General features: G+C 38.8%; 1 protein-coding gene across 2 annotated transcripts; it reads right to left on the bottom strand.

The window, feature by feature from the left end:
* Window positions 1-18,908: 18,908 nt before the first annotated feature.
* Window positions 18,909-65,171, bottom strand: LOC120461118 (solute carrier family 4 member 11). 2 transcript variants are annotated; one of them, XM_089134784.1, is made up of 20 exons: window positions 63,232-65,171; window positions 62,892-62,981; window positions 51,289-51,333; window positions 49,899-49,939; window positions 49,183-49,402; window positions 48,940-49,021; window positions 46,600-46,723; window positions 46,249-46,452; window positions 45,216-45,300; window positions 44,989-45,114; window positions 44,732-44,845; window positions 44,503-44,635; window positions 42,822-42,895; window positions 34,233-34,452; window positions 34,021-34,127; window positions 31,682-31,847; window positions 31,276-31,449; window positions 30,509-30,704; window positions 25,346-25,515; window positions 18,909-21,280 (listed from the first exon to the last, which is right to left on the bottom strand). In XM_089134784.1, the coding sequence occupies exons 1-20, from the start codon at window positions 63,290-63,292 to the stop codon at window positions 21,214-21,216; spliced, it is 2,499 nt and encodes an 832-aa protein (XP_088990910.1). In that variant the 5' UTR covers window positions 63,293-65,171; the 3' UTR covers window positions 18,909-21,213. The 2 variants fall into 2 exon arrangements, with proteins under 2 accessions (XP_088990910.1, XP_039505184.2); XM_039649250.2 differs by lacking the exons at window positions 62,892-62,981; window positions 63,232-65,171 and adding an exon at window positions 57,325-57,492.
* Window positions 65,172-72,089: the final 6,918 nt, after the last annotated feature.

The following is a 72,089-nucleotide window of genomic DNA, read 5'->3' as shown; positions in this document are numbered from 1 at the left end:
GTAGGCTATCAATGGATTTCATCAAAAAGATCTTCATTTGTGTCTCGGGATTGTGTCTAACGACATGGGGTTGAGTAAGAAAGTAATTATATATTTATTATACAATTATTAATTATATTATTATAAAAGTCAAATTTTGTAATTATATAAAAAAACAACCCAGAATTAAAATGTTTAGGTGAACTAACCCTTTAATTATGTAATACATGTTTTTTTGGTTTTTTTTTTGTTTTTTTTATCTTAAAACGATGAAAACAATTATATACATGCATTGTGACTCAAATTTCAAGGCTCTTGGCAGAACCACTGTCATGGTGGGTAGTGGGGAATGGATCAGAGGACTCCGCACAGTAAGAGGAGGTGCGGAGTGAGATGAGGAGTATTTAATAGACAAAAACATAAAATTAACAAACCAACAAAAGGTTACAGATAACTTAATCCAAAACAGACAAGGCAGGGCAGGAACAGTCACAGAACACACAACAATCACGCATAACAATACAACGAACGAGCACAGGACAGCAAATACAGGAAGACTAAATAGGGAGGCAAACAAAGGAGGGTAATGAGACAGACAGGTGGAGCAAATAAACCAATAATCAGATAACAAGGGGGAGGGATCAAACAACGACAAGAGCACATGGATAAACATAACAAAACACCCATGTGCATCACAAGATAGGACAGACATGAGACAACCACTTTATAAGACAAGAACACTTAATAATTATTTTATATCCTAATCTGAGACCACATTGAAAATCTAGGAAATCGTTTTCATTTAAATCTAATAATTAATTCTAAAATTAATGTATTTTTTTATTTTATGTTGTTCTTTTATTATGAAATTTATCATATTTTTATATATATATATATAGATATATGATAGCACATGTGAATTCAAAAAGTTCAAAATTTTTACTAGGGCTTCAGACTGTTAAGGCCCACTGTATGTAAAATGATCTAGCTCCTTATTTAATCAATTAACCTTACTATTCATAGCAGAGATCCTAATCTTAACGTCTTGTTTGAAAAAAAAAGAAGCGAATCTCAAACCCTGAAGTGCTTAATCTGAGCATATTTAATAATTGTAATCATACAAAAGAAAAGAATATGGAGAACCCATGGCAATACATTGAAATAATGAGAATGGAGAAACTCCCACTGAAACCCATTTTGAAACTCACACTCTATCATAATGGTTTCATAAAACCAATCTGAAAATTCCTGCTAAAGCTGATACTCTTTTCAGCACTGAATAATGTGCATTGTGTTCATTTGAGTGTTCTTACATGTAGCCTACCCATGCAGAGAGAAAATTACTTAAAGTTCCCTTTAACAATGGCAAACATGACACAATAGTCTTCAAGTGCTTCAAGTATATTGAGGTCATTTATATTATGTCTATTACAAAGCTAATGCTGCTGTCAAAAAACTCAATACAGATGACAGCTTATTTAACAAAGTTCAGTCATTCATCAACGTTCATTTCATGAACCAGTAAAATAAGCATTTGATTTAGCAGGAACCTGCTGTTTTTATCATTAAGAGGTTTATTCACTTCAAGTCTGTCTTGTGAAATAAGGTTTGTTAACCTTATATTGATCATTACAATGTTGAATATTCAAATTCACAGTTTTTTTTTTTCTCTTCAGAATAACACATCCAAACTATTTGAATGTTGTTAAACGGTGAATCCTGATTTTCGGTTATTTTTTTTTTTTTTTTTTGGTCATTGATGTCAATGAGAAAATTGTCTTTGTGAACAATTAACTCTAAAAATCATTGCAATTGGCATTATAATGTAGTGGCTTTTGTGTCTATTAGCTTTAAGGTCATCAATATACATCATGCTTCCAAAAGTTAACAAAACTCACTTTTATCAGATTAAAAATCTGTTTTCTGAGAAAGTGGCTCATCTTTCTGTGTACGTCTCTCCCCTATTGGCAATTTACAATAAAAGGGATGGGCCCTTCGATATGCCCCAGTGTTAGTAGTAAAATTAATCCAGACCTTGACTTGTTGTTTGTGACTATTTCTGTTTGTGTAAGAGGACAAAATGTCTTTGATCAAGGATTTTGCTTTATATTTATCAAAAGCAAAATGCATTCAAGCATAGGAAAGATTTGCATCATATTCTACATTTGAGCACTTTGATCAAAATTTAATTGGTACCAAATTTGTAATTGTTTATGTTTTAATTTAGTGAATCAAAAAACATGAAGCATGATTTCAAATGTTTTTTTTTTGTTTTGTTTTTTTAGCAAATTGATTGATTGTTTTCAAGAACTTTCCAGGTTCCTGTCTGGATGAAATGACAGTTCCTCTCACTCAGGCAAATATAATGAGATATATACTAAATATTTTATGTATATAATGCCGCCCTAACCAATTATAGCTAAGTGAAATGTTTAAATTATTTAACATTACACTAATTCACCTTTGGCTAAGCTCCGCCCCCCTTAGTTACTGTTGCTACTTCCGTCAAACTTCATCTGCGCTCTGCATGGCTTATACTGTAACAGCTCTTAAGCAGCAAATAAAGAGTCCGATATAGGCAAAAGGGGCTGCAATATGCGTTCGAAGGCTATATTCAGAATCAAGACATGCAGGTGAAACACAAGAACAACAAGGCATCCAAAATAGAGGCAAAAACATAACGTTACCAGTCACAATCAAAAAATGAACCACCGCATTTCCTACTAATCAAGACGGAGGCTGGGACTAACAATATCAGGGAGCAACACTGTTCATGCAAAGCTGGGTAGGTCTCTATTCACTTCTATAATTATTATTACAGAGCAAACGGACTATTAGCAGCGTGTGCTAGCATATCAACAACCGGTATGAGAACCGAAATCATAACCTAAAACATTATAAAATGGTCTGACTAGTATAACTTCACACTCACAGTAAGGTTAGAAGTAAAAAAGATGTCCTTGTTGATCTTTGAGGGGTTTAGCTGACTGAGGACGTCCATACAGTTTAATCTAAAGACGACACTTGTCAGGATTTGACTTCGGTTTTGGGAAGGGAAAAAAACGGGGCACCCCCCTCCAACCTCTCTGGGAAACGCGTATCTGTGTTACAAATGCCCGAGGCACAACGTTTAACCATATTTTGGATAAAACTACGACGGAAATAGCCTGCCGAGACCAAAAACATGAGACGCCACTGATGAAAGTCAATGGAGTGCTGTGAAAAAGTGTCGGACCTCTGTGGGGGCTCGTTCTTGGCTGCGCTGTGATTGGTCAATCTACATTCTAGGGCGTGGCTTAGCCAAAGGTGAATTGATGCTATACTTTAAATAACATTATTAATAGATACAATGATAATTATTACATTTTTGACACCACATCTCAAGTCCATTGTGAAAAGCATTAATTATTTCTAGCACTAGTTTGCCAGTCTGTGGGTACGTGCTGATGCTGATACATACAGTGAAAAAGTCTTTTCTGTGAGAAATAATGCAATTGCACTCATCATGTCCAAATAAGAACTTATTTTAGCCAGAGCATATCCCAGAGTCCACCAGAACTGCGGTTGCTCTGTTGTGGAATGGCGGCGCCTCTGCAATAAACAGTAGGGAGCCAATTAGATGCTAGAGATAACAGGATGTGATGTGCCATTTAACAACATGTGTTCTCGCTCAGTCACTGCAGAGATATGAAGGCAAATTATTAAGCTTTCAAGTCTCATGAAGAATAAACGATAGAGCATAGATCGCATTGAGCCCGCACTGACTGAGAACACTGGTTTATGTTCTTGCAGACAAAAGAAGCACAAGTTTCATATTCAGGGTGCATCTCAAAAAAAGACTGATACAAAGTTCCTTTGATGGACAAGCCCATAACAACAAAGTGATTGCTGGGGGCAGTATCTATTCCAATCTACATATTTTCTCAAATCCCTCATTGACCTTGAGGGTCAACAGCACTTTATGGTGACAACGCTTGCTTCCACAAAAACTCATCTAAAACAGTATCTAAATGGGGGTTGATTATTTTGGGGTTTGGTAATGATGTCTGTAAATGGGGCCTCTGGCTGTTACAAAGCGAATTCTGTTGGGGTCAACTCTGACCATGCACGGCAGTACAATCAAATCAATAGACACTTTGAAAACACAGATGAGAGTTTTTACAAGTGAATGGCAGGGGACTAATACAGACATAAGCCCATCTAAAAGCCTTGATGAAAAAACAGCCCTGAGGGAAAAAACAAAGGCTCCAGTAGCACTTATCTTTTGCAAAGCCTCGACGGCAAATGAATCCATCTATCCCAAGCTGCTTTGGATTCTGGTTGATTCAAGTCTTCTGCTCCCAGAATACAATTTTCTCAATTCGTTCTGTCTGCATTTGTTTGGTTAAAAGTCCAAACATTCATGGACGACTAATGTATAATGTTGAAGATTTTTCATCAGTCCAAAATAAATTGAAAATTAATGTGTTCAGTGAATTTCTGGTGCCACTGACCTAACTAGCCCCTTTGAAGCAATCATCCAGTGCATCCTACTAGTAAACACAATATTTGACTCTACTGACTCTGAAACTTTCTTTGAAAAACAACTTAAATTCAAAAAAGATTTTTCTCTAATGTTCTATAATGACAGTGTTGTCCATCAACTGAAAGTCCACATGCACAACCAATATTTTAAAGCTTCAAAAATTTCATAGACATTATAAATGTAATCCATATGTCTATCTAATTTTTTTTAACATAATCTGTAAGTCTATCTATTTTTTTTTTTTTATGATGAAAGAATATTAATATCCTAATAGCCTAATATATCGCAGATCTTGTGGGTTTGAAATGACATACATGAGTAAACGATGACAGAATTTGATTTTTTGTTCATGTTCACATTTTGTCTAAACCTTGTCATCCATAGATTATCTTTCTGGATCAGCTGCTGTGTGAAATTAAACAGCTAAAATCAAAGTTACTGCAGACTTGAGTTAATGTCTTCTACCAGAACACAAAGATGAACCACTACACAGCACAAAGATAATTACAATCTGAACAATGAACATGAGTTGCTGAGTACGGGTGAAGGAAAGGTCCAAATTTCCATATGCTCCAGTTGTAGGAGAAGCACTGTTGACCATATCAAATAATCTGGTGTAGACAGAGAACAAAGACCTGACTGTGGTACACGATGATATTGCACACAATCTACTGAATATGTGATTTTCAGGTCAGGACTTGAAAGAAGCTTTATCAAATGACCTTTAACAATCACCATTTATAATTAATTCCCAACTTTGTGTGAACCGTCTCCATTTGAAACAAAAGAAAATGGCTGTTTTAGGAACGTCACCTTTTATTTCTCTTTGCAAGCATTTGTATTCTTAGCATATGAATAACTAACATGAAAATGGATGTTGTGGCGAGCAGCTATGAATTGTTTTAGTTTTAGTCTAGTTTTAGCCGACAAAATTCAATAAGAATTCCTCTAGGGTAGATTTAGTCGACTAAAATATAATAGGTTTAGTAAAATTGTTATTAAATTGTTGTTAAATTGTAGAAAACATCTATTAACCTATTAATATGAATGATTTTTACAGATACAGATTTAACTACTGTGACCTAAAATATATTTTACAATTAAATAAAACCACTTTTCCTAAAGTAAATCACAGTCTTCTTTCCAATGGATGATATATGCATTCTTTATAACTACTTGAATACATCATTCTTTATTCTTTCAAGCAGACATATTTATGAATTAAATACAATTAATCCTTATTTGAGCTGTTAACAAACCGTGAATGTTTTTCTCTTTTTATATTGTTGCTTGAATATTAAGGACACAGACCAAATTAGGTTTATTACCCACTGTCACTTTGAATAAATGGAGGTTGGAGCAGGCTTCACTCAAAGTTTATCTCAAATTGTTTTAAGAGTGCTGGCCTAATAATGACAATGCATGTATGGAAGAGAGAGGCCGCACTTTTTCCGAGAAAGAAGCACTAAATGCGTTGATGGCTGATGATGATATAATCATTAAACCTGCAGACAAGGGAGGCTCAATTGTTGTCCAGGATAGGTCTGCTTATGTACAAGAAATAGAGAGACAACTTGGTGACGTTAACTTTTATGCTAGCTTACAATGTGATCCCACAATGAAGTTTAGTGTAGAGATAAAAACTATATTGAAGAGGGCTGTATCTAATGCAACAATTAATGAAAAAGAATACGGGTTTCTGTTACAAACTAACCCATTGAGACCGGTGTTTTATACGTTGCCAAAAATTCATAAAAGGCTGGACAATCCGCCTGGGCGTCCAATAGTTTCTGGGAATCAATCCGTAACTGAGCCGTTGTCTAAATTTGTTGACCATCATATAAAGAGTTTAGTGTATGACCTGCCTTCTTTTTTAAAAGATACTACTGATTTTCTGATGAAATTGTCATGTATTGGGGAGATTTGTACAACTGATTTATTGTGCTCTATGGATGTGACCAACTTGTATACCAATATCCCGCATGATGCAGGTTTGGCGTCCTTAAAGTATTTCTTGCAGATGAATGAAGTTCCGCACACTGAGTTTTTGTTGTCATTGGCTCATGAAGTTCTTACAAAAAATTATTTTATGTTTCAAAATAATTTTTTTCTACAAACTCAAGGCACTGCCATGGGTTCACCCATGGCACCAAATTATGCCAATCTTTTTATGGGCAAATTCGAACAAGATTTTATCTACGAATCTAATCCTTTTAACCAGTATTTGAAAGTATGGTATAGGTATATAGATGACATATTCTTTGTATGGTCGGGCTCGGAGGATGAACTGCTTGTTTTCCATGATTATGTAAATTCAAAATTGCCCTCGATTAAATTCACACTAACCTATGACTGCAGGACTCTGCCTTTTTTGGATGTATTAGTGAAAAAGTTGGACAACACGATACAGACTGAAATTTATCGAAAAGAGACTGATCGTAACTCCTTTTTACACTATCAGAGTTTCCATCCACCCTCTCTTAAACGTAGTCTACCGTATAGTCAACTGCTGAGAGTGCGCCGCATTTGTAGTAATGATGAAGATTTTGAGCGACAAGCAGGAGAGCTGTGAAGATTCACAATCTCATCATTTAATGTTGTTTTTAGTACTATTATTATTTTGTATTAATATTCATAATATGTATCTGTTTTATTACATGTATACACACATTATCATTTGTAATCTTTGCATCTTGTGATTATAATGTTTTGAAGATGTGGGAGAGAGAGAGACTTTAGGAGACTTTGTGATAAGTTAAACTGTATGAGAGAATGTATGTTGGAGTGAGACAGAAAGTTTATGTAGTGTATAGTTTCCATCAGGGATGGATATACATTCCACAGTTAAAGGAAACCATATGTTCTTGTGGTCATAGGTATGTGTTACTATGGTGATGCAGTTTTTTCTTGGTCAGTGGTATAAAGACTGAGACCCTTTGTTCAAAAAGTAGGAAGAGATGGTAACGATGCAGAATGAAGACCTCTGTTTCTCTTCCTCCTATGTCTTATAAATATTATAAATAAATTCGAGAGATCTCTTGGCAAAATCACTGGTGTCTCTTTTCATGGGGAAAGCAAAATAAGTTTTTTTAAATCTACAATTTGGCGTCACGAACAGGATGCATGTCCAGGCATTCGTCTCAATCATAGCAGGTAAGACTTTTTGCTTTATAAAAAGTTCTAAGTCTGCCTGATGATTAGAGACAGTGACTGAAACTGCTGAAAGAACTGTTTGATTTTAGGTACCAGTTGTTTTGCCAATGAATATAAGACATAGTAAAATATAAATACCAAAAATGAATAAAAATTAAGTCATTTGAATTGAATTTGGCTTATTTAAGTTCTCTGAAAAGTAAACCTCAAACAATATTTGAAATGCTGGGATAGAGGTGGATCTTTTTTAGAAAAAAGACCATCTAGTCAGAAATTTGGAATTAGCTGTAAATCGGTTAAGCTAGTAAAATTTGCTTGGTTATAACTGCGACGTGGTTGGATAGTGGCGGGACTGTTAAAGAAGGCAGAGTAATCCCTAAAACATCCAGCACACCGAAGATTCGTTCTCAGTAGGAGACGAGGAAAGTTGTAACACAAGTGGTACTTGATTGACCAAAGCGGTTAAATGTGGCGGGACTGTTTAAAACGATGGCAGGGTAATCCCTAAAACATTGTAACACGCTAGAGTTATACAAGTATAAAAGGCGCCCTTGTAACTAGCTAGGATCGTGGGCATTCTGAACCTGACCGTAAAGCTGTTCAAATATTTGAGGAGACTGATCCGAGTTAACTTTAAGAAAAAAAATAAATACCAAAGAAATTAATCTGAGATAAAATCCAAAGTATTTGAGAAGAAAGAAAGAAAAAGGAACTGTTTTGAGTTTTAAAAAGAAAACTAAAATACTGAAAAGCATTAGAGTTAACTTTTCTTTAAATTTTTCTTTTGTTCTGTGAGTGAGGGAGAAAGAGAGCAAAGCAGCCCCTCCCTTCAGATTTGCCCTGTACCTTCGTACACATACACACACACATCCAGTTGGAGAGGGGGAGAGGCAGGGAGCCCCACACACATACTTAGACACACACACATAGGCTGCAGCTCTGAGCACATACTTACACACACACAGACAGCCTGCAGCTCTGAGCACACACACATACGCATCACATAGGCTGCAGTTTCTGAACATAGGCGCACATACATAGCCCCCCCGTATAACACACACACACACACACATGTAGGCACACATACATCCCTGCTGGTCTGAGTTAACAGACTGTTCTGAGTGCAGAAACTTTGGACACTTTGAAAATGGCAGCAAGTGTCTGTACCAGCAGCACAATAGCTGAATGGTATCTTGAAAAGAAGAAGAACAAGAAACTAACTAAACTTTTGAAAAATGGACTGGACATTGAAGCATACCACAAATTAAACAAAATCATGTCCATCACATGTCCAGAGAAGGAAAACACAACCAGTGATGATTTATTTGATCCAGATTGGACAAATATAATAACTGAAGCTGAAAGGAAATATTCACAAGCACTAGTGAAATCTGCGACAACAGTAACGCCTCCACCTTACAAACCAATTTATCCACCTTTGCCTGAACAATATACAAGTTCATCTAAACCTCTGACGCAGCCTCAAGCTTCAAGATCAAACGGAGGTCCAGTTGACAAACTGTTTATTGCATCTGCACAAGCAGCTCCAATAATAACGAGATCTAAATCAGCCCAGCCAAGCAGAGACATGATGAGATGTACACCAGCTCATAATTATGGATCTGACTGGGGTGATGAGACAAGAGATGACGACATGACCACAGTTGACAAGATTGGTCCTGAATTTTCTTCACCTGTGATTAAAAGGGAAGAGTCACAACCTGAGATGATGACCGAAGAAAGACCATTTACTCCGGGAGAACGACAAGCCATTCTCACAGCCTTGCCTCCTCTGAAGAGACAAGATCCAAACACAGAGTTTTGGCGAGAATTAGACTCTCTGGTTGAAGCACATCAAATGACACTAAAAGACATTCACACCATTGTGAAAGCTAAAATCCCAAGGGACCGATGGGAACGCTTGCCAGCAGTGATAACATCAGCCCAATGGGTAGACTTTGGGGTTGATGGCCAGGAAAGACACCTGGGTCTTTGGCAAACATTAGATGTATTCCGAAAGGAAATCCAAGAAATCTTGGGAAGCGGTAAAATTCCATTCACATCAGTGACATTGATTAAGCAAAAGGATGATGAATCTCCAGATGAACATGCTCTGCGTAAGTGGAACACTTATGAGAGATGGGCTCTCTGTGCAAAGAAACAACCTGACAGAGATGATGTACAATTCACTGACACACTTGTGGATGGCTTTAGCTCTAAATACCAACAAGCCTTATCACTTGGAGTCAATCCAGGCGAAACATTTGACCAAATTATGCAATGGGCTGGCCGTCTAGAGATGGCTATGAGATCAAACCTGGAAGAAGGAAACAAGCCAAACCAAAGAGGAGTGGCGACAGTTCAATACAACATGGACATAGAGAGGTGGTTAAAGATTTGCAGCAACTGTGGGAAGCATGGACACTTAAGAAAAGACTGTTGGGCTAAAGGAGGTGGAGCAGAAGATCAAGGTCCATCTTTTAAACAAGTCATTGTGAAAAACCATGATGAAACTTCTCAAGGGAGGACGTGGACTGAAGCACAAGTTCGTCAGCTCATTGAAGGAATTATGTGTAACTGATTACTGGAACAGCAATGGTTCTACTTCCTGATGTTATGCCACCTGCAGAAACAGGAGGAGACTCTACTTTGTTTCAAGAGAAATTAAGATGTTATTTCACAATGCTGGACAAAATTACCAAAGACAATAATAGAAAGTGAATTCAACAGCAATGGGATGAAAACACACCACTATTGATATTCCACACATTCCTGAGTTAGGCAGTTTTGTTATAGTCAAGCATGTTGTAAAGGGAAGGGTGTAGGAACAGATAGATGGTATCATTGGTCACAAGTTAAACCTTGCTTAGTGAATAAAAAAAATGATGATGGCCTATGGTTTAAGATTGAGCAAATCTAAGAATTATTATTTTTTAAATACTGGGAAAAGTGATGATTAATTGTTTTTCTGTTTCCATTTCAGGAATCAAGTTCATTGACATTAATTAGAGATGGTTAGAAGTTATTCTTGATAAAAGACATTGATAAAACCGAGAATGGAAAATACGGTGTGAGATAGGAGATTTTACACTACACTACATACAAAACACAACCTCACAAACAATGAACACCCGCTTACTGATTTACAACCCCAAGGGATAGGACCCTTTTAACATCAACGTTTATTTTAATTTCTTATTTTGGCTCGGAACTGGGGGATTTAATTAGTTAACGAGTTAATTAATTAATGAGTCCAGGCACGGGCAGAAGACTTTTTTAGTTTTTTCTTTTCTTAGATGATTGGGGTTCATTTTAAATGCTTACACATAGATGTTAAATGACACATAGTATGCGGGGACATACCATGGGTTGGGTTTTTGTTTGTTATTTCTTTTCTTTTCTGTTTCAATTCTTTTGTCTTCTATGTCTATGTCTTGGTCTACTATTTCTCCTCAGCACTATCACTTCAATAGGTTGGCCACCTGGAGATGATGGTGTGGAACTGACGGCCGTAGTTCCAGAGGAGGGACTGAAGATTCACAATCTCATCATTTAATGTTGTTTTTAGTACTATTATTATTTTGTATTAATATTCATAATATGTATCTGTTTTATTACATGTATACACACATTATCATTTGTAATCTTTGCATCTTGTGATTATAATGTTTTGAAGATGTGGGAGAGAGAGAGACTTTAGGAGACTTTGTGATAAGTTAAACTGTATGAGAGAATGTATGTTGGAGTGAGACAGAAAGTTTATGTAGTGTATAGTTTCCATCAGGGATGGATATACATTCCACAGTTAAAGGAAACCATATGTTCTTGTGGTCATAGGTATGTGTTACTATGGTGATGCAGTTTTTTCTTGGTCAGTGGTATAAAGACTGAGACCCTTTGTTCAAAAAGTAGGAAGAGATGGTAACGATGCAGAATGAAGACCTCTGTTTCTCTTCCTCCTATGTCTTATAAATATTATAAATAAATTCGAGATATCTCTTGGCAAAATCACTGGTGTCTCTTTTCATGGGGAAAGCAAAAGAAGTTTTTTTAAATCTACAGCTGTGTCAAAGATTTATTGATAGGGGCTATACACACAATTTAGTGTGTGATTGTGTAGAGCGCGCGCGCAGTGTACAGCGCACTGACTTGATGACTAAACGCACTGATCAGGTAAAATCAAATAACACCCCGGTCACCTGTGTATCGACTTATGGCCATATCTCGAATAGTTTAAAGAACATCGTGCAACGTCATTGGCACATTTTAAGTAGCGATCCTCACATAGGACATACGTTCCAAAACTTACCGCGAACTTGCTATAAACGAGCACCCAGCCTGAGAGATCGATTAGTGCGCTCGCACCTTCCTGCGCATCCACAGGCGCCTTTCCCTTTCAAAATTCCTCACGGTAATTTCAAGTGTTTGAATTGTGCTGCATGTAACTTTATGCTGACAGACAATACGTTTACACATCCAAAAACAGACAGAGTCTATAAAGTTAAGGGCAGAATTACATGTCTCTCTACCTTTATTGTGTATTTATTGACTTGCCCTTGTGGGCTTGTTTATGTGGGCAAAACGAAGCGACAACTGAAGACCCGAATTTTTGAGCATAAGTGTGCTATTAGAAAGAATGATGAGAAATCTTCAGTTGCAAGACATTTTAATTCTGAGGGACACAATGCCAATATGCTTAGATTTATGGGTCTGGAGTGTGTTGGTCGGTCTTCAAGAGGGGGAGACCGTGAGAACCGCCTCCTCCAAAGGGAGGCTTGGTATATTTTTAATTTCAACACATGTATTCCTAATGGTATGAACGAGGACCTATCTTTAAGCTGTTTTCTTTAAAATATACTATTGTATTACATATTGTAGCCTATCTAATTATGTGTCTTTGTCTGTCATTAATGGATTCATTGGTAACACGTGCATCATTCTGAATCATTGGTTGATGTGATTATGGGTGTGTTAACTGGTGTGGGCATTTAAGACTGGATAAGGTATTGTTCTTTTGCACACTGAAGAAGGCACGAGCCGAAACGCGTTTGTGTAGAATAAAACTGTATATGCAAAGTGCGGCCTCTCTCTTCCATACATCCACTGTCACTTTGAGACATCAGATCATGTCCAATGACATGCGGATCCAATTGCACTGATGCACATCCGATACACATAACCGACATAGTTTACATGAATACTCTCCAAAACGGACATTTAGACATAATGTTGTGTGTATTTGTCCATTCAAACATTAAAGAGCACTCAATTCAGTGATTGTGAAAGTGAAAGTGATTGATAATGAGATCCTGTTAGCAATCTGTTAGGCTGTAATGTAGTGTAATAAGTGTACAATAGTAAGCATGCAAAGTAACTGTAAGTAAGTAATAGGTGCAGCATAACAGAAACGTGTCATTCATTCTCCATGTATTCATCTTCTCATATCAAATCAAATCACGTACAGATGAACGTGTTCTCGCCAACCCGATCTCACGACCAAGTCGTACGAATTCGACGAATGATTAAAAAGTGGCTAATTCGTAACAATTCATACGACCTCACTCGTACGAATTAATACGATTTTGCTAAATCGTACATATTTTACGAATTGGCCAATTCGTATGAATTCGTACGAATGACCTACCCCTTACCCCGCCCCTAAACATAACCATCACGTGGGTTTAGACAAATCGTACGAATTAGTACGAGTGAGGTCGTACGAATTAGTACGAATTAGCCACTTTTTAATCATGCGTCGAATTCGTACGAATTGGTCGTGAGATAGTGTTGGTTCTCGCCAACCCGGTCTCATCCCAAGACGTCATATAACTGACGTTTTGGGACGTCTTTTGACCATACGTCAATATTCGCCTTTTTAGGGCCCCCTTAGACGTCGGTAGATGAGGTTATGGGATCCTAACTCTACCCCAGACCTAAACCTAACCATAAACCTAACCTGTCACCTAACTGACGTTAAAGGTAAAGCGTCAGTTGTATGACGGCCCGGGATCGCCATCTACCGACGTTTAAGGGGGCCCTAAAAAGGCGGATATTGACGTGTGGTCAAAAGACGTCCCAAGACGTCAGTTAAATGACTTTTTGGGATGAGACTGTGTTATTCTCGCCTAAGGGTGAACGTGTAAGCACATTTATGTTAAGATTACACGATTGACATAGTGCATCCAATCGCACAACAACTATCTGGCATGTCTTTTACACCTCAAAACACCATCTTTTGGATATTAATAAAACTGGCGATGTCCTGGCAAGATCCTTGATTAGTTTACTGGGTTTTGTTGCTAGAGAACAATGTCTTGGCTGCCAGCCAGTACTTGTGACGTCACATGCAAAGTACGAATTGTGACGTATATGAGTCAAAATATGCGAAGGGGTGATTAAAGGTAAAAAATCATGTAAAAATGATCAAAATTAATAAAATCATTATTAAAAAAGTATTTAATTAAACTTTGATAATTGCCTTAATCTTTTACACATCTGAGAAGATAGTGATCAAAATTACCTTTAAAGTTTATAATATACACTGAACAAAATAATAAACTCAACACTTTTGTTTTTGCCCCCATTTCTTTTGCAGTTTCATTACACAGCCCAATGCCACAGATGTCACAAGTTTTGAGGGAGTGTGCAATTGGCATTCTCAATAGTAGACCATCCGGGTCTCTTTGGAACACTCATTTTAACATACTACGATTTGGGATATACTAATTCTATTTTCGAATACTATTTAGGACGGATAGCATACAAATTGGGACGAAGCATGTGTATTTAAGTCCTGTGTTTCAGTCTGTTCCTGGTCTGTCGTTGTCGCTTCCTGCTTTGTTGTTATGTTGATGTTTCCTCAGTATCCGATATAAGATTATTCTAGTTTGTTTAATAAAACTGCTACATTTCGATCCTGCTTCATTACCTGCGTTAACAAGCCTGTAACACTTAATTTTGTCATTGGGAAACTGGTTGGATGGTTGTGGTTTGCTATTGGTGGATATTATTTGCTTGACAGGTTTTTCTGCACTCAGTAAAATACATGGATGTTACCACCACTGGAAAACATTATTTTGATAAAAAAAAAAATTAAAATTAATAAAAAAATATATATAAATTAGTTAATAATAAGTAATAAAAATTAATAAAATATAAATAAATTAATAAAAAAAATATTGATTTGCACAGAAAAATCATTTATAATAAATACTGGAATATTCCACAAAAAACATGGTGACTTTAATCTGTCAAGCAAACACTTAATTGGGTATTTGTGAAGTATTTGTGTGAATAGAGCTAAGATACTGGATGACATTTTTTCCAGATACTGAATCCAGTACTGGATTTCAAATGTATTAAGATTTTAAATATATTAAGAAATATAAAGAACTGCTTTGTAATATATGTAGAATACTATAATATTTGTAGTATATCCACATGTAATTGAAATCCAAAGGGATATCTGGTCTTTGAAATGGCGGACATTATATTTACACATAAAATTAGGCTGTCCAGTGATCTATTGTGTGTGGTAGCACTTTCAATTGAAAGCAAATCATAGGACGAGTGAATTCATCAAGGACTCAGAGGCTTTTAACACATAGTGCGCACACATCTTTGCTCTGAGAGAGAAAACAGACAGCATGCTTCATTGATTACCTTATCTGTTGAATGTCAAAGGGGAAGATTAAGGCATTCATTTTCATACAGAGATGAGAAGGTGAGAGGGATGGGGGTGTGTTGATGACATGTTTTCCTCTCCCTGCAAAGCAGTTATGTAAATTAGCCGGCGATGCAATGTGAATATTCGAAAATTTGTATTACTTATGACATAAAGGCCACAAAGAAAATGACCAAACAAGGCTTGTTTCAGAATCTATCTGTACTCTGAATAAAGGAGAATGAAAGGTATTTTTTGAAGCACACAATAAAATACGGCTTGTTTAAAATCTAGGTCATGCTATTTTCTTTCCATTTTGTGGCACATAATTCTAAGATAAAGAGGCTGAAATCACTTTAATTGCTGCACTGTGGAAATACAATGTTACAGTACAATTGGGTACAACACATGAAGAATTCACACATTTATCATTCTAGACAAAATAATGTGTGCACATACATACATAATGTGTGCTGCCTATCAAAAACTGAGAATGAGATCAATGTGAAGACTTCTGAGATTATTGATTGCCCCCATGCAACTATGATGAAGACAATAAAATGGGCTGTTTCATGCTGTGTCATTAATTTAAGGGGAATGAAGAAAAATCAAAGTCATTTGTTGTGCTCATTTAGCTCATTTTTAGGCCAAAAAAACAAAAATCTAATAAAAATCACTATCAGGACAGAAGAAATAAATGGAATGAAAATACACTGTAAATTAACAGCATATTTGGGAGCAATTATAATGCAAAGAGGATTTAAAAACCCATTCTTTCATTTCACCGCTTTCTCATAGTGTGTGTGTGTGTGTGTGTGTGTGTGTGTGTGTGTGTGTGTTTTAGCTCTCTGGGGTGCACTGCATGTGTTGAAATATGAGATCTGAGTCACAACCAAACGGAAACATTCTAATCTGAAACATGAAGCATACCCGGAAGTGCGAAAAACTGAAATACATCTAAAATCCACCAGAGGGAAGTCCCAAAAGGGAGCAAATATCCATAGATCCCATGTTAAAATGTCCGTTTTCACAGCATAATTTCATGCTTTCACAGGTTGGTTCCATGGACTTTTACTGTATTTTTCGATTGCCGGACAACTGTGAGGGGGGTGAATTTTTTTCTGTGAGGGGGGTGAATAAGGGCGGTTAACTGTGATTGACAGCTGATAACAGGCTGCGCCAAGTGGAATTTGATGTCTCTGCCATGATCTGACACAATCATACCACGTCTGTATCCTTTCTGAACATTTGTATTTTGTATTTCTCAAGATTTTCTAATATGGCTCTGCCCATACCCCCCATAAACAGCCTCTAAACGGCTCTTCAGAAAGTCTATGGGTGACGTCGCAGACGCTTTGTCCATATTTTTTTACAGTCTATGGTCACAACAGAGGGGAAGATAATGAGTAATAACTTTAAATTCATTCTGTCTTCAGTCACACAATGCTATATGACTTGTTGCACAAATTGTTTTATGGTACTACTATTACCCTGCTGAAAACAAAAACAAAAAAAACAAAAAAGAAAACAAAACAAAAAAACACATTAACCAGCATGAATTCTATTTTGGTCCAGGCTAGTTTATGCTGGTCAAGCTGGTGGACCATGCAGCAAGCTTTTTCAACCCTATCTCACGGGATTTCGTAAAAATTCACACTCCCTCTCTCGTACAAATTCGTACGATTTTTGCTTATTCGTAAATATTTTACGAGTTACCAAATTCGTATGAATTTGTACGAATGAACTACCCCTGACCCCGCCCCTAAACCTACCCATCACGTGGGTTTAGACAAATCATATGAATTCCAATGAGTGAGGTCGTACTAATTTGTACGAATTAGCTATCTTTTAATCACTCATACGAATTGGTCGCGAGATAGCGTTGGCTTTTCTCATACTTTTGAGTCCACTCCCACTTCCCATGTTGGTGACGAGCAAATCAGCAATCATCCTCCCTTGCTGGTCCCATCATGCAAAACATGCCTTAAGCTGATGACCAGCAATGCTTTTTCAGCAGGGTATTGTTATATGGGAAATTATGGGAAAGAGCAATTGGGCAAAACATCTGTTTTCACAACGCATTCTCATCCCAAGGCGTCATCTAACTGACACTTTTGACCATGCTTCAACATCCGACGCTTTTGGAACCCTTTAGCGTCAGTTAGATGACGCTATCTACTGTAACTGACGCTTTACCTTTAGCGTCAATTAGATGGCGTGGGTTGGTTTAGGTCTGGGGTAGGGTTAGGGTTAGACTAGAGCCCGACCGATAAAGTATTTTGAAGGCGGAAAACGATACAAATATATTTGGGTTTTAAAATCCGATATTTCAATATATCGGCCGATATTTTATTTATTTATTTATTTTAAACTGGACATGATAGTCACATTTTGTCATGCTTATTTGAGTTGAGAGAACTTTTGGGGATGTTCTTTTAATTGTTATTCAAGCAATGTATGTATCGTGACCAACTCAACGAGTGTTGCCAACAAGGACGGTGTAGAGTCCCCTCTGGTGGACAAACTATACAACTCCAACACTCATGACATGGTTCAAGCGTGTTTCGTCTGTTTTTATTTTATTTTTGAAATATTCATTTATCGGCCATTATAACCAGCCCATTCTCACCCCCAAGGCGTCACCTAACTGACGCCTTGGGAAGCATTTAGACATGCTTCAATATCTGACGCTTTAGGCGCCCTTTAGCGTCAGTTAGATGACGCCCTAGGATTGCGTGTACCCTACCCCCACCCCACACCTAAACCTAACCGCGTCCTCTAACTGACGCTTTCCTTTAGCGTCAGTTAGATGACGCCGTAGGATCGCGTCATGTAAGTGACGCTAAAGGGCGCCTAAAACGTCAAATATTGAAGCATGGTCAAAGGTGACGCCTTGGGGTGAGAATGCGTTGTTATAACTGCGATACTGATAGTTTGGAAAATGCCTAATATCGGCTGATAATATCGGTCTGCCGATATATCGCTCTGGTTCTAGGTTAGATCACTGTCTAACTGACGCTAAAGGGTGCCTAAAGCGTCGGATGTTGACGCATAGTCAAAAGCGTCAGTTAGATGACGCCTTGGGATGACAACGGGCTGGTTCTCGTGTTTAACAGAAGAAAGAAAATAAAGCATTTGGTGGAGTTGAGTAAATGAAGACACATTTTTTCCAGAACAATAGACAATTCACCTACAGACCTGCTAGTTATTAATCTCTTGACTTCTCCATTTCACAGAAACCTCATGGAAATGTCTTTAATCCTTTGTCTGGCTCACACAGGTGAATGCATCTCTGCAGTGCTGCTAGAGGCTTGTGTCTTAAGAGACCTGCCTTTGATTGCATGTAAACAGCTCCTCATCAGACTGCAGTACACGAGCCCTCTTGACTCCTCTGAGCTCGTGCTCACTACCGGTGGGCTTTTATTCACATGTTGCTAGGATACACAACTTTCAGATGAATCACAATCACAATCATTGTGGTCCATGTGCCATTGTTAAAATATGCCCTATAAAAACACACAATGGACAATAAAAGATTTAAAGCACTAATGCACTTTTAAAAAGCTATCAAAGTAATGGGAGGTTCAGTGTTTAATCAATTGCAAAGCTATTTATTCATTTTGTATACAGTCATTATAACAGGCAACATTAATATCACTATTTGTCCTAAAGTTCATATTGTATCTAGATTTTCAGAATCATTATTCCAGTCTTCAGTGTCACATAATCCTTCAGAAATCATTCTAATAGGACTTTCTGCTCAAAAGACATTTCTGATTACGATCAATGTTGAAAACAGTGATACATTATTTTCGGAATGCATTTAATGCATCCTTGCTGAACAAAAGTATTAATTTCTTTAAAAAAAAAAGTAGGGTTTATTGGATACGACAAAATCCTTTGAAAAAGTATGTCCGATTGATTATCAATATTGTATGAAATGTAGTCCTCTGGTGCATGAATTATGTAATTAAATATATTAAATATATATATATACACTCACCGGCCACTTTATTAGGTACACCTGTCCAACTGCTCGTTAACACTTAATTTCTAAGCAGCCAATCACATGGCGGCAACTCAGTGCATTTAGGCATGTAGACATGGTCAAGACAATCTCCTGCAGTTCAAACCGAGCATCAGTATGGGGAAGAAAGGTGATTTGAGTGACTTTGAACGTGGCATGATTGTTGGTGCCAGAAGGGCTGGTCTGAGTATTTCAGAAACTGCTAATCTACTGGGATTTTCACGCACAACCATCTCTAGGGTTTACAGAGAATGGTCCGAAAAAGAAAAAAACATCCAGTGAGCGGCAGTTCTGTGGGCGGAAATGCCTTGTTGATGCCAGAGGTCAGAGGAGAATGGCCAGACTGGTTCGAGCTGATAGAAGGGCAACAGTGACTCAAATAACCACCCGTTACAACCAAGGTGGGCAGAAGAGCATCTCTGAACGCACAGTACGTCGAACTTTGAGGCAGATGGGCTACAGCAGCAGAAGACCACACCGGGTGCCACTCCTTTCAGCTAAGAACAGGAAACTGAGGCTACAATTTGCACAAGCTCATCGAAATTGGACAATAGAAGATTGGAAAAACGTTGCCTGGTCTGATGAGTCTCGATTTCTGCTGCGACATTCGGATGGTAGGGTCAGAATTTGACGTCTACAACATGAAAGCATGGATCCATCCTGCCTTGTATCAACGGTTCAGGCTGGTGGTGGTGGTGTCATGGTGTGGGGAATATTTTCTTGGCACTCTTTGGGCCCCTTGGTACCAATTCAGCATCGTTGCAACGCCACAGCCTACCTGAGTATTGTTGCTGACCATGTCCATCCCTTTATGACCACAATGTACCCAACTTCTGATGGCTACTTTCAGCAGGATAATGCGCCATGTCATAAAGCTGGAATCATCTCAGACTGGTTTCTTGAACATGACAATGAGTTCGCTGTACTCAAATGGCCTCCACAGTCACCAGATCTCAATCCAATAGAGCATCTTTGGGATGTGGTGGAACGGGAGATTTGCATCATGGATGTGCAGCCGACAAATCTGCGGCAACTGTGTGATGCCATCATGTCAATATGGACCAAACTCCCTGAGGAATGCTTCCAGCACCTTGTTGAATCTATGCCACGAAGAATTGAGGCAGTTCTGAAGGCAAAAGGGGGTCCAACCCGTTACTAGCATGGGGTACCTAATAAAGTGGCCGGTGAGTGTATATATATATATATATATATATATATATAAATCTACTTTATATCAAAACAATAACATAATTGTTCCCCATTTTTTTCCCCCACAATAATGCAAAGATGTGTTTTGAGAGCGGGACACATTTCTCCATTGACAGAGAATAAGTATAACACTGTTTTCATCATTCATTCAAAAGGGTAGTTGTTTTGTATTATGAATAAGAGTCAGGTTATGGTAGTGATGATGTGATTTTAAAGATCTATCTAGTGGATACCAGCATCAGAACATTTAAGCATTTTATGAAACCTAAACACGTCAGAAGGCTGTAAGCTCTGAATGAAATGTGTTGAGATTGTGTTTTAAAATGTGTTTGTTCTGCTGTATTGTTTGATCAAATATTTCGGTGTGCAGCTTCAGATGGCAAAATAAAATAATAATATTGCTCACTGCAAATCCCAGTGCCAGATACATGCTGTGACTGAACATCGAGGCACTTAAGAATCATGGGAAGAAAAAAAAAAGAGTTTATGACTGCACTAGATAAATAAAAATGGGCAGGGACTACTTTAGAAAGATTGAATTCATAACAGATATTGAAGGCACATTTCACAGCCAGAAAACGTATTTCCTAACAAAAATACATACCGTATAAGCACTTTAAAAGTGTTAATGCTGATGTTTTCCCTTTTTTTTTTCATTTACATGTATTGAGAATCAATGATATCCAAGTACTTCGCTTCAATGATCTTTGGCAACAAGTAGTTCCTGCAAAGAAAACAACATGTTACCACCTCATAGAATGTTATGGCAAATAGCATTTGTCTGTGTTGAAATCAGGCAACATGTATTTTGCCTTAAAATTTGTATTACCACAAAGTGTGCATCATCTGTCCAGATACTTTTTTATACTGTCAAAAACATTGTAATTATTATAGTGATGATCACTTAAACCTCTTGGCAACACTTTACAATGACAGTACAAGAATAATGATATGCTAATACCTGAATTAATAGGTGCTTCTACATGAACTCATGATTAGTAAAGATATTAACTTGAAGATCCAATGAAGAACTATTCTTAATTACAACAGGAGTCATAAGGATTCAAGCATGAATAATGGCAGCCACTACACTTTAATACATGTTTGATAGTTTAAGCATTAATTAACATTTAGGGGTAAACTAAATCAACCAGGCTCCGTAAGAATAAATACGTACTATGCTGAATTTGAATTAAGCACGTAATTTAATGCTGTCATAGTTTAAACTGTTAAATCATAATCTGCCATCTGCAGCTTTGTGATAAATAATTGGAATGACATAATATGATTATTTAGCCATTAATTACACAGATCCATCTAATCAAACGTGGAATTAGACTCTGTACCATTAATACATATAATTTGATCTCAACTATTTTCTAATTTTTATGGTTCATTTATGTTTAGTCATAGGAACGAAACTATGTAGGGTTTGTTTCTGGTGGGACACTCATTACTTTAGGTAGGTAATGCTAGCATTTGAATCTAATACGTGTTGCCTGCTTTGATAAAACAAATAAATAATTAAAGACATGTTTGAATGTATTTTGTATTGTGATTTTTCAGGAGGTTATGTACAGTAATTAACTGTATTTTTTTGTCAATTAAATGCATATGCTTTGATTAGCATTAGCTTATGGATGTGCTCTATTGTACATGTAAACGTGCCTTATGTGTGTCTTTACAGGTATGTTTGGGCTTTCTTTTAGGTCCTAATGTTTAATTAAATAAAAGTAAATAAGGTGTAAAGGAATAAGGACGGCACTCTTAATCTATATGTTTATTCATATTTTAGTCAATGATTTGTAAGTGCATTATTGTGTCAATGCTTTACTTGAGGAGGTACATCATGATTAACTCATTATTAACTAACCAGAAACTATTATGAACTAATAGATTGTTAATGCATTATTTTGTCATGACTTTACTTCAGGGGGCACATCATACTTAATACACTAATTGAGCTCATGAGTTATGATACACATACTATCAAGTACACATGTACTAGTACAACGAGTATTCAGCTCAATTAAGTGACGTTTTGTTAGCCTGGGGAAACCCAGACAAGTTCCAGCAAATTTAGATTTGCTCTATATGTTAGTCTGGCAAAGAGCTCATTCAAGCCCATTTCTAATCCATCGAAATCGCGGCACCAATCTGTAATGTTGAAGGCGGGCTTTACATCGACGACAGCACAGAGACGGTGAAGTAGATTTTATACATTTATAAAGATGGATGCAGCCGTGGAACTAGGGGCGTGACGGTTATAGTTGAACACTGTCATTAGAACTCTATAACTGCCAAAACCATGCTATTAAAATACTTTTTTTTTTTTTTTTACAAACATTTTTTATCATTGAGAATGTTTAATACCATCAGCTTACGAGGGAAACAGGGGCGGAGTTAGTGATGCTTTGAAGGCTGCTACTGCTGGAGATGACTCTATTCGCATTCATGCGTTGAATAGTGCAAGACCGCCAAGACCCCATTTCGATTGGCTATGTGCACGGCTTTTTTGTAACAGCACGCGCCGCGTCGCGTCCAAGGATGAATGAATTCAAGCCGAATCTGCCCTAGCATATAGGCTACCACGTCTCACCATACTGGCACCCAGTTTGCGCATCTAAATGGCAAAGTTTATTTTGTTAAGGTTTTGTTTACTGTGTGTGATTTATTTAATGGAAAGGACATTCACTTCTAGTTGTCTTGCTGTTAATTTTAAACAAACGTAAAGTAGCCAATCAGTGTCTGCTCGTTTATTCAAACGAAGTTGTTCTATAACAGACGAACGTCGTTCTGCATACATCATCTCTTTCATCACTCTGATTGGTTTTAGGTCTATGCAGTTGCGCCCAGAGGCATTTGAGCTACAGCCGTTGGTGTACAGCCCTTTGGAAATAATTTGTATAGACCTTATGTAGCCCCACCCCTTTTCAGCATTGCGATCATGGTTTTTTGTCTTCCGGTCTATATTTTCACAGTGATCTTGCCTATTTATGAATGAACGGCTCGTTTTAAAATCTTCCCGGTCTACTGACATTTGTTAAGACATCTGCTTTAAACATTACAATCCTCGTGAACTTTACATTAAGTAAATCCATTTCAAAAGCTAATTACTCATAGACAGCGATGTCATAGAGATATAAAGAGAGACCACAAAAACGGTTCAAAGTTCAAAAAGTTCAAAGACAATATTCTAACGCCCTTGTTTTTGAAAGCTTTGAAAGACCATAACTCAGTTACAACCAGTGGTGGAACGTAACGAAGTACAAATACTTCGTTACTTTACTTAAGTACATTTTTCACGTATCTTTACTTTACTTAAGTACAATAAATAGAGCCTACTTTTTACTTTTACTTCGTTCCATTTTGCAGCAATTATTATACTTTCTACTCCACTACATTTCTACAACTTCTGTTACATTTTCGTTACATTTTCTGATCAGTTTTTCCCCTGCCAAAACGTAATCTGACCGTCCGTACGTTCGTTGCACGTTTGTCTCACCAGTGACGTTTGGTTGCCATAGATACAGTATATCAACCAGGTCACACTAAATGCGTCTCGCACGCAGTGTGTTTATCGTGCAACTCATACGCGAAAATTTGTTTTTACATGCATAGGAAACACACCGTGTGTAATATATGTTTGGTTTGGTTAGGATATGGCAAGCCAAGAGGTTCAGAATTACACCATAAATGAATCGCATTTACTGCCAAACATAGTTATTAACATATAGTAAGGATAAGCATGATGTGTATATTGCCTAATTGCAAGCTTGTTTCAGAAATGGTGACAATTTTTTCCCATCATTATTGAACATCATTATAGGAGTAGGCTATTAGGTTGAATGAGTTAGAATTAAATGTTTTATTAATCATTAGAAAATAGACATTAAGATAATAAATTGTTATGCAAGTACTTTTACTTTTAATACTTAAAGTACATTTAAAATAAAGTACTTTTTACTTTTTACTTAAGTATGGTTGTCATTGTGTTACTTTTACTAAAGTAAATATTTATCTGGGTATTTGTACTTTTACTTAAGTACTGAGATTCAGTACTTCCTCCACCACTGGTTACAACTGAGAATGGTCTGGTTTTAACCAGGCTAACGTTGTGTGGATTTTCAAGAAGTCAGAGAACGGAGGTACAGTATCATCATCAAAGCCTGTTTGTGGATGGAAAGTGAACTGTACTGATCCCAGCAAAGGTCCCCTGACCTTGGTTCATGTTTCCTGTTTGGTTATGTTTTTGGAAACTGATTCCTTGGGAACTGTTGAAAGTCAAAGTAGGTTTAGTTTGATGGGAAAGAAAATATCACAAAATAGTGGATTTAGTATTTGCTCTGTTTGATAGGGAGGATCAGTGAAAATAATGACAAACTAATCCTGTGGCATTCAGTAATTTATGACGAAGCTGCTAATGTCAATCGTTTAAATTATGACAATAATAATTTGTTTAAATTTAATTCAGTCAAAATATTTCTCATTCCCTCTTACGGACACCGATTGGTTTAGTTTACCCCTAAATATTATTTAATGCATTAACCATCAAACATCTACTAACATGTAGTTAAGGCTCCTGTTATTGATACATGAATCCTTATGACTCCTGTCATACTTAAGGATAGCTCTTTATCGGTTCATTTCTTTACATCCACACTAATCATGAGTTACGTTTTCTGAATCATGAAGTAACTATTAAGTAATTCAGATATTAGTACATGCTGATTTATGTAGTGTTATTGTATAGTTTTCCCAACCTCCTAATATAAAGGCTATGATATACCTTACTGGGATGAGCATGATCATGAGTAAAGGAAAGATCATCTTCATGTAGGGAAGAGGGTACATCCCAAACACACACAGGATGATCAGCTGAACAATCTGAAGGCCTGTGAAATAATGCACCTTCCTCTGCGGCACTCTGCGGATGTAGTGAGTGGGTGGATACGACATCTTGGGAACAGAGATTAAGATTAGTATGAGAATAATCAGTGACAGATTTGTATTATTTCATGTTAGTCAACCTAAAATATAATCCTATTTACTTTCTTAAAGGGATAGTTCTCCCAAAAAAGAAAATGTACTCACCCTAAGGCCATCCAAGATGTAGGTATTTTTTTCTTCAATAGAACATAAAGAAATGTTTTAGCTAAAAACGTTGGTTCTTGGTGAATCATTTAATGCAAGTCAATGGCTACCATCACTTTGAGAGTAAAAAACAACAACAAAAGAACACACAGGCAAAATAAAATGAGTACCCGCGGACCCTGACGACACAAACAAAAACAAAACAAGGCCTCAATAAGTATTTTTATTAGATTTTTACATTTTACAATAAAGCTCAGTGAATGATAATATCAACAGAAACAACAATATAAATAATTATTAATATCATTCACCATTAATAACGATAATATAAAAAGAAATCAAAGAGAATAAAATAGAGAAATTAAATAAAATAAAATAAAATGGATAAATTGAAAAGTACACCCTAAAACACTGGGTTGTTTTGGGTTACATTTCTTAATTACATTTTTAACCCAACGTTTGGGTTTGTCCATATTTGACCCAAATTTGGGTTAAAACAACCCAGCATTTTTAGAGTGTAAGAATAACCAGGGTATATGCAGTTTCAGTAATGAAGCACAAACAAAACTCAGTACTCAGAGCAGACAGCGTACAATGCCCTGTCTGTCATGCATACACCTGGTTAAGTCGATCTAGAAATGGTTACCATATACTTTAAAATGCATCAAGGTTACCCATAATTCCATACCACTCTCTCTCCATGTGGAGTATTCCAGTGAGGTAAGTTGACCATGTCTTGAACTGAGGAACAGTATCTGATTTCCAGAGTCTTAGAATGATGCTCTTAGCAATAATTAAACCATAAATAATAGTGCTTTGTACAGAGACATTATGGTCTGACAAAGAAACAGAATATCCAAATAATGAGATCTCTGGATCAGGGTTAAAGACAAAACCATGTCAGAGAACCACTTAAATGTTGCACCAAAACTCATAAAGTTTAGGGAATGTCCAAAAGAGATGGGTAAGAGAGCGCTCTGCAGATTTACACCGGACATGTACAGTAGGAGAAACGGCTACGCTATCTCACGACCAATTCGTACGAATTCGTACGAGTGATTCAAAAGTGGCTAATTCGTACTAATTCATACGACCTCACTCGTACGTATTCGTACGAGTTGTCTAAACCCACGTGACGGTTATGTTCAGGGGCGGGGTCAGGGGTAGGTCATTCGTACGAATTCATACGAATTTGGTAACTCGTAAAATTCGTACGAATTCCCGTGAGATCGGGTTGGAAACGGAGAAGCCCATCTCCTTTGGCTTCTGTAAATGTATTTTTGATATTCTGTGAGCTTTAAAACACCAGATAAAAGAAAGGATTATTAAATGTAATGTTTTTTTTAAAGACTTTGTCAATAAAATAGGAAGGTTTTGATCACAATTATTGCCAGAGATATTGCATTGTGTGTTTTTATTGACTTTAGCACTTGTCAGTAAAGTTCAGTGTGTAGTTTGCTGATGTTGCGTGTCTGATAAAAGCTAATAAAACCTCCTAGTCTGAGTTATTCTGCGTGCATATTTCAAGGAGAGCCTCCTTTATTAATATTTCTTCATCATAATGAAAGCATTACAGGACTGACCTCTCAGGATTTGACAAATGAAAACATCATCTGCATATAAGAAGATGTGATGATCTACATTTCCCAGTCTTACAGGCTCAATAGATGGATGGTTTCTAATACTGATCGCAAGGGGTTCGATTGAAGTTGGGGGACAGTAAGGGCTGAGGGGACATCCTTGACGTTTGTCTCGATGTAATAAAAGGACTTTGACTTTTCTTGATTTGTAGTATGGAAGAGGTTGGGTGAGCATTTGATATTGTAATCCATGCCACAAAACGACTACCAAACCTATATTCTTCCATAACTCTCACCATGAGGCCATTCCAACTGATCAAAAGCACAGAGCAGCCACTTTAGAGCCTTTTTTTGTATATGGTAAATTATATCTTCTAACATTAAACAATTAAAATCTATAAGGAACAAAACCAGTTTGATCCATATTGATATTGGATGAAATGTATTTAACCTATTAGCTAATAATTTTGAAAACATTTTAAAATCAGAGTTAAGTAATGCAATAGGCCGATAAGATGAAGGCTCAGTCTCATCCCTACCCTCTTTTAATATTAGCGATATATTAGCATCGTAAAATGTCAAGGAAGTCAAGGAATCTTTGAGTTTCAAGAGAATGAACATCCTCAGTAAAAGGGAAGCCAGCTTTACAGAATAATTTCTGTATAATTCAATGCTGAAACTCTCTGGCCCCACCACCTTGCCATTAGGAAAATATTTTATAGAATCAACAATAGTAATTTCAGAGTTTAAAGCCTCACAGGCAGAATCACTCAGGAAGATCACTCACTTTAGGAAGATTCAAATGTCCAAGACAATTAGAAATGTCCCCTCTTGCCATTGTTCATAATATTCTCTAAAGCAAACATTTATACCTTCAGGACCCACAAACACGTCCCTTGCTTTTTATTTAATTTTGTGTACGGCTTTATTTGCTTGTAAACCTTTATGTGGCTTATCCCCAAACTCAAAATATGTTTTGTCTTATTCTCAACAATTGATCCCATTTCCTGATAAAATAGTTTTGTATTCATACTTTAATTGAAGAATATACTGCAAGATAGAGGGACTAGATGAAATTCGGGTTCCAATTGAGATAATTCCTCTTCTAAGAAAAACCACGAATACATGTTATATTGCACCCCATAAACACAATCATGCAATGAAAAAAAAAAGCAGTAAACCACCCCTTTAAAACAATGACCGAATAATTAAATATGGAGAGGAGCTCAGCAGAACACTGCCTGCTACTCCATGCGGTACTCAATAGCGTCCCCCACAGTGAGGTTTTGTAAAGCTCAATGATCAGTCTCTGCAAGAAACTGAACATTATTTACCACATTATTACCTCTAATCCACAGCCTTGTCAAACAGTCCTAAGTGCGGTCATGGCAGTCTGGATCGTGAGCTTGTGCGAGGGAGCAAACTTGCTCGTGACCTAGGCCTACCGTTGTGTTTAATTACAACAAAGTTGGAAAACGCGTGTGTTGTACTGCTCATCAAAGTGGTAATTGTGCTTATCCTGGATTTCGCAAACTATATAAAAAAAAGAAAGGTTATGTGCTATTGTGAAATCTCAATCAAAATGATTGATTTTTCACAGCTCCCGCATAAATGTCGTAATGCGACGAAGCTTGCGCTCCGAAAACACGTACTCAGGACCGTTTACCGAGGTTGTGGATAGGTAATAATGTTGTGAATAATATTCAGTTTCATGCACAAGCCAATCGTTTTCGCTTCATAAGACCTCAATGTGTGGTCAGGACTCAGGAGCAAGGGGGATTCATTTTGTTTTGCATGTAGTATGTTTTGTTGACTCTCAAAGTGATGGTAGCCATTGACTTGCATTAAAAGAATCACCAAGGACCACCGTTTCAGCTAAAAATCCTCTTTACTGTTCTACTGAAGAAGAAAAAAACACCTACATCTTGGATGGCCTGAGGGTAAATTAACAGCAAATTTTCATTTTTCGGTGAACTATCCTTTTAATACACATTCAGTGACCTATCTAGACATGATTTCCAGCAAAAACAAAAAACAAAAAAAAAACTGCTGTACATTCTCACAGAATATATCTGATGTTACGGGGAGTAGAATTTTAAACCAATGAGATTTCACTGTGGCCAGTGTCTGATGCTTGGTGCGCCTTGTTAAGTCAAAAACTCGGATTTGCCCTGTTTCATTCCAAAATACATCATACATTAAAACCTGTTGGTAATGACATTTCATGTTGACTTTAAACCTGTAAATCTTCAACATGGTCGAATGGCCACCATGAAACTCAAAAACAACCTCCACAGCCACAATTAGTCCCTCACTACACTAGCTGTATGCTGACTTTTATTGATTTTCACAGCGGTTGTACATTCCAAAGGTAGCATTACATTATGCAAAATGTAATGCAAAGTATCATTGATAATAATGAGTGATCTGGACGAGACTAGGATTGAGATTAGAAAGTCTTGTGTTTGATAATCAGAGGAACCTGAATGGTTTTAAATGAACTAAGTTACTGGGGCATGTTGAAATGCTTGTATTACTGTATGTGTATTCATAAACTTAATTACTTGAGTTTTACTGAATGGTGCTCTTAATATACAGTAACACTCATCACTCAGCATATTTGGATTTTTGTAGTTTATTGTCAATTTAAATTGCCATCAATGGAGAAAGATGAATTTCTCAATAATGGTGTAGTTTTGGCTACGGGGCAGTGCTAATCAAGCCAAACCTTATTTCAAAGGGGTTGGCCCATTCATATTTTATTCTAAAGAAGTCTCTTATGCTCATCAAGACTGCATTAAAAAAAAACTGTTTGTATTTGACAATATTTAAAATGTAATTTAATAATGTCGAAGCTGAATTTTCAGCATCATTACACCAGTCTTCAGTCTCACATTATCCTTTTGAAATCATTCTAATATGGTGGTTTGCTGCTCAAGAAACATTTCTTATTATTATCTGAACACAGCTTTGCTGCTTAATATTTTTAATAATCTTTGATGAATAGAACAGATTCAAAAGAACAGCATTTATCTGAGATGGAAATCTTTTGTAACATTATAAATTGTCACTTTTGCTCAATATTATGCCTGATCAAAAGTGACAGTAAAGACATTTTGTTCTGACAGTAAATACATTTTTTTTCTTTTATTCTGTATACAGAATAAAAGAGAAAAAAATTGTTACTGACCCCAAACTTTTGAAAAGTAATTTTAATCAAAACAAGATACACTAATACATGTCAGTTTGTTACTGGTTCACTAGTCTTAGTCTCTCACTTGTTCTTTAAGCAGAAGGGCCATTCGGTCACACATCTGGTTTCCATCAATAGACGTGAGAGCGATGTACAGGAAGAGTCCGTAGAGAACAGGTTTCGGTATCCACTGCAGAGGCACTGGCAGCAAAAACACTGACAAACCAATCAGGATGTTGGCAGCCAATGAAGTAAGTCGCGTCTCCTTTACACTGACTATCCTGCAAGTACACATAAGGACGTGTTTTACAAGTCTTGTTAATCACACTTGATGTGTTATACTTGCTAACTCATATGCATCATGCATGTTTAAAGCTACACTGTGTGATTTTTACCCCCATCTAGCGGTGTAAAGATATATGACCATCCAGTGAATATTAGTTTCTGTTCCTCTCAATTCTGATTTCGTTTGAACTCCTACGGTGGCCAATGTAGTCCAAGATTAACATGGCTTCCAGTTCGACCTCGTCCATGAGTGTTAACTCAAATGTAAACGTGAAAGGCGAAGCTTTCATTAACGGGTATGTCCCTCTTTGGCTAATGTACTTTCAAGATGGATGGGCAACATGGCGACCGACATTAGAACTCCTTTTCCATATGTATTTTCAATGGCAAATTATACACTCCCGAGAATACTTTATTACTTGAACGAAGTAAATGTACATTAATGAGCACACATATTTTTGAAAGAACTAAGTGTTTTTAGCTAAGAATAAAGAGTTACACAGTGTAGCTTTAAACATACTGCGAAAATTGTGTTCTTTAAGTGTATATGTAGGTGTTTGCCATCACGTTTCATAGAGGTGGCCCCCCTCCATTCGTTGTTCCACTCTCGCCAGCTGACGCACATGTAGCGTGGAGTGTGGGAAAGCCGCGTGCATCCATGGTAACCCCAGCACAGACAACAAGATGTTGATAAACCCAGAGAGCATCAGGTCCCAGTGGTACGCCGTTCCCTTTAGCAGTCTGAAACGGATGCACGTACACCAAAACTGTTCATATGCTGTCTCTCAGCACCACCCACAACTGTCTACACTGAACTGACACTGTGAATAATGGCTGTTTCAGTGTTTTAACTTACTGTACATTGGTTTGCGTGAGGAAAACGTAAACCAATGGAATGCTAGCCAACTGAGAAGTATGGCACTGCGGGATGAAAACAAACATTCAATGTTTAACTAAATGACACTACTGATACCTGTTCTCTGGGGCATTGGTGAGGGACACCACGATATTCTGGTCAATGAAGATGAGCAAGGCAAGGAGAAAGCCAAGACCACATGCGCTTAATATGTTCATCCCTGTCAGCTGATTAAAAGGTGCCACTTTGAATACAGTTCCATTCTGGAAGTTGAATACTGGAACTGTGGATCAGCATATTGAAATAATTAAAGTGATTATTCATTAAACAAATTATAATTCTGCCATTACTTACTCACTCTCTGCAATAGCTCACAAAACACATGTTATGTGTTATGAAATGTTTAATGTCAAGGGTGATGTCAAGAACTGGGCCCTCAATAAATTATGGAATAATTGTTAAAAAAATAAATATAATAGGCATAATTGTGGAATAAATACCTAATATTTGAGTTACATAAAAGTTTTTTATTTGTTTTCTTCCTAATAGTCATTAAAATAGTGGCAATTATTGTTGTCCCCTCTCACATTGGTCTTTGTACACTCCTCTAAAGATTCAGAAGAGACCTCAACAACTTTACAGACTGAACTCAAATTTTAAAGAGAAGAATAAAACTACCCACAGCGGTACCCAAATTTACAATAAAAGAGCAATTTCTTCCATCTCTGGGTCACAAGAGGCCGTGGATTGCAGTAAGCGACGCTTCAATTCCTTGCCACTCCTTTCCCCCTCTTCCATCGCCAGCCGACAGCAGTGTACAGTTCGGGGACGCCACCAAGCCTTCCCACGCACCATCTGCCCAACCCTAGAACCAGGTAAGTGTGCTACAACACACTCGCCCAAGCCAAGTCCTTGTGTACCACCTCGCTGCCCCACCCCCGGGTACGTCTGTGGTCCTGTTGATCCCGCTTGCGCGGTGTCTGGGAGCCTGGCTAGTGTTTCCCAGCCCGTCTCTCTGGCTCATCCATACCATTAGGCTCGGCTATGCGATTCAGTTTGCCCGGCGCCCTCCCAAGGGGCATCCAATTCTCCTCTGTGTGGAGTTCCGATGCCCCGTCTTGCGGGCAGAGATCGATGTCCTACTGGCAAGGACGGCATCGAGCCGGTTCCACCAGCTGATATGAAGACAGCGTTTTACAGCCCCTACTTCATTGTACCCAAGAAAGGCAGTGGGTTACGACGAATCTTGGACCAGCGAACCTTGAATCGGGCCCTGCACAAGCTCTCGTTTAAGATGCTCACGCAGAAATGCATTTAAGTGCATCCGTCCCCAAGATTAGATTGCAGCGATCGGATCGACCTGAAGGACGCGTACTTTCATGTCTCGATTCTTCCTGACACAGACTATTCCTGCGGTTTGCGTTCGAGGCATATCAGGACAAAGTAATGCTCTTTGGGCTGTCTCTGTCGCCCCGCGTCTTCATCAAATTCTTCTTGAATTTTCAACTATATCGACGACTGGCTGATTCTGGCTCAGTCTTGGGATCAGTAGTGCGAACACAGGGACATGGTGCTCCGTCAGCCTGCTCAGCCTGTTCACAGCCCTTACGTGCTCAATCGTGCAGCCGACGAGCTCTCACGACAGCCTACGCTTATGGGAGAGTGGCGTCTCCATCCCCAGGCGGTCCAGCTGGGACTTCTTCGGAGCCGCACAGATTGATCTGTTTGCCTCTCCGGACTCAACCCATTCCCTGACCCGACGGAACCCTTGGCACGGATGTGCTGCCAAACAGCTGACCCAAGTATGCGTTTCCCCCAGTGAGCCTTATCGCACAGACACTGTGCAAGGTCAGGGAGGACGGGGAGCAGGTCTCGTTAGTTGCGCTGCATTGGCACATCCGGACCTGGTTCCCAGAACGCATGCTCCTCGCGACAGCACCTTTTTGGCCCATTCCTCTGAGGAATAACCTACTTTCTCGGAGAAGGGGCACTCTATGGCACACACGTCCAGACCTCTGGAAACTCAATGACTGGTCCCTGGACGGGACACGGAGATTCTAGGTGACTACATAAAATGATTTAAATATATACATTTTCTAACTCCATATCTTGAATTTTGTGATCATTCGCATGCATTCCTAAATACTTTTTAGGGTCTTGATGTTTGTCAATAATATGAAATATTTAACCCGGAAAGGACAAAACAAATGATAATGAATGAACCCAAAAGGTTCCATATAGAACTTTTTTCCTGGTTACAAAGAACCCTTAAAAAGGGTTCTGTGTAGAACCTTTTTGGGTTCCAAATACGAAGCACTGATAGAACCTTTTAAGATTCTATATAAAACCTTTTAAGGTTCTATATAGAACCTTTTCTATATGTGTACTGAAAATGATGATACAAGCAAAAAGACAAAATTATAATTTTAGGTGATTGTTTTGACGTGAGGGCTTACGCTGAATGCCAATGAAGAGGTAAGTGCCCACAAAAGAGAAGATGACCACAGAGATCGGCAATGCACAGTCTGACACCACTTCTCTGACTTTAGCATGCAGGAATGTGCTGGAAAGAAACCAGAAAACATCAGAATTTCGAGTTAGTGTGGCCATATAGAAAAGGGGATTCCTCGTTCTAGAAAAAATAATTAACTTTTTATGTTAATTTTACCTTCTCTTGATGAGGAACAGGACATATCCCAGCCACAGTGTTCCCAGCATCAGCAGTAGGCAGAGAATTGGGAGCTCCCTAGTGCCTAGAACCATTGATGCAGGCAGTGAGCCTCCATTCTCTGTTCCGTTCACTGTCTGAAGAAGCATTACACCCAAACGATGCAGATCCTCTGTGCTTCCATTGACAAGTATAGGGCCATGGTAATATTTATGAAATACTGAGAGAAAAGAGAGGTAAAGTGGTAATAAAGAGAATAGGTTAAATAGAAACGAGTGAGCGAATATATATATATATATATATATATATATATATATATTCAGATGTAAAATATATATATTCAGATGTAAAATATATCATGCACCCAAAAAAATGACAAATCTTTCTCAATCTATTGACCCTTATGATGTTCCAAAAGCATATGATTTGCATTCTGCAAGTGTAAAGAGATTTTAGGCAGAATGTTCATGCTGCTCTTTTACATTCAATGAAATTTAAAGAGAACTGGGGCTCTCAAGCTTAAAAAAAGTACATTATGATAAATACCTAGCTTGTTACATATACATGCAACATTTCAGCCATAAATAAATTATACGTTAACTAGATTTTAGGTTTATTACTAGGTTTATTACTTGTCTAGCGATGTATATTTATGCTTAAATTCACAGGGGTTGGACAATGAAACTGAAACATTGGCCAATACAGTGCTATACGATTCATACTGTATAAGCTGTCTTGGAAGCTGTCTTAAAATGATGTACGGGTATTAACCCGGATTGTATCCTAAAAAACATAAAACAAAAGCTGCCCAAAACACTGCAGAATTAAACACGCATCTTGACTCTCCTGTTTCCACCAAAGCTGTTCGTCTGGAGCTCCACACAGTCAATATTCATAGTCTTGCTGCTATACTTTGTACACTCGTACCAATGCCAAATGTCGATTTCATTGGTGCCAACAGAGGAAATCTTGGGCTGTGGACAATGTAAAACTCGTATTGTTCTCTGGGTCCATCTTCACTGTCTTTTCCACATCCGGGAGAGTTACAGTTTGGAGAAACCCCAAAAAGTTCCCTTTCGAAGGGAAATCAACAATACGTCGAATGACGCAATGGGGAATGCCTCAGGCGTGACAGGTGTCTGAAATCAAATATCAACTCACAGTAATCAGGTTGACCGGAAACAGCCCGTGCATCATCAGCTTGAATGATGAGTGCGTCAATCGGGATGTACAAGAAGGGCGCCTTGAAACCGTGACAATACATATTTCGTCTTCAGGGACTGTTTGTCTGTTTTCGAAATCAACGATTCAAAGATGAAGCGTGCAGAGAAGCGGCAGAATACCTTCCGCAAGTGTGCTGATCCGTGTCCTAGATATTTGACACCGGGAGATCCACACGATCTGTGCGTGTTCTGCCTGGGGGAAGAGCACGCGCGGGAAGCACTCGAGGGAGCTTCTTGCGCGAACTGCGAGGGTTTTACCATCAAAACTCTCCGCTCTCGTCCGTCCCACTTCTCGAGGGAAGTGGGTATGGCATCTGAACCCCGCGGTTCTGGTCCCGCTCGGGCTGAGGCTCAGCGGTGATTGAGCTCATGGGGCTCTCAGATGGAGCTGGCGGATCAGCTGGAAAGGGGCGTTTACCTTTCGAATGATTCACCAGCTGACGAGGGCGAGTTACAGATCAATGTTGAGGATGTGCTCTCTCTCTCTGATGGATCTGTAAATGGTTCTCTTCGGGCCGGGCAAGAGTTGGCTTTGGATGATGTCAGTTTGGTTGAGACCGAACCATCTCAGCCCTCTTGTCCAGTGTACGCTGAGCTGGTGGATGTTATGGGGTGCGTCACGGATAGATTTCAGCTAGAGTGGAGGCGCATCCGGGAGGAGCCCGTTTGTGGTATTTTGGACGACCGGTTCCTCCCCACCCGTAAACCACCAGCTCGGTTGAGCCTTCCATTTCTTCCCACCCTCCACTCTGAGATCGAGAAGGCGTGGCAGCACCCGTTCTCTGCGCGTCTCCATCTGCATCAGCGGGCTAGTTTCGCTGAAGTGGAGGGAGCCGCAGAGCATGGGTATGTGTTGATGCCACCAGTAGACGAGACGTTGGCTAACTATCTCGCCTCTGGTCGGCCATCCTCACTAGAAGCTCCGACCCTGCCATCCAAGGCGCTCAAGACAACTTCGCACTTGAATGGCAGAGCGTACAAGGCGGCAGGTCAGGCGGGTTTGGTTCTGCACACCCTCGCGGTCCTTCAGGCCTACCAAGCTGACCTGCTGCGGGACCTCGATCAGGGGGCCGGTTTGTCCCCTGACGTGGTTGCGGAGCTGCGCCGCACCACGGATTTGACTCTCCGGGCCAGCAAGCAGTCTGCGGGTTCCATCAGTCGTGCGATGGCTGCTATGGTGGTCACGGAGAGGCATCTGTGGCTCAACCAGGCTGACATCTGGGAGAAAGATAAGACTTTTCTCCTCGATTCGCCAGTTTCGTCTTCCGAGCTTTTCGGAAATTCCGTCGAGACGGTGGTCTAGAAGTTCAGGGAGGCGAGGGCGCGCTCCGCGGCATTTAAGTGACTGCATACCGCGGAGGTCCTCGGCCCAGCCCAGGCAGGCGGGAGAGCCCGGTCCGTCATGGTCTGAGGATCACAGGCGAGCCCAGAGGGCCAGTGTCGCCTCCCGTGCGCCCCCTCCTTCCAATAGGGGGAGCAGGGCGCGCAAGAGACGAAACTCCCATGGGAGGCAGGATCTCAGAGAGGTGATGCAGAGTAAATGTTCTTCGACATCGCCTCTTGGGATCCTGTCTCCAAACACCATCGCTCCCAGGCTCTTCCTACATCAGGCCTGGGGTGGGGCCCATGATGAGTTTAAGAATTTTCTGATGGCCCACTTCAGCTTGGTGTTAGGAGCGCCTTTGTTTCCCTGGTTTTAGTAAAAATAGTGGAAATGGTTTTTGAAAAAGCAATGACTTTCTGTTTCTCTTCTTTTTCAGAAATCGCCTCCTGTATAGAGCCGGGGATCATGGTGAGCGAGGTGATGTTTGGTAAGGAAAATAGAGTAAGCAAAAAAAAAAAACTGTGACTGCCAGGTTATAGGCCTCACCAGGCCTTCCTGGCTATTGGCTCCCACTTACTGTGGTCACCAGGTTACAGGCCTCACCATATCTTCCTGGTTATGAGCACCCACATACTGTGGTCGCCAGGTTACAGGCCTCACCTGGCCTTCCTTGGCTATGGGCTTCCACTTACTGTCATCGCCAGGTTACAGTCCTCACCAGGCCTTCCTGGTTATGAGCTCCCACTTATTGTGGTAGCCAGGTTATAGGCCTCACCAGGCCTTCCTGGCTATGAGCTCCCACTCATTGTGGTCGCCAGGTTACAGGCCTCACCAGGCCTTCCTGGTTATGAGCTCCCATATGTGGTGGTTGCTGGGTTATAGGCCCTAAGCGGGCCTTCCCAAGTTATGAGCTTACTCACTCTATTGACTTCCCAGCATGCAGCATACTGTGGTCACCAGGTTACAGACGTCACTAGGCCTTCCTGGTTATGAGCTCCCACACAGTGTGGTTCTCGGGTTACAGGCTCAACAGGCCTTCCTGATTTTGTGCTTACTCATACTGTTAAAGCTGTTGTCGGTAACTTTTTTGAAGTGGCCAGTGGTCAAAACTATCTGCTTGCCATAGCTAGATTCAAAACGGATAGCTTGTAATAATGATTTTAATTCCATTGGTACTGGTGGGTTTCCACGGGAAATTTGAGCATGTCTTTGCGTCATTACGTCACACCCGTAAACACAAATAAGGAGTTTCGGCTAGCCGGCTATACTGCGCGTGAGGAGAGATGTAAAGATGTATAGGCTTTTCTCGCAGCATGTAGAGAATCAAGGCGAATCAAACACAACTTAATCAAACTAATCTCTCATGGGATTAATTCACATGGCTTCAACACTCCAAGTTCTGGAGCCCACATTCCAGAGTCACAGAACGGCGCCAAGAGTTTGCTTTGGGGGACAATAAACCCCCCTCCGAAGACTTTTATGGTCCTGCAGATAGCAACAGAATGCCACAGGAAGAAACGAGTCCATATGTTAATGTTTTTACTGAGACAGGTCAGCTCCAAAATGGTGGAACGAGAGGCATCACAACCAAGCCCCTTTGATCTCCTGACAGAGATGTTCCACAGAACACATCTCCTCGTCCCCCTTACGAGTTGAACTCTCAGTAACCTTACGGTTGAGATCGAAGATCTCACACATAAAATAATATGAACTCACCACAGAACAATTCTTGGACCTATAACCAATCATAATTCTTGTTGTTCCTACACTTCATGTGTTATTATGCTTAGATCACATAATAATCATGTAATTGTTGTTAACTATTAACTCTTGTAATTGTTATACAACCATTAGAAGTGTGAATGCCTCGTTTGCTCTTAAACGAACCGTATTCTCGTAATTCAAAAGATGGCTTGATTGAAATCTGCGTAAAAGGTTTTGTTTTATGACTATAATTATCATAAGGTTAAAACGATGGTCTTTTGTCTCTGCTAAGTGCTGGAGACCAGCTCACAGACCATGCATAAATTATGATAAGTAAAGAAGTAAGTCCACCTCCTGAGATCATGCCATTACCCATTGGCCTAAAGTTTCTTGGAGGTTGGACTAGAGTTTAAGTTAAAGATCCAAACAAAGGACCTCATGTTCAGATTGCAGAAGAAGGAGAGGATTTTGCTAGATGATTTTTGTTCTGTTCTGTAACTGTTAAGTCCGTGCCTCTCTCTAAAACCAGCAAGAGAGTGTTCTGTTCGTGCTTATCTCTGAAACAAAGAACATGTCCACATGCTTCTACATCGACTAGACCAAATTCGACCAGCAGACGAATAACCCATCAAGATCAGGGTTACAATTCAGCTCAGTCAAGCCATCCGACTCGTCTTACTTTCATTTCTTTCCTTTATTTCCTTTTTCGTAAAAGTTTCGTTTCAAAGTTAACTTTGCAACGCGCTTCGAACTGGAAAAGACTCTCATTCGCTTGCTAATCACACGTGACCAGCGGCGAAACTTCCATCCCTGCACTTCAAAGACAACAAACCACGCAACGGACCCGGCCGGGGAACCCCCCCCTTCGACGCGACGCAGACAAAGGAAATTCCCTCAGCCACTACAAGCGCAAGTACTCCAGGCTCTAACTGAACTGGTGCTTTGATGTTAATTGAATAACCTCTCTAAGAAATGAAGGTTCAAATTAATGCTTGGTGGTCCTTTCAGGTTATGTCTTACGTGCATATAGAAAGTTGAAACTTTCTCTCTCACTCTTTCCAACTCACTCTTTCCCTTTCGCGACTGTATGAATGTGTGCGTGTGCGTGATTATGTTTAGACCTTAGTTTTGTGCTTAGAATAGCTAATAAAGTCTTGCCCATATATTTGAAAAGATAAATCTTCTTGTGTCGTGTTTGCACATTTAATGTCTTGTACTGTTCGATTTAAAGTTACCTTGCTAAGACATAGTGTTTCACTATAGATTTGGTTATAATTACGGCCCGTTCAAATGAATTCTAAGCGAGTCATTTGCTCGGTTCAGTGATTCGGTTCCATAGATTCATTGCAAATCAATGAATCATTTCCCTTTGAGCTAAATTGGCCTTCGGCCCCCTTAATACATTTTATGTATATTATTATATGTTGCATTTGCTACACAGCACTTCACATAATTAAACTTATGGCATCCAGAATGATCCAAACAACAATCATCAGTGTCAACTGGAGATTCAGCAGTTATTAAACCCAAAAGACTTCGTACTTCGGATTTAAGGTGTCTAGAGAAAGAGAAAGAAACCGTCTCATGAGAACACAAGGATTTAAACATCGGCGGGGCTTTTGAAAAGTTCGCTAACTCCATGTTTTGAAGGGTTTCAAAACGGAAGAAGAGACTGTTTTTTTTTCTGCTGAACAAGCAAGTCATTTCAATAGTTCAATCGGGTAACAGTACGTTTTCTTAATTCACACAGTTATGGAGTTTCCTTTGTTTTGCCTTTCTCGTTTTGCTATTATAGAGAATATGAATTCTGAACTACACAGGTAACCATAAAACACATTAAATTTAACATTAGTCACGCAATGCTGATGTTGTTAACATGAACAATTTGAGAACAAAGTAGGCTATAATTTGCACGGTTGCTGTAAATACCGCGGCCTTCCTGAATTCAGAGTGAAGTACACGAACCCATACTTCACCTATTATTGTGGTAAGTCACCCGACAAGATGTCTTGTGCACTTTTTAAAATCCATTTCTTATGGTGAGGGTCACACGCGGTATGCTTCGGTCCCTTCTTATGTGGTTCAGACCCTGGTCTTTCCTCGGGTTCCATTTTCAGAGTTCTTAAGAGCTAACTTTTTGGAAGTAGCTCCCACTTGGTGTGGTTTTTCAGGTACACCAGGCTGGGTCTCACTGACCTTCCCGAGTACGAGCTCCCACCCGATGAGGTCGCCAGCTGAGTACGAGCTCCCACCCGATGTGGTCGCCAGCTGAGTACGAGCTCCCACCCGATGTGGTCGCCAGGTTACAGACCTTACCAGGCCTTCCTGGTCATGAGCTCCCACACACTGTGGTCGCCAGGTTACAGGCCTCAACAGGCCTTCCTGAATTCAGAGTGAAGTACACGAACCCATAATTCACCTGTTATTGTGGTAAGTTACACGATGAGATGTCATGTGTACTTTATAAAATCCATTTCTTATTGTGAGAGTCACTCGCGGTACGCTTCGATCCCTTCTTATGTGGTTCAGACTCCGGTTCTTCACTTTGGGTCCCACTCTTGATGTGTCTGTCACAATACATTACGACAGGCACTTCCCTTGTTCAAGCTATCTCCAAAAACTGGTGGTCTTAGGTATCATTCGACTTTTTTCGAAGGTAGCCCCACATTGTGGGTCTGTCAAGTTTCTAGCCTCTGGCTTTCCTGAAGGATGAGCTTCCACATGCTGTGATCGTTGGGTTTCAGGCCGCACAATGTACGGCCTCCCTGCCATGAGCCCTCATGTTTCGGAGCTCCCCACACAGGGGGTGATCAGGTCTTAGGTCTCATTGACCTTCCTGATTTTGATCCCTCTCTTACTTCCTCAGTGCTCAAAAGCGAGCACTGGGTGGAAACTCATGGATTGAGTGTACGATTCCCGTTGTTTTGAGGTTGAGTTACACTCTCCAGAGGATCCCGTCTCTGTGATCCGAAAATTGATGGTTTCTGCCAGCTTCGCGGGCCTTCAGGTTTTGGATGCCTTTCCTAGGCAATTTCCAGAGGCTCTATCTTGGACGGACAGGCTATGGCCAGACTGTGCGTCTTAGTACAGATCACCAGGCCAGCCTGGGAGCATTTCAGGAGGAGTGTTCTCCTGAATAGTGACTGGCTGGGGGCCATTTGAGCTGGCCCAGATTTACCCACGTTATTACGTTCTGGTTTTTCTTGGTTCATTAGCTTGGGCTATGACCATTAGGGAGTGCCGTCACTGACAGCCTGATGTGACGTAGGGTGAGTGGTTTCAGTGTTCCTTGGAATTACTGGTTCTGACAGTTGTCACTGCCTTTTTGGCAGGCACTCCCCTCAGCATGGCGGAGTGGGTATTTCGTTCCCCATTGCGTCATTAGACGCATTGTTGAGTTCCCTTCGAAAGGGAACGTCTCAGGTTACGACTGTAACCTATGTTCCCTGAGAACAGGGAACGAGACAATACGTCTTGTTGCCATGCCTTGGGGCCTGCCTGCAACAGTCCCTTCAGACGATAGGATGTTGTCACGGTTTCAAGGTGCCCTTCTTATACATCTCAGTTGACGCGCTCATCATTCAAGCTGATGATGCACGGGCTGTCGCCGGTCAACCGGATTACTGTGAGTTGATATTTGATTTCAGACACCGGTCATGCCTAAGGTATTCCCCATTGCGTCATTCGACATAGGTTACAGTCGTAACCTGAGACGTTTTCACACCTGACTGTTGCTGCCAAGAGTGAAGCACGAGGTGGATCAGTGATGGTTTGGGCTGCAATATCATGGCCTTCCCCACTGTGCTTGATTCACTGCCAAGAACTACAAAACCATTGTGCACCTAATGGTTCAAACATTGTACCCTGATGGGGGTGCCGTGTATCAGCATGATAATGCACCAATACACACAGCAAGATTAGAGACAGAATGGTTTGATGAACATGAAAGTGAAGCTGAAGCTGAACATCTCTCATTTTGGGCATTTAACAGCCTCAGGCTCCATCATTCACTTTCATTGAGTGTAACATAAAATAATTTCTTAGAAATGTGTCAGTGTTTTTTTTTTTTTTTTTTTTTTACATCAAAAACTGATTTACCAATTTGTAAATGTAATGTTGTAATGTTGTACAGGTTTGGAACATCAAGATGGGAGAAAATTATCTTTTTTGAGGGTAACTATCCCATTAAACCATATCACATAGGAATATCATCATTAATGTTCCTAAAATACATCAAAAATTCCCTGTTAAATCCACATGAATGATTCGTTTCTAAGATATTACAAACTGCTCTGGTATGGATATGAGTTCCAGCTGTGTTCAGAGCTATGAACTTACTGTTTATGGTGCCTTTCAAGGCGTCACCCACAAAGGCAATGGAGATGAACAAAGCTATCACTTCTTCTGTAGAACTGAGAGGACACATATGACAAGGTGAACAACTGATATTCTCTTTTGTGAAAACAACAGAGCACAAACCTAGACATAACAAAACCGGGGCACACCATGAACGGAGATTATCACACACATGACAGGACAGCACAGATTTATGATGTTTATGCTACAGAGAGAGGCCACAGCAGAAGTGTCTGAGTTATTTCAGAATGTAGCGTCTGCCTGAAGAGATTTTATACATCAGTGAAAGATCGGTACATTTCCTCAAGAAAATAAGTGAGATGCTTGTTTGTGTAAAATTCTCCACTATAATACTTGGTTTTGAGTGGTTGGAGTGGTTAGCAGGGTTGCTATAGTGTTATGAGTAGTTGTTACTAGCTGGTTGAATACTGCTGGTTGGTACTAGCATTCTTCACTCTATAGACCTTATGCACCAGAGAAACATGGGCACCGTCATCTTTAGAATATTCTCTTTGAACTTCCGTTATTGCGTCCGCTCTGTATATTTGTATGGCATCGCATCAAGGAGTAATTAGCTGGTGAAGTGGATTTACTTATTGTAGAGTTAACAAAAGTTATCATGAGCATTGTAATGTTTATCATAAGCATTGTAAGGCAGATGTCTTAACAAATTTCGACCAGGATTTTTTTTTTTTTTTTTACGAGCAATTCATTCATACCTATGCAAGATTGCTGTGGAATTACAGACCGGAAGTCAAAAGACAACAAGCGCAGTACTGAAAAGAGGCGGGGCTACATAAAGTCTATAAAATTCTGAATCTGTCCTGACTTTCAGTCTTTTCTGAATCTTTCAGACTTTTCTGAATTTGTCCTGACTTTCAGACTTTTCAGAAATTCTGACTTTCCCCATCCACCAGGCTAAAAAAAAAATCTGATTGTGTAGACATGCTAAAGAAATACATTATTGCTGGTTTGTATGACACAGGAATTTTAAATGTATTAATTTGGCTCAACAAAACTTTTTGTTGTTGTTGTTGTTGTTGTTGTTAAAAAAACAAAACAAAATAAAAACCACTTGTGTCATTCTTAATATAACAACCTAAATTATTTGCGAGGAAAATATTTTCATTCTACAACATTTTTTTAGTGAAGTTTCATTAACCATTACATGCAATGTGTAAAATGAACAAATAAAAAGAGAATTTGTCTACTTACCTACGTATTGTTTGTCACACAAGATAATAGGTAAATCACATTGGTAGAAGTGCATGTAACAAACTGTTTAATCTTATATGTAATCTTACAGTTCGTTATGCTACTGCAAATGGAAGAACATATTCTACGGATGTCTCTTCATGCCGCGCACTTAAGACAGGGAAAGAAACCAGTGTCCTTGTTTAGAAGTCCATCGGGACAAAATGTTAACAAAAATGTTTTTGAATTGTTGTTATATGTAGCTATATATAATCATGTAGACTATTGATGTAAATATTTGGGATCAAATTAGATTCCGATATGTTACAAGGGTTACGGTAATAAGTGTTTAAATGAATGCAGGTGTACGCTTGGTAACACATGACACTGATGAAGGGTTGAACTCTTGCACTTTTTTGCACTTTTGCACTTTATTTGGTAAATATACACATGGTACTACTGCACTGACCGTTTAAAGAGCTTCATAAACAGGCCGACATTGAAGATGCCTCCTAGTATGAGGAACAAACTGTTCCAGAGGCCAATGCAGGCGTAAAATGCAGGAAAGTCGAGGTCATAGTCATCACAGATGCCTCTGATCACTGCAGTGTACAAATAAGAGAGAGAATACAACTGAATAGGGCTCTGAGATAGACAGTGCACCTTACCTTCTTTTCTTTATAAGAGACATGCAGTACCACTGATGAAGATGGCTAGAGGTGCTGTGGTGAGAGGGATGACCAGCGGAGACCCAGAACAAAGAGAGTAAATCACTCCTCCAATGCTCTGACCAATTATAGTCTTCTGAACATCTGCAGAAAGGCAAATAAACCACAAGGAACACACAAACACAAAACTGTCAAAATACCCTTCTAATCAAGCTGGATTTTGAACATGGTAGCTGATGTCCAGCTGATCACCAGCTAAATGTCCATAAATGTCTTATACTACAGACCTATCTCTCCTCGAGTGCTCTCATCATTCAGAGAGCCAAACGCAATCGCTGGCAGCAGGATAGCAATGTAGAGGAAGATGGCCGTGGTGGTGTACTTCAGCAAAGATCTGTCAGAGCCCAGAATACCTGGAGAGAAACCACCCAGCAACAGACACCTCAGCTGGAGCAACAGAGATTTCTGTTATTTTTGGTAAAAGTGAAGGGACTTGAGGGAAACTGAGACTCGCCATCTGTGAAGTCGGACAGGTACAGTGGAAGCCTGCGGCACAAGTCCTCATAAATGCCATGACCTGCTCTAAGGAAATCTTTGACCTGTGTACAAAAGTAGAATTGGAGATGAAAAAAATATGCTGAATAATGTTTTTTTTTTTTTTTTAATGCATTAAGGCAGGACTCATAGAACCTTAAATGCTTAAAAAACAAAAACATGAAAATAAGTGTTATGTCCTGTAGACTTATGTAAGATTTACATGAATCTCTACTGAATTTTATGGTAAATAAAATGGAATGTTGTTCATTGAACCTTTAAAATAATCACATTAAAGGGAATGTGTGAGCGAACAGTGGATCACTTCAGCATAGTGAACCTTCTATAAATCTTTCCGGTTTATATATATATATATATATATATATATATATATATATATATATATATGTCAGGGTAGGTTTAGGGAATAGAATATACAGAATGTAGAGTATGGAAATCGTTATTTCTATGGAACCCAACATGTGTGTACCATAAATTAAAGACAATTTTTTATTTGACAATATTTTTTCTTAAGATACAGGGATGAAGATTGAGTTTGATGAATGGCCTAAAGTTTGTAAAATAAATAAATAAATAAATAAAATATATGTATTTTTTGTTTTACAAATGTTTTAATACTATTTAATGGAAAGTCATATTGTATTACTTCTTAATTCACCACTATAATCAGAACAGAGGTTTAGGTGTTTAGGAAGATCTAAATCTTTACTCAAAAGCTCTTCAGATGAATATGCAGTACGGCTGTTGGGCGATAGGGTGTTTTGTGGATGGTGGGGTGGACATGCACCCAGGTTCTTACATCAGTGCTTACATCAGTGTGGAGAAGTTTTTATTTGGTCAAGGTTTAGCATAATGTGAGGGTAGACTGTTCGTGTGAGGAGTGAACTTAATGACCCACACAGAGAAAACTGAATATCAAGTTAACAGGCAGACTGAGCAGATAATTGGTTGGTGAAGCTATTTACATGTCCCTGAGCCTCTCAGATTCAGACCTTGAGTGGTTTGTTGCTTTGTGCGTCGATCTCTTCCTCCACCGAGGGCTTCTGGATGGCAGTGGAGAGCTGCTGCCTTTGAATCACCAGCTCCTGTTTGAAGTCTTCCTGGGTCTTAGTCTCCAGGAGTTTCTGTGTAAATGAGATGTCTGAGAACAAGGTGGCAAAAGTGCGACCGAGCTCTATGGCAGTCTTTGTACTTTTCTGCAGGGCAAGAAAGAGGACAAATCTAAAAAATCTTAAATAGCGTAAAAACATACACAGTTTGAAACAACAGGAAATTAGGAGACAACAGTTATAATTTAAATCTGTGTTATTTGTCACTTTAGGAAGATGAAAGGAACGGCTTACTGTTCGAGGCGGTGCCAGGATGAGGATAACATAGCGGACCTCACAGCAGTTAACACCCCAGTTCTGTGGCCGCTCCAGACGGGTAATGCAAACACATCGTTTCTGAAGAGTCTTCACGTTACAGCTGAATACAGAAGGCCATACACTTTTTATTAGCCATATATTTAAAGTGCCCTTATTATGCTTTTTCGTATATTACCTTTCATGCAGTTTGTTATATAGCCGTTTGTGAATGTAAAAGGTCTGTAAAGATTAAAGTACACAATAAATAAAGTTGCCTCCCAAAAGAAAGAATCGATTCTGAACAACCTCAAACGAGTCATCAGTAATTCCCATAGACAGTAAAAGAAATGGACACAGCGACCCCATTGATTTCACTGGAGAACATTGAAGCCTGTTAAAAGCTGATAGACAGGCGTACTGCGTCACGTGAGCAACCTGTATGTCTTCTAGTAGCTGTGCCGAGTGAAATTTGAATCTACGTAAAAATACAAGGTAATGGAGCCTTCTAAACATTGTCGTGTTTCTTTAGAAATAAATAATGGACAAATTAAGTCTTTGGACGCCTCAGATGTAAAATTATTCGCTGTCAAAGTGACGCCAAAATGAATGGGAGTCAATGGAATGCTAACAGCAGGTGATTATCTGCTACAATGGTGGCTCACGCGAGGCTTCAACTTCCGGCTGATGGATTACCCCCTTGGTAATTCCATTCTTACTTCCTGCACTAAACTATGAAGGTTTGTAACACATTTGCATAATGCCAGCCTATTGGCTGCTCGTGAACAGCATCTACTCTGACCCTCAAACACTGTAGTTGTAGCTGAGGACTGTAAGAGTTTGGATTGTGTTGTTGACATGAAGACGACGCGGTTTCAGTGCTGTGAAAGCAAATCCACTTTGCAGCACTTCGAAATGATGAGGACTCGAGCTGTAACTGATACGGTAAAACCGACGCCATAGTTACTGTTTGAATGAAGTTGGGTATGAAATGCTGAGGAAAATCTAGCGCTGAAATTCAGATATGGTAATGGCTGTTTGGTTTCCAACCCACTTTAAACAGTAGACCAATCACTACAGACTGGGCCATCTGACCAATCAGAGCAGAGTAGGGTTGCTGAAAGGTGGGGTTTATGTAAACCAAGCGGCAACATTCTAATCTGAAAAATGAAGCCTACCCGGAAGTGCGAAAAACTGCAATACATTTCAAATCTACTAGAGGCCGGTCCCAAAAGGGAGCAAATGTCTATATACTCCATGTTAAAATGTCCATTTTCACAGCATAAATTCATGTTTTTACAGGTTGGTCCCATGGACTTTTATTGTAATCTTCAATATGTTCTGCGTGCCTGACAACAGTGAGGGGGGTGATTTTTTTTTTTCTAACTCGTTAGTTTAGATCGTATTTATATATAAAATGTATGACAAATAAGGGTGGTTAACTTTGATTGACAGCTGATAACGGGCTGCGCCGAGTGGAATTTGACGTCTCGGCCATTATCCGACACAACACATCATACCAGCTCTGTATCCTTTCTGAACATTTGTATTTCCCAAGATTTTCCAGTATGGCGTTCGCCCATACCCCCCATAAACAGCCTCAAAACTGCTCTTCAGAAAGTCTATGGGTGACGTCACAGACGCTTTGTCCATATTTTTTACAGTTTATGATGTAAACCTATTGTAGGAGGCCAAAAAAAAAAAATAGTAACAAATAAGGAATACTGTGTTAAGTAAATATTTTGTGTGAGTAAATGTCAGTTGCAATTGCCTAACATACATAGGATTAGCATATACTTAAAACAGCATTATATTGGCCACGAGCTAAAAAAAATAAATAAATTAAATAAATAAAATAAAAATGCATTTAAAAAAAGTAAAAAAGAAAAAAATAAATGCTTAATTTTACACTTTCAGCTAAATGTTTGATTGCACCCCATAATTAATTAATTTAACTGCATTTTAAAATTATAATAATTCAATCATTTATATTATAATTATTAATAATTATTAAAAATAAATTATTTTTAAATAATTATTTAAAAATAATTTAAAAAAATAATTGTATTATGAAAATTTAAAAGTGCAAAGTACAATGGTTTTGTAATTTGAATGGCTTTGCAGTAGGCTATAGGCATTAGAAAGAATCGAACAAGTATGTAAATGTATTAATACTGCAATAAACGTTCAAGGCTATAGGCTTAAAAAGTAGTGTAGAGTTATTGATCTGGAAAAAGATGTTAGATATTTAAAGTATACTTTCAAATATTTAAAAAGGTTGAAGAAAAAAGAAAGAAACATATATAAGTGTATATTAATTAATATTAAAGTGCTACATACAGCACACAGATCCAGGACTGCTGGTAACAAACTCCAGTGGTTGTTGCTGTCACACCCTGAATGGTCTCGGTCAAAAGGTGAACTTGATAAGACACAGAAAGAGAGAGAAACTGTAAAACCCATTCCCTGTTTTTAAAGACAGTTGGTCTTCCATTAATGTATTCTCAAAAGGGGCTGCCCTGGATTTTTGGATTTCTAGACTAGACCACATGAGGCATTTGGTGCGAGCAGCCCGCTGCTCACCATTGGCACCCTGTTCTCCAGCATCTATGAACAGAGCACTCATGACCTCGTCCGCATTGCAGCTGCCCAGCCCGTCCGTGGCCACATGGTCCAGCATTCTGCGCAGTACTTCGTCCAGGGAAGCTGCCTTTTCATCCAGTAGGATGTTGGCCTGAGCCAAGAACCCATCTAGATCCCGATGAGCTCTCACCTCCTCCTGGAAATTCATCAGCTTCACACACTGAAACAGGAAAGAACCAATCATAAGGTCATCACAAACCATGCTTTAGACCCAGTTGTCTTTAATCAGTCAGCTAAACCAATCAACAAAGCATTTGCATTATATTTACGCATTTGACACAGCTTTTTATTCAAAGCAAACCCATGACATTGAAGCACAGTAGTGAATTTGGTAACAATTAAAACAACTGTTTTATTTAAATATATTTTAAAATGTAATTTAGTTCTGTGATTACTCCAGTCTTCGGTGTCAAATGATTATTCAAAAAAAACAACAACATTCTAACATGCTGGTTTGGATCAAAATATGATCAAGAGACTTTCAAAAGCATTAAAAATATCAATTATTCTAAAATTCCACCTCAGAACTTCAGATCATAAAAAAGAGAAAAATGCACTCATGTGCTTCAAATTGAAGCGTGAGGCTTCGTAGCCTTACACATCTCGATTAAACAACAGATTTTAATTATAAAACAGCTTTAGTAAGAATGGCTTACTCTTCTTGATGTATGTAGAAGGCCAAATCCTGAAACGTCGTCTATTCATAGTAGAAAGGACAGGAAGAGGGGAAAATAAATGATAAATTGTTAAAACCCTTGTGCTGTTACATGGATGTATGAGTATGAAGGACATACCCAGGCCTCCCAGAAGAAATGTTTTCTTTCATTATCTTGAAGCCATGAACCCTTTGTATTATGTCTCCCTGGTTATAAATAGTCAAAGAGTTCCAAAGTCTGCAGCACAGACACATCAGAAGTGCATTGTGGTCCCTGAACCCTGACACAGCAGTCACTTAGGAATAAGACCTGGCACAGCCTGCTTCCCCAACATATCAGCCAAAATAGGAAAACAATACTGATTGTTTTTAAGGTGGAAAGTGAACAGAGATCATTTTTGATAGGTGTTCAAAATGTGGAGGAGGTTGAGCTGCTGCTGATGGTTGATACTACTGGGATCCATCTATACCTCAGGCTACCATCACAATGATTTTTGAAGTAGTCTCAAAGAGAATCTCATCTAACACACCCACGCACATCATATCTGAACCGCACCACACAGATCTAAACAAACATCACACACTGTGATGCATCACACGCTCTGACCTGAGATGGTCGGCTGAATGGGCGTCTCGACTGCTGTCTGTTACGATCGTGAGAGTTTCGAGTTTCCTCAAGCTCTCTTCTCTGCGGCATCTCGCGGCTCTGAGGCATCAACATGTCACAATAGAGCTCCTTAAGTGAGACTTTCTTAGCTTTAAGATGATTATTATAATCTAATTTCCCTGCCTAACTCAGTCTGACGTGACCTTTTACAGCTGCTGTAGATGAAATGTGGCAGTGTTTTTATAGAGGCTGAGAGGTGTTCACTTCCTGTTCAATGAATCATGCTCATTTTCATTTCAACCAGAGACGAATATTTAATACTATTTATGGTATGTGACTTCAGATCCACCCTGTTAAAGCTACCCAAGTAAAACCCTGCAAAACCAGACACACAGAGCATTATAACCATAGCCACCCCAATCAATCTTTGCATGGAAGAGTATAATCATGACATGAGGTAAAAAACTACATGATATTCTGAGTTTGTGCCGGCTGCAGCTTTTTGTTTTACACTTGGGTTGATACGCTGTGAAGTTTGTTTACTCGCAGTCTCCGGTTTTGATGGTATTTACTTAATGCGATACTGTGAATTTGAGCTGATTATTTTTAAGTTATGCTTGTATGATCAATTCAGCAGTATTTAACACATCAGCCCTCTCATCTTCACCCTCCTCAACCTGTTTTGTTTGTCTTTCATTTAACATAAAACGTGCTAACTAAACAGGTGTGGCGAGCAGATGCATATAGGAACAGAGAAAATATTTTAAAAACAATTCTTTCTCACCCATCCCTTGGAAGAGGTGGCCATTTTTTGTCTGCCCAGGAGTGTCTGTGGAGGAAACAGGCCTCAACTGAGACTTCATCTTCATACAAATGAGTTTCTTCACATATTTCAAGGTGGTCAGAAGAAGAATTACAATACTTTACCAAAAATAGTTGGATAGCAATAGACAGATACCCCTTTTCCACCAAAGCATTTTGAGAGCCGGTTCGGAGCCGGTGCCTGCGCGCAAACCAGTTCTTTGTGTTTTGACAGCCAAAGAACCGGTTCTCGGCCAGGAAAACTGGTTCCAAAACAGCACCAACTCTTTGCTGGACTAGAACCGTCATACTTACGTCGGGGGCGGGTTTAGATGTGTTCTAAACATCTTTTCTGAACATCGCAAAGCCAGGAGAAACATTTGCAGAAAAACGATGGAGTCCGCCTTTGTCATTGTTATGCTTGAAGTTGGCGCAAGCGGGTTTTTATTTTTTTAAACATTATAAGCAAAGAAGAAAATAGTCACAATATAGAAGAAATAAATGGAAAGAAAAAAGACAAGACAGGGGTACATAACTAATCAGAAAATATTACATATCAAAAGAAAAGATTAAAAGACTTACATATTTCAATTGTTTTTAAAGCCTTCTTGGTACACAAGTTAGAGATAATCCCAAAGTAATGTTGTACTCGCAACTAAGCGTTTCTAGCTAAGACATATGGCGTACACAGTGGCGTAACAACGTCGTTCCCTGGGGGCACAAACAGGTTCTGAAAGGGTTCACAAGTTGAACCAACTCTGAACCAACTTTGAACCAGCACCAGTTCCGAACCAGTTCCTTTTTGGTGGAAAATGGACAAGACAAAGAAATACAGATAGATTTTTTTTTTTTTTTTTTTTGCATAAACAAACCCAAATTCAGCATGAAATTGTCTTTCTTCCTTATTGTGATATGCATCCAATTGAAACAGCTTCTCAAACGAGAAAAAAAAAAAACAGGGTGGGACTTTTTGTCCATTGGGAAGGGATTGGATCGTTGTTGTTTGCTAATTAGCCTACTCATGCGAGTTTGCAGCAATTACCGAATTAAAGATGAATTAGTTAATTGCACTTGGATGCTTTAAAATAATGAAAATGTGAGGGGGAAATTCAATGCATCTGCTTCTACTGTCAGTATAATTAATGAATGAAAAGTTGTAAATGAGCCTTATAATGGCACTGAAGAGGGGCAATAGAGTGAAGAGCAGTCATGAGTCACTCTTATAAATTCAGGATCCTGACTCTTACTCTTACCTCAGCTGCACACAATTATTCCAGGCCATCAAAGAGACTGGGATTTAATGGAAATTTCCCATCTTTGAAATTTATCCAATTTACACCAGCCCTGATATCGTCATGCATGGACGGCTCAGAGCCGTCACGTATTTTCTTCAGGGTGGATGGGATAAAGAGGTTATTTTCTGCACAAAAATTGTATCACAGACTGTAGGATATTCGAAGCACATCGTGTTGCTATCTCCAATGAGCACTGCTCCACCATCATCCCGCCATCTTTAATTTAGCAGACAACTTGCTTTGTTACAACAGTCCTCACACTAGATGGGCCTCAAAACACTGTAGTGCTTTGAGCCCTAAGGCAGATTGCTGCCCTTGCAACCCTGCTGGCCTGGAAAAATTGATTCAATTATCTTTTTGACAAAATATAATTTGTTCCTATATCTATGCTTCCTAAATACTGGTCTAATCCAAAACTAGGTATTTTCTTTTGAGAGAGTGTCTGAGAATGGAAATTCCTCCTTTGTGGATTGGTTTGCTCTACAGTCTGGACATGTGACATCTGGGATTAGAGGAAAGATTGTCATTTCTAGTCTCACTTCAGGACCTCATCAGCCCTCAGGCCACACGAGTCCTGTAATGGCTGGACATACACACCGTACGTGACAAAACCATTTCTGAGAGTCCTTAATGGATCCCTTAAAGCAATGTTCTGTGTTCAACACAACTTAAGCTCAGTCCACGGCATCTGCAGCATGCCGCCAAAGAAAATAACGTAATATCACACAAGAAAGACTTGTGTTGTGACAGCAAACAAGTAACTAAGTAAGGAAAACCCATTCAAAATGTTATTGGTCTGCTTTGACCGTGACAAAGAGAGCAACATAATGTCTGCCCAGATTCGGTATGGTCCTTTATCATAAATTAATGTATCAATCCAAAAATGTCCATGATAAGAACATTATTAGTCATACAATTAAAGACAGAACCAAGAGGGAGCCCCACCAATACTTGGGACAGCCTTGACTACGCGCAGCCACATAAAGACACTCTCGGAAATGAGCTTGCTTGCAAAATCCAATAGGATTTGTTTGAAACATTGTAATTAATACAGTACAACTTGTCACCTTCAATGGGCTTTTCTTTGTGTTTGTGATGTGAAGTCTAAGTGGTCGAAGTCTTGTTGTTTTGTTCAGTTTCATACTCTCAGAAATTAATATTTTAAAACACGCAACAACACATTGTGGTCTCTCTTCATTACCCACAGTTGTACTGGTAAATCCGAGTGCGAGATATGTCTCGTCACATTTCACATCACATTATCCTCTGTGTCAAAAGGTGTGCTAGTGCTAATGAGGCATCAGTTTAGGGGATTTGTTGTGTCGCGCTGCACTCGGTGTAGACAGCAACACTGATTATTATGGGTTCTATATGCTTTTGTTGCGTCATGTTGCGCCGCTCGCGTTGCGACTATTGATATAGATTCATTGTCTGCATTATGTTTACCAGGCATTAGCGGTCCTTTCACAAACTTGTCTATGTCCATGCTTAGAGCAGAACCATACATAATTTATTTATATTTTTACACGGCTTCCTGCCATGCTCAATTTCGATTCTTTAAATGAGCCATAGCAGTCTGTTTCTGCATGACAACAATCACTACAACTACAGATAACAGACCGCTCAAGTTACTACGAGACAACTTGAGGTAATAAAATGTCAAATTAATATTTTGTGTTTAATTAGAGGTTTGTTGTTTGCTTTTTGTTTATTCAAAAAAGGGACGCGACACATAAGAGGAAAGCATGTAATCATATTTTGCTTACAATACAACACAAATTCCGTCTCATGGACATATTTTCTCTGCTGCTTGCCTCACTAGACTTCCTGTTAGCAGGCTCACTGACTTCCTGTTGCTGACTATGCTGTCCTGTTAGCAGGAACTAAAGTAAATTGGCACTGACCCCAAAATAGTTGTTTTAACTCTCTCTGAGACCTGATGGCGGATTTGAGTTCCTCAAAGTGTTGGTTCATCCAATTTTTTTTTAATGCATTGCATTCACATATAAACATTCATCAATCATCTCGTGTGTTAGACCGGGTTTACACCGGAAGCTGAAGCGATGCGGAAGCAGCCGGCCCGTGCCGTGAAGTGCCAGTTTCGGCGTCTGTTTTATTTTTTCCGTGAGCCGCGAGTGATTCGCGTAAGTTACACCAATAAACACTCGACCATCTGGTCAATTGTCAAAATACAAGCAGTTTTCAAATTAAAATACCGAGAGTGACAAATGCGAACACACAAACAAATAGGGAAACAACGAGAGAGAGAGGCAGGCAGGAGTTGTCTCTCTGGCTGCGTGTGTCTCGACAACGGATTAATAAAATAAGTGTACAAACTTCTTGGTTACAGAAACATGGTGTATTTATATTATGAGGTTATTTACTTACCCATGATGTAATATGAAAGAGTTTCACCCCACTCACAGCAAACAAGGTGCCAGACAGATACCACTTGACAACCCAAAAAATAAATAAATTGTCTGCACACTTGAGTCCTTAAAGCAAAATTTAATGCCAACCTTTCGGTAATACAACCATCCTCAGGGCATACACAACGTTCCATTTGACTGTGTTCAAACACACCAGGACAATCAACAATGATAACCCACACCTGCAGAGGTCAGGTAGGGCCAGTTGTAGTCCACTGGTGGGAGTTGTAGTTTTTTAGGTGATCAACCCTAACTTCTTCACTTAAAGTCCCCGTGAACCGGAAGTTGCAAACGATTTTTCTCCAGTGCTGTGACGTATTTCCAAGTGAAACGGAATATTGAACAGAGGGCAGGGTTTTACTCTAGCGCTCCTCCTCTCCATCTCTCGCTCATAGTAAACTAACGGTTTGAGGGGAGTGGTTAAGCATTTCCCCACCCAAGCTGTGAAACCTACGTCATCAGAAAAAGAAACCGTTCCAGACCGGAAGTAACTTTTCAGATTTTGATTAAAGATTACCAAGGTAAAACATTTTTTTTTAATATATATTTACTTGCACAGATTAATTGTTCACCACAAGACTAGTAATATGGGCTAACAAAGTAAATAGTTTCAATTTTGATTTCACGGGGACTTTAAGTGAAGAAGTGAAAAACACTACAAGAAACAGACATAAATATATACAAAAGGTATACACAAACATATATAGGTGCATATACAAATATATACACACACACATTAATTCCTGCTTACAATATAAGTACATGGAGACTGCAAAAACATCAGAAACACCGTCATAAACTGCAGTATTCAAGACTTATAAAAAAGGAACAAAAAACAGTACAGCTGTGACTAAAGCATGGCACTCATGTCAAAGTCCACATGTGAACAGGCAGGCGCCCGACCGCGCGTGATTTTCCGTTCCGCGTCGCTTCAGCATCTGGTGTGAACCCGGCGTTAGACGGCACGTTTGAGCTTCAGCAAGAAACAATGAGGTTCATTCTCATGTGACGCAGTACGTTTGAGGTTCACCAAGAACCAATGACGTTCATTCTCGCGTTACGCAGCACGTTTGAGCTTCAGCATGAACCAGTGAGGTTCATTCTCTTATTAGACCGCACGTTTGAGCTTCAGCAAGAAACAATGAGGTTCATTCTCACGTTACGCATCACGTTTGAGCTTCAGCAAGAACCAATGAGATTTGATCTCACACGTCAAGCAAGTATGGGTCAGCTTCCGTTTATGTTCAGGTTGTTGACGTGACATGGTATTTTCACTGTCACACACGATAAAAACATAATATAATTACTGATGTCATCATTTAAAATGCAGTAACTGGTTAAAACAGTAAAAGAATTGACAAAGTTAGTGACCCCTCATATTTTCTCAAACATCAGCTGATCAATGTTTATGAATAAAAGAGTAAATTCAATCTGTTCAGTCTTAGGGGATTGGAACGACATGAGGGTGAGTAAATGATGACAGAATTTTCATTTTTGGGCGAACTTTTAAGGACAGACCGGATATTCAGTATACATTGTTGCTTCTCTTTAATCATCAAGCTTGTCCCATACTTTACAGAGCTTTTAATAACAATTATAATAATTATATTGTATCCCTGGCATCTGCCATGTCAAAGAGTCTGCAAACATTGTTTGTTTTAATCATAAGGAGACAATGAAGCTTGATGTGAGAGGGTTTCTCTGGCAATTATTTTTTTTTATTCATTATGTTTTAGACGAGTGATTCAATGCAATCATGTTTATCTAACACAGATGGATCATCATACTTGCTTTACATTTGCTCTTACAGTACATCTTCAGCTGGCTTTTCATAACCAGCTGAATCCTGACTCATTCTTACACCGTTTTTTACCTAATTTTGCACTGCAATATTTATTTATGAGTAGCATGAGTTGACACACACAAAAAAATAAATAGATAATCCTCTTAAATCCTCTTCATTTAAATAATACTCATTTTCTATAGTAGTAGGCTACGTTAGAGTCTAAAACTCCAACAACAGTTTAAAACACCTGACTTAAAAATGCATATGTCCCATATGCAGTGTTGATTGTCACATTTGAATAGGAAACATTTTCACAGTCCTTCAAAATTGGCAAGATTAAAGGAAGAGAAGTATTTCTTTTGCCTTCTAATCTTCCAGTCTAAGCAAATACAACAAGTGATTCTGTAAATTACCCTGATAAGGAGACTAACTGATTCACAAGTGACCAAAACTCCACTTACAGGTCTCTACCCCAACTTAGTTGACTAAACACATGCAGATGAACTTACCGGTTGGTATAAAATTCAGCACTTCTTTGCTTTCCATCATTTTCCTCAGTAGTATAGCTGATCAGCCCATCATGGTTTCAAATAAAATGTCTACTGTCTGCTTCAAAACCATACTTTAACACCTCCACACATCAGCAAGCACATGAAACAGGGAGGGTTTGCTCTGCCTCTGGGTCCCTGTGCCTTTCACAGACACTAGACACAACTGAAACCTAACACAACTGACAGCAAGATATTATTTCACATTATTTCTTGCCATTATCACAGACATAAAAAAGTACCACAATGTCATTCAGTACTACATTGGGTTGTGTTATACTACATAAACATATATACATATATAAACATGCATACAGTGTGTGTATATATATATATATATATATATATATATATATATATATATATATATATATATATAATTTTTTATTACATAACAGAAATGCATGATTTAAGAACCTACTTAACCCATAAACACAATTAACCAGGAAGGTTCACAAAAAAAAAAAAAAAAAAAAAAAAAAAAAAAAAAAAACCCTACTACAAATTGAGCCCTCCACTGGGTCTGCCTGGATAATAAACGCCCGACTATTAACCAACTTTCATGAATTAAAAAATTTCCTCTCCACCTAGACTTACATTTGAGAGCTGATTTGCATTTGAATTAATGCAGGATAAGTAGTGGCAAAGTGGAAGGATGATTAAAATTTTCAGACGAGATCATGCTACCAGTCCACTGAGAAATTAACCCAGCATCACATCAGTAATAATGCTAATATGCTCAATTTGGCAAATTTACACAAAGCACCTATTGAATAACTAAACATATCCCTTTAATAATAGAACTGCACACTTATAAATACTGTAATATACTGCAAAGTTTACGCAAACTAAATATATTATTGTGTTCATATATTGTATAATTGTGATAGAAAGATACTGTATCTAATGACATTGCCTGACAAAAACATATAATAAACTAGAAAAAGGAAAAAATTTTTGGCTGACCATCAATAGGAGAAGAAAGTTGACTGAATTTGAGTTGAGGGCTTTACTTAAAAAACTAAAGCCAATGCAGCATCACATTTTTTATGCATTCATTTCCTGAAATTAATAAACAAATAAATAAAACCTTAATGTTCACCACAGCCTCATTTGTGTGCTTTTTCCATTGAATTCCTTTAGAACAATGTAATCATTCATGGCATTCCTGTTAGTTATTTTTGTAGAGGTTAGATGCCTTGTAAACTCATATCAAAGAGGTGCTTTCACAAAACACCTCTGGTGCTCTGTTAAATGTGCGAGTTAAATGTTAGTGACTCCTAAGCAGATTGAATGTCACTAAAATTATGCCAGAAAAAGAGGCATCATGTTAGTAAAAGTTGTTATTGGGCATTTTAATTATACAGGCCTTGGGAATGAAATATCACAGCGAGTTATGCCTCTGGCTGCTGCTAGGGGGCAACACACAGCAGAGACAGGAGAAACTCTGAAGACAATTCAGACTCAACCAACAATTTATCACATTATTGCAAGACTTATTACATTATGATTAAAGTAACAAGGTTGCATAATTAGCGTGTATAATGGATCATTTCTTGAGATAACAGTTCATTCCCAATTTTTTTTTTTTTTTTTAAAAGGTACTACATCTTCAAGTGAGGTGATACCCTTTCAAAAGATGTACTTTGAGGTACTATGGAATCTTTAGAGGTAAATAAGGAACACATTTGTAACTTTTTTCTTTGAAATTTCTCCCCCTTTCCCATCATTAACAGCAGCATATCTCAGAGGCATTTATTTTGAATATATGTGACTAGATGAGTCTAACTACTAGTCTCGGTACATTGAATGTCCCTGTCAACCTCTGTATTTATTCACTTGTCAGAAATGCCTTTAAGACAAGTTGAAGACTTCAAAATAATCACGAGGGGGATTATTACTGATGTATTTTATGTCATAAAATAATATATGAGAATATTGATTTATCACAGACCTTGAGGCATTCAACCAAAAAACTCGATGGAACCAGAAGTGATACAATGCTAACTTGTTTCCAGGTTTTGGCCTGGAAAAATCCCTGCAGCACTCATATGGTTAGGGGTAGGGGTTAGAGTGGACTTTAATCCACTTAAGATTTTAATAAATACACACTGAATTTGTTTGTATTTCAGATTGTTTAGTAACGTACTACAATACGGCAATCTGCATTGTAGTGCTTTTTATAGCAAATACTTAGTGTAGCATTTAAAATGATGTTTACTATTCTTTACACATCAGATGTGTCAAACATTATTTCATTTTCAAGCTGCTTTTAATTAAGACTCCAACACTAACTTTAACTAGAGATATATACAAAGTTTCCATGACAGTCTTTCTGTGACCATCACCACGCTTTTCTGCTTTCTTTCATGCTTTTTCACGCTTTCTGCTTTCTTTATTTCTGCGTAAATAAAAAAAGCTCATCGGTAACACTTTACAATACGGGTGCACTAATAAGCAACTAATGCACAGATAATTCCGAATTAATTTGTAACTAATTATTATTTAAGCTATTCATTAATGATTACCACATTAGGAGCTAATTAAGAGTCTGTAAGGTTAATGTATTAGTTCATACATGAATTGTTATTAATTAAATAGTAAACGTGGATTAATTCCATAATAACTCGTTTTTTTTAACTAATAGTGTTAATTAATATGTTAATTACCAGAATGAGCCAAAGCCTTGTATTTCAACTTCCAGATAATATGACAAGTACACTAATATGCATTAATACATGATTAATTACTTCATTGTTAGTGCAAATTCATGTGCAAATCACTGCAATTACTAAATTACTAGTTAATAATGATGTGCCCCAACAAGTAAAGTCATAACACAATGATACCTTTGCAAATTATTAGCTAATGATTAAAGCAGACAACTGGAAGTTGAAGTGCATAGCTTTGACTAATTGTGGTAATTAACACATTAATTTACACCATTAGTTAATAAAATATGTTATGAAGGAATTAATACACAATGACGCATTGAATTAATAGCAATTCATGTATTACCTAATCTATTAATTATATAGACTCTTTATTAGTTGCTGATGCAGTAATCATTAATTAATGGTTTAGTTCTTCATTAGTTATACATTAACTCGTGATTATCAGTGCATTGGTTAAGTATGAATTAATGCATATTGCACCCATATTGTAAAGTGTTACCAGCTTATCTTTTTGACACTACATTGTGTTGTGGTACTTTGAATGTGATCTGGGACAGGAGAGGGGATAAGCTATTTCAGTTGTTTTGTTATTGGCATTCCTAACCCTAGACTAGGAGGTCGTAACAACATGAAAATGTTGAAATCTGTAAGTCTTGCTAACAAATAACCCCTGGGTCATCAACTATAAGTTAAAGAATCACCTATTATAGTGTCTGACTGTGAACGAGCATTTTGATGTTTTAGTGAATGTCAACAGTGCCATCTGCTGTTTGCTATATCTTCATAACACACCTGATTGAGATCATCAGCTTATTAGCAGAGAAAATATACAGCGTTGTGGGTGTCCAGGAATGAAAATCACTGATTTAGCCATGTCTGCCGAGATGGCGAGAACTGAGGGATTTGAGAAATGTTTTATACGTGATGTGGAGATTGTGTTTTTATTACTCAACAGGCCAGGAAGGTATATGATTGTAAAGTATTATCTATTGTGAAGGGTCATTTCATTAGCACTGTAGTTGTGGAATTTATTTTTAACGAAGTACTGTGTCAATTAACTAGTCATGGCTTGAGATCCTTTTCATCTTATATCTCTTAAGCTATAGTGAATGTTTCATGAGTATGATAATCTCTCCTTCTCGCTTTAGTTATGAGACAGAACCATATCCGTCTGCACAGTGATACCGAGCTGAAGCACACAAACAAAACATCATCCTTCTGCAAAATGCATATTACATTACATTGTGTACCTTTAAACGTTAAAAAAAAAAATACGTTTTGGAATCTTACTCAAACTTCTACATTTCTACATTACTCAAAATGTACACAAACAAAGCTTAGGGAAATATAGAGAAAGGCCTTGTACTTGCATCATCATTTAATTATGTGTGTTTGGTCAAAGCATGGGAATATGGGCACTTTAAAAAAAAATTATATATATATATATATATATATATATATATATATATATATAACTTTAAAGTATATTTAAAGTTTTGTTGTAAAGAAATATGTGTCACTATTTGACCTTTTGCTGAACTTGGACATCTCTGTCGAAAAACTAAATTTAGGTGCATCGGCTACATGAAGTGAGGTTTATGGGCATTTTTATTTTTTACCTGAGGGTGTAATAATTTGCTTCATTTAACCCTATATGTCTATAAACAAATATAAACCACAGTATTTCAATCACAAACGTAAAGTTTACTTTTAACTGATTAAAAGTTGAACTTATTGTTAGCTTAATGTTTGAGTTCATTCTTTATGCTCATTAGGTGACTTTTATGACATATTTGAGAGCATTAAGTTGAGGCAATGGATTTACTAAAAATAAATGTAACTTAGTGTTTACAATGCAGACAGTACTGTAAACTATAATGACTCGCTATAAAGACAAATGAAACTAATTAATGCACACCTTATTCTCACCAAAGCCAAGATGACAATTACAATAAATCATTTGTAGGGAAAGTTAACTGAGAATGAAAAACTAAGGCTCACACTGCAGTCAACCATTAGAAATGAGCAGACACATGGACACTGTTTTATCATTCATTCACCAGGCCTGAAAAACATGTGCCAAGCAATGCCAGGACCACCAGAATAAACCCTTTCAGTCACACTTTATATTAGTTGCCTTTGCTTTGACTATTATGCACTTACGTCCGCCTACAATGGACTTATTGTGTTGATATTTGCATTGTAAAACACTTGTGCTGCTTTCGAGGTAGGATACGGGTAGTTAGGGAAAGGTTTGGTGGTATGCATAGGTTTAAGGGTAAGGGAAGGGTTAACAGTGTAATTATATATGTTATTACAGAAATGAATTACAGATATTATTATATGCAGGCATTTAAAAAAATACCATGTAAAATCAAGTATGTACACAATAAATGCATTTTATCAAATTTTTAATTTAAATGTCACTATAGCCTACATTTAGTTATATACTTTGTTTTCTTCCGTTCTTTGCTGGATATCGTCTTTGATTTGCTGTGTGATATGTAGATATTTCTCCCGTGATTCTACTGCACGATTTCTTTATTAAAAAAAAAAATATTAGAGTTTATTAAAGATTATAACATTGCCTTCTTCATGTGTGTTGCTTTACCACAACAGATGTGACAATATTATTGTGAAAATGTGCATTAACTTTTTATCAACAGTTTTGCTAATTTTAAGGGCATATTGCAATAAGTAGAACAGGCTGCATTTTATTTATCCAGGGGAAATTGAAAAAACAAAACAGTACACATACGGTAAGCAGCTCTTCCACAACCTTTGGAAACGGTTTTGCACAACAACAGCTATCAGCAACCACCTTTAAAAAGTTGAAGAGTATGTGTCTCCTACCTGTTGTAAAACTGGTGACTAGGACTTCTGCCATTCCACCTCTAGTGAAGACTGAAGAGGATACAAATTCGCCGGTCATGCAATGTCCTACTGGTTAAAAGACAACCTTAAATACTTAGCTACAGCATCACATTAGTTAAAGTTTTAACAGAGATGAAAGCTATGCCATCCTTTTATGTGATCTAAATTACTTTTTACTCCATGGAACATTAATATTTAATCTGTGCAAGAGTAGAAAGAGTAGAACTAAACTTGGCTAAGATTTGAATCAATTGAACCAATTGCTTCACAAAATTATTAACTGTTTTAAAGCGTTTAAATCTCCAATAGGCCTACTTACCAACTGCAGAACCATAAGTCACAACAGTCTGAGGACAACAGCAACACTCGAATAGTCTCATGCTGGAAGCGGAGTTAATGAAAACTATGCTGCATCCGAAAACCTAGGCAGCTGACTTGTTGCATCCCTGCCCTCTCAGGCATTGACTTAGCAGGCAGCATTTCTGCATGAAGATACCTCACGAGACATGATAACAAAACAGAGAGGGCTTTGGTGACAAACAATTGGATAGGTAATTACTACAATGCGAACTTCTCGCTAGAAATGCCATAAAAAGTGGGAAAAGTTGGTCAAAATGAACACTTTACACAAACTGACCAACCTCAAATTTCAGACGCCATCTTTATTTTAGCTCAACAGTCAGGGAATGGAATGGACAGGATTGTGAGATATCAAATAAATAATTGTAAATGGGCCTTACGATGAAGTCACTGTTGATATTGTGTAGCTTTGATAGGTTACATATTCATGGTTTATGGTTTTACATTGTTGCTGCAGTATTTTATGTCATTGGTTGCATTTTCTAATACTGACCAATGTTTATGTGGATTTATTTTGTTTAAATTTAGGCATATGACGATTCGGAGAGGAAAACATTCAAAACATGCTTCAACAATTTCCACTGCCAAGTGTTTTTAAACTGAGCAGACGACACAAGTTCACACGTTCAAATTCACTTCAAAAGGCAATTGTCCATGGAGGTATGAAGGTTTTGAGTTCCCTTTCAGTTTGGTCACGTTCAATGTAGTCGGACATACCGTACTGATTAGGATTACGCTTAGGGAGCCTGTCATCTACTGTGCGAGTATTGAAAAAATGAGCCAATACATACAGTATTGGCGTACGAGATTTGCATCTCGCGCTATGCCCAGCGGATGCACACACATGTCTTTCATGGAGTTTCGGAGCTGATCGGATGTCGATGTCTCTGAAGAGTGGTGGAGTGGTGGAAGAGTTTAACAAGCGAGTGTGCTTCTGGAAGTCTCTCCCTGTGCTGGTGTGTTTACAGCATAAGTGCAGCGGTGATTGCAAGCGTTCTGAGCTCTCAACTGCTGTTTTAACAGCATTCTTTGATTGCCATTCCACCCATGCGTTTCTGGATGTGGTCGTTCCCTGTCCCCAGCTGATGGTCATAATAGATGCATCACGTGTTTGGGCTTACAGCATGCTGAAGCAGTGTTTGTGGATGGTTTTGTGGATCCCAGTGCCAACATCGAGACTCACCTTCATCCACGGAGGTGGAGTCCCGCTCTAGCTCCCTTTGTGGCCACGGAGTCTTCTCTCTGTCCAATTGAGACAAGTCACCAAGGTCAAATCTTTCCTGTCTTTTATAGACTTTCAAAGACTCCTTCATATTTTTATCTCATCACATCTGGACTATTGTAATGGCCTCTCTCTCCAGACTGCAGAGGGTCCAGAATGCAGCAGCTCACCTGTTGACGGGTACACGGAAGCGGGAACACATTACCCCTGTTCTCTCCTCTCTTCACTGGTTGATTGGATGGAGTAGGCTGTTGCTCCACCCTCAAAATGATGTTGTCAGGTTCCTGAGGAAGCAAGGGAAATCCCTGCAACCCCTTTATCCTCTTGAACCTTCTCTGATGCAACTGCACAGCGGAGACTGCCCCTGAGCCACTGCAGGCAGTGAGTTAAAAATTCGGAGTTGAAACAGTTTTCCTGCTCGCATAGTCTCTACGAGAGATTAGGGACTTGCTCACTGTCAGTCAATGAGTTGTGCCTGGAATTCAAGACGGTTACTCTTACGAGCTGAGATCCCGGCCTGGATTTGTGCCCAAGGTTCCTACCTCTCCTTAAGAAGGACCAGGCGGTGAAACTGCAAGTACTGCCCGGAGGACGCAGACTCAGCCCAAGATTTCCTCAGTCCGTCCACACCATTGTGGTTATAAGTGCACAGAATTCAAAGCCTTAACCTCAGACCAACTTTTGTCTGTTAACGGAAACCAGCAGGGAAGGCTGTTTCCAAGCAGAGGTTGGCCTACTACATGTGGTTGCCTTCATCTTGGTGAGAAAGTTTTCCCAAGGACTGGATACATGCACAATTCTAAAAAATGTTGGTAACACTTTATTTTGATAGTCCACTTTAGACATTCAACTTACTATTAGTAACTTTGCCGCTACATGTCAACTAACTATCATTAGAGTATTAGTAGACTGTTAGCTTAATATCTGCTAACACTTTATTTTGTTGGTCCCCCAACAGACATTCAACTGACTGTAAGTAACTTAGCAACTACAAGTCAACTTGTTCTCCTAACCTGAACCCTAACACCTAACCTAACAGTCTACTGACAGTCTACTACACCCTACTAATACTCTAATGACACTTAGTTGATTATAAAGTGTAGTTGGTTATAAAGTGTAACCAAAATTTTTTTAGCCGAATCCTGTCGAGTTCCTCCATACCCTTAGGTAACGGACATGGTGGAACGTCCGAAGCCAGGCCTATCATTCGTATGCACTGGTGGAACCTGTGTTAGGCTGGGTCCATATGCTGTGATCCCCACAGCAATCCCATTCGTGTATTCTTACATGGTACGGCTCCCTGCGGCAAGTCTGTGTCTTCCCTTGACAGAGGCTGCTCTTCCCTCACTGTCCGATTGAGGCTGGAGCCACCCCAGTAGGGCTGTAATCTTAGTCAATTTATTGGTCGATACGATCTGGCTCGAACAAAATTCAAAACGAAATTCTGGTCGATTTTTTACCATGTTAATTTCATCAGGTGGAAAGCATTAAGTGTGGCAGCACTTTACAAAAATAGATAATGGAAAAAAAGTCAAATGCAACGTTGGCAAGCAACAGTTTGCATATCACAGCTCAACTACAAACATGGCACATCACCTAAAAATGGTAATCTAACTTGTCTGCGTTAGGTTGCCCCATCCGTTTTGAGTAGGGTATAACAAAAGAATTGGCATATTTCCAAACGCAAATAGAGTGTCAAATTCACGTCTGTCGCGTCTAGTTGGACGCTTGAAAATTTTTGGCTTGAAAAAGCCAGACACTCTTTTCGCGTTTGGTGTGAACCCAGCATAATAAATTATTAGACTAAAACATTGAAATATGCAAATTAGAAATAATCGTTTTATAAGGCGCACCTGCCCGCAATGACGGTAGAAACTCCCCCAGACACACCCAGACCACGCTGGATGTTAAGCCTCCTCTATCATCCAAACGCAAAAATAATATCACGGAAGGAAGAATTGTCGACTTTATCGAGGCCCATTTCTGTTGTGAAGGGGCCAAGGTTTTAAGAACTTGTTAAAACTTTTGGAACCTGGATATACAGTGCCAGCACGCCACACAATCATGCATGCACTAACTGCAAAACATGAGGACCTCAAAGAGAAAGTTTGAGAATTAATACAACACAGCGAGGCACAGAGCTTGACCACAGATATGTGGACATCTCTTAGACGACTCTATATGACAGTGACTGCCCATTTCATTGATGGTGACTGGAAAGCACAGAGTCTTGTGCTTGAGACAAAACAAATAGAAGAGGCGCACACATTTCTGTGTGACTATCTGAAGTTGCTGATATCTTTGCAATTGCAGAAGCAAAGAGAGTTTCTGTTGTATGTGATATGGCACTCTGGAAACACTTTTTTTATTTACCCAATCCTGCCGTCACACCAGTCGTTTAAAAGAGACAGGCGTCTATTTGCGACTCGGCTATTATTTAAAGTTTTACGTTAAATCTCTGACACATCGTCTTTTTCCTCGTCTAATTTTATGTCGCTCTACATATGTCATCTGGTTTCATTGACCCGATTGGCTATGAGCTACGTACAGGTGCATTTGATAGACATTCGTAGCACCCAATAATACGGCTATAGGCATTCTTAAACCACGCCTCAAATACGAGAAAATGAACGTGGTTTCCAGACCACATTTCATTCTCAAAGACACGTGGTTTGGCGTAGCCAGGCTAAGTCTATTAGTGTCTCAGACGCAAAGCTGAGCTCAAGCCTCGCTCTGTGCGAGGACATGCGCAGAGCAGCTAAAATGATAGTGTATGTCTGTCAGTTATTATAACTTATGACAAAAACAATTGTCTAAATTATTTTGCATATTCCTCAACAGTTCTTGTGCTGATATCACTAGTTGACATAGTACTATTTTCAGAAATCATAGTCAAATTATCTTTATTTTTCTCCCCAAGGAGAAATTAGTTTTGTATAAAGAGATTGCTACATGAAGATTTCAACAAAGACAAAACACAGGTATAGGGTTAAAACCGTTAAAGACATTAGTATAAAACATTAAGCAACTCAGACTGAGAACTGTGCAAAAATAGCAAATCACCAGTTACTGAATTCTGCTTAGCAAAAGTGATTAATTCAATCACAAATATACAGCATACAGCTATAGAAAATGGGGAAAAAAAGAGTAAAAAGACAAAAAGTACATAGAATATTCAAGCTACCTGAAAAGCTGTGCAAATTGCAAATCACCATTTTCTAAAGTCTACTTATAAATGCAAATGTAATATCCTAACATGACCATACATAACATTTAATCACGGATACACAATACATTGTTACCCATAAATGATAACATTAACTTGGATTTTGTGTTTTCTCTTTTCTTTATTCCACTTGTGTAGAACTCACAATGTACACATAAGTGTGTGTGCGCGGTCAAACTGTAAATTACAAACAATTCACATTTAGTATCCAGTAATGTTTTCACTTCTCCAAATAAGTTTCTACAACATAACATCAGCTTAGATGATAAACATTAAAGTATATATTTATAAATCAAAGATATTCCCTACAATGCAAATATCACACGTGGTAGACTATGTAGCGTATTAAACATTATCACATAGGAATAATAAACTATCAATACAGATTTCTAAACAGTCGCTGTATTATAAACACCTATTAAACTTTGTAAATGCTACACATATTGCATATATATTTAAAATAGGCAATTTAAACTAAAATGTCTATCCAAACATAATAAACAAACTAATAGCATTAGGCGTTTAGGCGCTAATCACAAATAGCGATCTACATGCTCCACAGTGCTTTTATCAATATACTTATAACAACAACATGTGACTTACCACGCTGGGAATATATAGTTTAGATTAAGGTCTTAGTTGTAATTGTTGTAGAACATTAGAAAGTCTGCAAATGAGCATCAACATTGCTTTCTTACTCAGTTCGGTTCAGTTCCGTTTTTTTTTTTTTTTTTACGCGATCACATGGGCCCACAGAATCAACGTCCTTAAAGGGGCAGCACCCTACACATTAATAAAGTCATAGTCACATGTTCATCGCTGATCATTTATGAGCTTAATTGACAGAGGAACAAATGAGCGCTTAAACCTAATATACTTGCACACTCTTTCCTGAGTTCAATAACTCAAACTCTGAAAACAATGCATGAGTATTATCAGATATAATGTTTTTAACCTGCCTAATTGTTGTCTGCTCAAAAAGCTCCTGCCGGTAAAGAGTTGGCGATGTACCCATAATTTTGCCTGCTGTCTTGACCAAATTAAAAATTTGAGTCTTTGATTTGACTGTAAAATTTCCAAACTGGCAGCTGGATAACATTATGATAAGAATTACTCAAAGGGGGTCTGGCTCTAGTTGTATAGGCATCCTTGATATTGCCATAGCATTTATCAAGTATAGGCTACTGTTGTATCTAGAGCTACACTTAACATATTGATGAAATCCAAGTAAAGTTTTATCCAAGCTGCAGTGGTTAAAATCACCAAGTATCAGCATGGGAGCGTCAGGTTTGTTCTGTAGATGGCGATGGACACAGTCTGTAATAACCTTAGCTGCCATGTTAGCGTTCCCACTTGGTGGAACGTAGTACACAACACACACAAATATACTAGTAAATTTCTAGGCAAATAATATGGCAGCAAGGTAACACATCTCCAGGTTGGGGTTGCATATTTTGTATCTCACTGTAAAGTTACGACACCAACTGTTCTTAATATACATACATACCATTCTCCTCCAATTCACTTTGCACACTAGCAGCATACAGTTCATAACACAAGTGGCATCCAGCAAATTTGCACACTGAGTCCACGAATACGAAATATGAGCAAGGGACATAACAGACACTATACCAAACGAACCAAATTGAACAAACAAACAAAAAAAAAGCAGCAAGAGCTCTACTTCATGTCACCAGCAGCGCCATCTTCACAGTGAAAAGCGGGTGACATATAGGCTATAATATTGTGCAGGTGCATGTGATGCAATGCTGTCAGAGCCAACAGACTCGAGTGTGTCATTTCAGAGCAAATTATTATTATTTTTTTGCCTTGTTCAGGGAACGTGGGTTGCATACGCATCCAGTAAGTTCTGCAATTAGACCTATCTACGCCGGTGGTCCCTGCAGGTCAGAACTGTGGAAATGCAAAAAAAAAAAAAAAAAAAAAAACTCAAGCCAAACATGCATAAAAACACCTTTTATAAACACTTTGCAAATGTTTTGTTGAAAGTAAAGTAATAAAATGCAATTAACTAATCATCTAATAGGATTAAATATCAAGTCTCTGTGTAATTTGTGTTCTTTTATCAATTTGTCAGAGCTCGTTTTGTTTGTTCCATGGATTGCTCCGCTAAACAGGCCAATAGGATTCAATTAACAATTCAGAAATGATTGCTTTAAATTATACTAATGTCTAATTAAAACATGTATAAATTTATAAAACTGATTTATGTTCAATGATTCACCTCTGGGAGGGTGATCTCAGTGAATCTGCATGATTCATAGGTTCACAGAGATCATTGCCCTCCAGTGGCAAACCATTTAAATTTCTAAACGTTTCGAAACGGTTATGACGTAACAAAGCCCAAGCCTCTGTTACTGAAATCACATGACTTAGACAGTTTGATACATGCTTTGACCCACTGATTTTTTGAATCTTCATAAAGCATTGTTATAAAATCACCAGTCACTAACTGTCATGAACTGCTGTAAAACACACAGGTTGAGGATCCAAGTACAGTTTTATTAGGCAAAAGATCAAAAACACAAGGCAAACAATCGAGACCAAATTCCAGGAAAACCGGGAAATCCAGGAAACCAGACAGATAATCAAAATCATAACACAGGAAACTAAAGAGCGAGTGCTCAGGATTGCAGTGTGACACAAACAATGACTGAAAACACAGGGCTTATAAAGGCAGAGACAATTAGGCAATGGGACGCTGCTGAAAGTAATGAGAAAAGAGTCCAGGTAATGGCTTTTGGGAAATGCAGTTCATTATTTGATTACGCACTAAGGAGGAGTGTCCTCTGGTGGACATCAACAGCACTCCAGCTGGTGGATGTGACAGTTTCCACATAGTCTCAGCCTCAGACGTCACGCCCACGGAACGTTGGCTAAACGTCTGATGCATATGGTACACTTAACTGGAAACACTTCAGGAATGTCGAAGTCGTCACCTGATCGGTTGAATTTTATCGGATTTCCGGGGGCGTCAGTGTCACGTTTATTTTCGGTCCGCCGGGAAACAAAGCGCAGATGTGTGATTGCGGAAGAAAAACTGTTGTGTTTATGAGTGACAATCATAGACAGTAAAAGGTGACAATGAGCATTTATCAAGATCAGCTAAACGTAGTTGTATGTCCCCTCCTATCTATTATGGAAAATCAAGTGAAGTACCTAGTTGCGAAGGGGATATCAGCCGTGTTTGTGGGCAAACAGGTCTACGCTGACATCGCAGCTGGCCGATTCAGTATTCATATATAGGGCGCACTGGATTATAAGGCACATAAGATACTGCAGAGTCAAACGTTTGTCTGGGTTTGCGTTATGCATCCACTAGATGTGCTAAACTAAAGGCTAAAGGGAATAGCGAGTACGTGGCGCCGGAGGTGAAGCGTTTATTTAGTAGGCGTGAGCGCGCTGTGGCGGGGACGTAACTTACATTCACAGCCTGACTCATGTGAGTATTCAATGTGCGGCGTTGACAAAGCGGGCATAAGATGGATATGAGCGCGAGTTCGTGGGCGAATTTAATAGCGCGGAGCGTTGTTAACGAATTGATCCATAAGGCACTCCAGTAACTGCTGCTGACTGACTTGTTGCACGCTGATCTGTTGTTGTGGGGACATTTCCACGCCCTGAAACGTGACGCTAAACGAAACGAACTGTAATTGGTTGTTTGACATGTCAGTCAAACGGCCTTATGGGCGGGCCTTGGCCAAAGAAAGCTGCTATGAATTCCAGACCTTCAGCCGTCAGTCTGAAGGTCTGGCTACGCGAGACTAGTTTCCACATGACATAGCTGTTAAAATTGCCTTATTCTTCTGATTTTTCCAGAAGTGCCTTGTTGATGCTAGAGGTCAGAGGAGAATGGGTTGACTGATTCAAGCTGATAGAAGAGCAACTTAGACTGAAATAACCACTCGTTACAACCAAGGCAAAGCATTGAACACACACAACCTTGAGGCGGATGGGCTACAACAGCAGAAAACCCCACCGGATACCACTCATCTCCACTACAAATAGGAAAAAGAGACTACAATTTGCAGGGGCTCACCAAAATTGGACAAATGAAGATTTCTGTTGAGACATTCAGATGGTAGAGTCAGAATTCAGCGTAAACAGAATGAGAACATGGATCAGTCATGCCTTTTTACCACTGTGCAGGCTGGTGGTGGTGGTGTAAATGCCACGGCCTGCCTGAGCATCGTTTCTGACCATGTCCATCCTTTTATGGCCACCATGCATGTACCCATCCTCTGATGGCTACTTCCAGCAGGTGCTGCATGTCACAAAGCTCGAATCATTTCAAATTGGTTTCTTGAACATGAATGAGTTCACTGTACTAAAATGGCCCCTAATTTCA

Source organism: Pimephales promelas, chromosome 9, assembly GCF_988280905.1.
Source record: "Pimephales promelas chromosome 9, fPimPro1.hap1.1, whole genome shotgun sequence".
NCBI lineage: Eukaryota > Metazoa > Chordata > Actinopteri > Cypriniformes > Leuciscidae > Pimephales > Pimephales promelas.
The sequence above is the reverse complement of the archived record's forward strand: the minus strand, read 5'-3'. Positions and strand labels throughout refer to the sequence as shown.

Bases quoted from the DNA above. Each gene is read 5' to 3' on its own strand.
- LOC120461118 (XM_089134784.1), bottom strand. From the start codon at position 63,292: ATGAGACTATTCGAGTGTTGCTGTTGTCCTCAGACTGTTGTGACTTAT. The intron at 46,724-48,939 runs GTATGTAGCACT...TTCTGTATTCAG, and splicing joins CAGTCCTGGATCTGTGTGCT to CTGTAACGTGAAGACTCTTC. The intron at 42,896-44,502 runs GTCAGTGCAGTA...GTGTCCTCTCAG, and splicing joins TTTATGAAGCTCTTTAAACG to TTCTACAGAAGAAGTGATAG.